The 71,183-nt window shown below is 45.7% G+C and overlaps 5 protein-coding genes and 2 pseudogenes across 5 annotated transcripts; 3 read left to right on the plus strand and 4 right to left on the minus strand.

The window, feature by feature from the left end:
* Nucleotides 1-1,330: 1,330 nt before the first annotated feature.
* LOC127781485 (uncharacterized) lies at nt 1,331-2,289 on the minus strand. Its single transcript, XM_052308447.1, has 2 exons — nt 2,083-2,289; nt 1,331-1,893 (listed from the first exon to the last, which is right to left on the minus strand). The coding sequence occupies exons 1-2, from the start codon at nt 2,133-2,135 to the stop codon at nt 1,440-1,442; spliced, it is 507 nt and encodes a 168-aa protein (XP_052164407.1). The 5' UTR covers nt 2,136-2,289; the 3' UTR covers nt 1,331-1,439.
* An 11,895-nt stretch (nt 2,290-14,184) lies between these two features.
* On the plus strand, nt 14,185-16,183 carry LOC127781473 (cytochrome P450 76M5-like; annotated as a pseudogene).
* A 7,772-nt stretch (nt 16,184-23,955) lies between these two features.
* Nucleotides 23,956-24,927, minus strand: LOC127783125 (uncharacterized). Its single transcript, XM_052310378.1, has 2 exons — nt 24,559-24,927; nt 23,956-24,468 (listed from the first exon to the last, which is right to left on the minus strand). The coding sequence occupies exons 1-2, from the start codon at nt 24,925-24,927 to the stop codon at nt 23,956-23,958; spliced, it is 882 nt and encodes a 293-aa protein (XP_052166338.1).
* Nucleotides 24,928-33,169: 8,242 nt separating this feature from the next.
* LOC127783159 (cytochrome P450 76M5-like) lies at nt 33,170-35,198 on the plus strand. Its single transcript, XM_052310397.1, has 3 exons — nt 33,170-33,439; nt 34,009-34,279; nt 34,413-35,198. The coding sequence occupies exons 1-3, from the start codon at nt 33,170-33,172 to the stop codon at nt 35,156-35,158; spliced, it is 1,287 nt and encodes a 428-aa protein (XP_052166357.1). The 3' UTR covers nt 35,159-35,198.
* A 1,205-nt stretch (nt 35,199-36,403) lies between these two features.
* On the minus strand, nt 36,404-38,135 carry LOC127783126 (uncharacterized; annotated as a pseudogene).
* Nucleotides 38,136-42,018: 3,883 nt separating this feature from the next.
* On the plus strand, nt 42,019-44,526 carry LOC127782599 (cytochrome P450 76M5-like). Its single transcript, XM_052309868.1, has one exon. The coding sequence runs from the start codon at nt 42,972-42,974 to the stop codon at nt 44,499-44,501; it is 1,530 nt and encodes a 509-aa protein (XP_052165828.1). The 5' UTR covers nt 42,019-42,971; the 3' UTR covers nt 44,502-44,526.
* Nucleotides 44,527-44,697: 171 nt separating this feature from the next.
* LOC127782598 (IRK-interacting protein-like) lies at nt 44,698-47,703 on the minus strand. Its single transcript, XM_052309867.1, has 2 exons — nt 47,233-47,703; nt 44,698-46,444 (listed from the first exon to the last, which is right to left on the minus strand). The coding sequence occupies exons 1-2, from the start codon at nt 47,530-47,532 to the stop codon at nt 44,933-44,935; spliced, it is 1,812 nt and encodes a 603-aa protein (XP_052165827.1). The 5' UTR covers nt 47,533-47,703; the 3' UTR covers nt 44,698-44,932.
* Nucleotides 47,704-71,183: the final 23,480 nt, after the last annotated feature.

Here is a 71,183-nt window from a genome sequence, read left to right on the forward strand (position 1 = left end):
CGTTTTCGTGTTCCAAGAAAAATTTGTTTCCGTATTCATGTCCGATCATATTCGATTCTTATTCGTATTCGAGATAGTCCGTATTTGTTTCCGTATTCGAGCTATCTGTATTCGTTTCCGTATCCGGCAAAAAATATGAAAACGAATATGGTATGAGCATTATCCGTCCGTATCCGCTCCGTTTTCATCCCTAGTTCAAGTGGACGACTTTATCACTACAAGTCAGCCAGAGTTTTTGCTCACACTATTTTCTGGACTCACTCGTGATACGCCAGTGTCGCACACAAGTCGGTCAGCTTTGGCCAAAATCCACGGCAACCACAAGCAAAATCAAACACATGTACAAGCGAACAATTTGTTCATTGTTGTCACCTGCACTACGTACGTACAGCATCACGGTTCCGGCCCATGGGCGCCGTAGTAAACAGTTCATGTTCTTACTTCGTTTCTAACTTTCTACCGGTAATTGCTGGTGGTATGGATAGTTACAAGTCGAAATAAGACCACACCTATCGCCTTCCGGTGACCAGTGTTTTGTCAGCGTTTCAATCTATCTGCTTGATTCGTGGTAGTGAGACCAAGGGCTGCACATGAGCGCACATTTTAGGTAATCTAGATGATGACAGATCTTCATTATCTGCGTCTACTGCGATGAAGTTTAAGTGTAAGGTCTTGTTTGGCTAATGAGTTAGGGAAATGATTTCACACCCACTAAAACACATCTTTAAATCTTAACCATTCATTCTTTCTTCTCCATTTAATCCTAACTCCTTCCTCATTTCCCTACTATCGCAAATCCCACTTTTTTATCCTATTATCCAAACAAACCCTAATTGTGTAACTGATATAGATTTTAGGCTTTTAGTGATAAAAAAAGACCAAGACCAAAAAGCTGGAACGGCGATTCAGTCCATGGACCCCTCTCGTGTTAGTATGACCGCATCGTGCACGTCTCATGGGCATTTTGGGCTGCACCTGTCCAACTCAATGTTTTAGCTATCTATGTGTTTTATGGGTCTTGTTTGTGGGGCTTAAGAATCTAAGAAGCATCTTCTAACTTCAGATTTATTTTCTGGATTCTACAATTGTAATTCTCAGAATCTGTGTGAGAATCCATACTATTTAAAAAGTTAGAGATTCTAAGAGAAACTGTAGTTGCTAGAAACTCTACAAACATGCCCATAATCACCACGTCTTATGTGACTTAAGAAAACCCCTAGCTTCCACAGCTGCGTGCGTGCCGATGCATGTGCTGACAGCTGTATTGATTAAAATCTCGTTGCATGGTGTTAGCATTTGCCAGTTTGGAGTATGTTGTATTGTGGGAGAATGTGTGCCGGTGTGATGTGATTTAAATTGTTCTTAGTCTTAGTACATAAACTTATATGATGATGAATTTAGGAAGGAGGGAGTACAGTCCAAACCCAACCTGCTTGCTCTCACAGCCATGGCGACCACCGGCGATTCCGCCGCCGCCCCTGGCGTGGTCCGGCGCCTCCTCGCTCACCTCGACTCCCACCAGCAACTCCTCGCCGCTTGCCACGACGCCTGGTCGCGCTCGCTCGCCCACTTCGCCTCGCTCGACGAGGACCTCGCAGCCCGCTCCGCGTCGCTCGACGATGCCCTAGCGCCGCCGTGGACGCCTCCACCAGCTTCGAGTCCCTCGCGTCACTCGAGGCCTGCAAGGCCGCCGTCCCCGTGCGCCTCGCCGAGGTCGAGACGGCGCTGTCCGCGGCCGTCGCGGAGGCCGAGTCCGCGGAGCCCCCGCCCGCCGACGTCCGTGGGGCCTCCGGTGGATGTGCGGCCGCATGGACGCTCCCGTGCTGTGGCGCTTCACTGCGGCCCGCCGGCGGGAGCTCGCTGCCGTCCGGAAGGAGGTCGGCCCCGTCGTTGCTGCGAAGGATGGTGCAGGTGAGGACCAGTTCTGGGTGCTCGGCATACTGTTGCGCTTGTTATTTGATTCCGATGGCTGGAAGCCGCCGAAGATAGGAGATACGTTGGTTGAGAGGGCGGTTGCTACCGCTGCTCAAAACAACAAACGACTCAAAATGAAAAAAAAAATCACTTGAAGCTCATCCGCACCTAGTCACGGCTAAAGGAGCCGCCATTTGTGCCTCGTCGATACCTAGCCCCATAGCTGCCTCGCCAACCACCGCGCGGCGCGGCGCCGCAACACCCCCGCGCGCCCCTGTTGCATCGTGCGCAAGAGAAGAGGTAGCGGCAGCGGCGGCGAGGGATGTGGCAGTGGCGGGAGCGGCAGCGGAGTCGGTGGTGGTGGCACTAGAGAGAGAAGAGAGAGGAAAGGGGATAGAGATGAAGAGAGATGTGAAGAGAGGAGGAAGAGGGGGGGTTGAGAATGACATGTGGGGCCCATATGGGTCCCACCATTTTTTAATTATTTTGTGTGTGAGACTGATAAGTGGGTCCCACGGGTTTTATTTTTTCTAGATCAAATTGACACGTAAGCGCTACGTCAGATGAAGACCGAGTCAAATTAGTCACGTAGACGCCACGTCAACTAAAACCGCCATCTAAACCGCCGAGGGACCTTATGTGCACCGGTTTTAATAGTTGAGGGACCCATTGTATCTGGTTATCCAACTGAAGGACGAAAATTGGATTCGTTGACAAGTTAATGGACCTCAGATAAACTTATTTCTAATTAGAAACATTGGAGCTCCCTCTAAAATTATTTATCATATGACGATAGAAAATGTAGGTTTAAATGTTGTCTATTTTATTCAGCCACACCTTCTATTTCTTTCTGGTTCCATAGCACGAGGCGGCGATCACAGCGATAGCCGAATAGCCAGCCAGGAGCCAGCGCGGCATGGCATCCGGCATGGCGGTATTTGCGGCGGGACGTGCAGACGCCGGCGCCTGTAGGCTGAGGGCACTCACAATGCGTCACCGGTTTCTGAGGAGCCAAAACTACCACCTAGACTAAGAACTTTATAAGCAACATTCTTCACGGTGCATGTGATCTACTTTTCCTTCACAGTGGATCCCACCCGTGGTCCTCACTTTTTATCTCTCTCTCCCTTTCCCACGACCTTTGGATCGCTCCCCATCCTCTACTGCGCCGCCGGCGCCCATTCTCTCTCTCCCGCCCACCGCAACCGTCCCTCTCCCCCTCCACCGCTCTCCCCCACCGAATCTGGTAGCTGGCCAGCGGTGAACGATCCCAAGGCAGTCTCGGCGGAGGGTGCCTACGGTGGACGACCCGGAGACAGAGGGCTCTAGTGGCGACGCGGCGGAGACGGCGGCGGGGCAGCGATGGCGGTGGGGCGGCGAGATTCATCCCCCTCTCCTCCCCCAAAGCGGCGGCGGGGTGGTGATGGTGGCGAGATCCACCCCCTCTCCTCCCCCGAAGCGGCGGCAAGGACGGCGACGACGCCGAGGCGGCCACCCTCTCCTCCCCTGATGCGTCGGCGACGACGGTGAGCGCGGGGATGGCGCCAAGGCGGCCACCCTCTCCTCTCCCGAAGCAGCGGCGATGGCGGCGACTAGAGGGAGGGTCGACGAGCTCCCCAGCAACGGCACAGAACGAGGGCTGCCGTCGTGTTGAGCTCCTCGGCGGTTGTCGATGCTGCCTCCTCCGGCAAGATCCCTTCCCGTTCACCTCCTCCTCATCGCATCTCCTCTACTCCTCTCTCTCTCCCTTCCCTGTGTCGTGTGCATGACACAAAAGTGTGGGCCCAAACCTGTAATTTCTGATAAGAAACTCTTGACAACATTTAGCTCCCCGTTCTTCAGGAAGCACCGCAAAAATCCGACGTGGAGGAGAATCTCCGACCTGGTCTCCCCAGGCTGAATGCCCCGTCACTGCACTGTGAAAGCCCTTAGAGCTGGATGGGTCTAGCCCACGAACGTTCGTGTCTCACAAACAGGTCGACAGGTTTGATCGATTTTCGTCTCAATAACGTGCTTCAGCTCCTAGTATAGTATTTTGTTTTTTCAGTTACAAAGATCATATCAGATCGCTGCATGCATATTTGTCCTATTATCAAGTTGTTTGATTGGATTATATTTTCTAAAGAAAAATCCGGAATTCGATGATAATTAGATTTTCTTTATTTGTACTAAAATTATATATAGTACTCTCTAACTGTAAATATAACTCATACTATAAAGTTTATAAAGAAAAAAAAGTCTATATATTTAAAGTTTATATACATAAAGTCTATATATAGAAAATTCACACACACGTAAAGTCTATATATAGAAAGTTTATATACATAAATTCTACTTTATTCGTTTCACAATATATGTCATTGTAGCATTTTCCACATTCATATTGATATTAATGAATCTAGACATATATATCTATCTAGATTCATTAACATCAATATGAATGTGGGAAATGCTACAATGACTTACATTATGAAGCGGATGGAGTATATAGAAAATTCTATATATAAAAAGTATATGTAGAAAGTTTCCATGAAAATAATTCATACAAAAAAGTTTCCATAAAAAAAGCTATAGAAAAAAATATAACGAAAAAAATGATATTTGAAAAAGAAAAGAAGTGATACGTACTAGAAATCACGTATAATGGGGAATAGATAAGGTTTTGGGAGGATAAATGGCTAGGAAACCTGGCTTTTAAAGACAAATATCCATCTTTATACTCTTTTGTCCGAAGGAAAAGTTTTACTATTGCTAATGTTATGAGATCTGTTCTACTTAATGTTTCCTTTAGAAGAGCTTTAGTTGGTCAGAATCTTGAATATTGGCATGAATTGTGTGTTTCTACTGTACATATTCAGTTGAATCAATCCTCTGATTGTTTTAGATGGAATTATCACCAGAATGGTAGATTTTCAGTTAGATCAATGTATCTAGCTCTTATTAATAATGGTTATATTGAGAGAAATAAGATTATTTGAAAGCTTAAGATGCCGCTTAAGATTAAGATATTTATGTGATACTTGCTAAAAGGGGTTGTGCTAACTAAGGACAATTTGGTAAGACGAAATTGGAATGGTAGTTTAAGATGTTGTTTCTGTATAAAAAACAAGACCATTCAATATCTTTTTATAGATTGTCACTATGCGAAATTTGTTTGGAGAGCAATTCAGTTCTCATTTGGTTTATACCTTCCTAGAACCATATCTAATATGTTTGATGGTTGGCTTTTGAGGGTTGACAAGAAGAAGAGTAAACTCATACTTGTAGAAGCATCTGCCATATGTTGGGCTTTGTGGTTGAGTAGTAATGATATGGTATTTGACAAATCACCATCTATCTCATATTTGCAGATAATTTTCAGGGCAACATATTGGCTCCGGTGTTGGGCACAGCTGCAAAAGTGTGAAGATGATGGAGAGCTTATGAAGGTTGCATATCGCAGGCTTAAGACGACAGTTATGCAACTTTTTGCAAACTATAGATAGAGATTCACAAATAAACTTGAATAAATGTGTACTTCTTATCTCGGTTTGGTCATTTATTTCGGTTTGGTCTTTTATTTTGTTGGGTGTGTTTAATTTCATTATGAACTACACTCTTCGTTTGAGTGATACATTATAATAATTGGCTGTAGCTTTGATGAGCAAAGGCCGGAATGTTCATTCCATTATTAAAAAAAGAAATCACGTATAAAAAGAAAAGAAAGGGAAATTGAAAAGGAACACGTAAAAAAGAGAAAACGGAGCATCGCTGCCTCCTTAACTCCTTTATCCTGATCCATTCGCGCGATAGGCTAGCGGCGAACGTTCGCCGATTAACCTTTCCGCTGAGGGCCGCTGATGCTGAGGTGAATTCCGGGCTGGCTTTCGCGTGAAGCCTGGACTGAAAATGTGAGTGTAGCTGGGCCGGATTTGTGACGGAGGGATGGAGTTGGACCAGCGCACAAGGCCGAAATGCTTGGCCTGATGCCGGTGGATGGAATAAGTTCACTTTGGGTCTCTCTGTTCGTCGCCCAATCCGATTTTCATCCCTTGACCGCAAAACCGGTTACGACCCGTCCCTTAACTTACGAAAACCAGGCGAACGAGATCCCTCGGCAGTTTTTAAGATAGTTTTGGCTGACGTGGCGCCTACGTGGCTTGTTTGATTAGGTCTCAGCCCTCCCGCCGGCCGCCGCGCACCGCCGCTCCTCTCCCTCCTTTCCCGCCGGGTGGTAGTGCTCCTCTCCCGTCGGCCTGCCCGATGAACTCACCTCCTCCCTTGCGGTGCTCCCGTCGGCCGCCCTCTCCGCCGGCGGCGCTTGCGTCGGCCGCCCTCTCCGCCGCACGCACGCCGGATGCAGTACAAGCAAACAAGAAAATGACTGCAAAAGAAAAGAAAAGGATAGATAGAGGAGTGGGCGTCCAGCATGTCGACCAGCATCAAGGCGCGCAAGCTCGAGCTCGCAGCCGGTAGCGGCAAGGGCGACGCGTCGTCGCCGCCGGCGGTGTAACATCCTGAAAAGTCCTGACAATAAAAATTGCTAAAATTTTAAACTTTTTAAAACTTTTGCATCATGCTGGATGTTATGGTTGCAATTGCTTGCCAAGCTATAAATTGTCACAATTGAAAAGTAAGCTAAAGCTATACAACTAATTAATAATTATAAAAATAAGATATTTATTATGAACTCTATAAATAATTACACACCACAACAAAGCCATACAAAGAGAAGGTTAATTACTAATTTAATTTATAGGACAAATATAAAACTATAATGATCCATATAGAGGTAAAACCAATTTAAAAGGACAACCTATCCACATGAAATGATGACCACCACTATAGTGATCCTATTTGTAGATGAGTATTTCATTGGAATATTTACATTAATATTTAACGTATCTTTCTGGCCATAAAATTCACTCAGATAAAATAATTGGTCATGTAAATGAATTAAGCTTTATATATAAAATGCGTTTATGAGAGTGTATAATTAAACATTTAGATCAATATTGTACCAAGTCTCAATTTACTTTTATGGAATAATAGATTAAGCATGTCCATGTAAAATACATTGTTATACAAATAAACTCGACCAATGTGCTATTGTATTATTGAAGGTCACATTAGTATATTTAATTAGTTTTTAAGAAATATCAAAGCCTAGAAGTTATATTGGATAATTTTTGGATAATCTAATGGAAAGCAAATTCATTTGGGAACTAATGAATAAATAAATAAATATTCAAATGAAAATTTGAATTACCAAAATCCAAAATGTGTAGAGCTACATTTCAATTCCAAATCCAATCTTAGCCATTTTGTAGTTTGGCCCCTCCATCTTTTCCTTTTTCCTTTTCTTCCTTTTCTCTCTTTTCCCAGCCACCACTGTTCCTGGGCCGCCAGGTGCTCGACCAGAGCCCTAGCCCAAGCCGCACACACAGCGCCACACCTCCGAGCTGCGACCGTGTCGCGCATGACCGGTGCACCCTTCCGGTCACCTTGCACCGTGCGCCGCGCTGTGTGCCGCGCCACGCCCGCGTGGGCCCGTCGCCCGACCAAGCCGCCGAAATCCTGCACAAAGGCCGCGTCGCCACGAGCGCCTGCGTCATCCCGTCTCATCGCGAGTCGCCATCGAGCTGAGGGATAACGGCCGCCACGTTGTTCCGTGTCACCCTAGAAAATAGCCCGCACCTCCCAATCGGCGGCCATTACCACTGCCTGTCGCTGCCATTCTTGTCGCCATCGCATCGCCATCGCGTCGCCATCTCGTCGCCCTGAGCCGAGACCGCTGGATAATGCAGCGCTTCTTACCACAGCTAGCAATCCCTCCCCTGCAACTCTACTGTATGGAAAATCATGCCCGATCGATGCATCGTCGAACCCGAATCCTGGGAGGATCGAAACTTATCCGCGTCATCCATCTCCTTGCCCTTATCCGATCGCTATTAGAGCTCTAGCTCGTCCAGGCGTGTGCTGGCGATCTTATCCACACCGTTTGCTTACACCCTAAGCTAAGCCCCAATGAAATCCCCACCCCTCTTTGCCTTTCCTCTCGAATGCATTTCATCGAGCACCTTGTGTGCGTGCCTCCATAGCCATTGCTTGAAGCCGGAGCCGGTGCTGACGACCGCGGGAGCTGTGGCTTCGGGATGCCTCTGCTGCTGCTGCTACCTTGGATCAACTCCAGGTGCCGTTGTGACCTGAGGACCTGCAGTCGAACACCTGCGCGCTCGCCGCCGTCGTCCACCTCTGCTTCACTGCCGTCTCCCCACCACGGCATCGAACATCGCCGTTTCGCCGCCTCTCGGTAATAACTCGCGCCTAAAGCCTCTCCTAGTTCCATAGAAGCTTAGTATCTCACCAATTTTGGCGATTAGCACCTAAAGCCGTGCCGGACTGGCCACTTTTTCGCCACCGGCGAGCTCGCCGTGGACAAGCCATCCCGGGGGCTCCCCTTCCTATCTAGCTAACAAAATGGAACCCCCGTATGCCGTAGATGCTCACGCACTCATAAATTTGGTCGGAAACCCTTCCTGTCGTCCTAGCCACTTGCAGCCGAGCTCGGCTATGGCGCAGCTATGGCGGCCATGCGCCTCGTCCCTCCAAGCGCCGCCGCAGCCGGTGGGTAGTCTCCGGAGCTTCTCCGCGCCTCCCCTAGCCGCTGCCGGTTCGCCCTTGGCCGGCCTTCCGTGCGTGCCGTGTTCCCCTGCTGCTTCCGCTCGGTCGGGAGGAAGAAGACGAAGGTTGAAGACGACCTTCAGCCGAGCCACTGACAAGCCGTCCCCACTCCTCCTATTTCCTTTAGAAACTTAATCCTGTGAAAAAGAAAATCAAAGCTTTGACCCCACATGTCAGCAGCTGTTAGGGACAATGATATATTTTGGATTAAAAATAAATGAATTATGCACAGTCGCTTTTCACAATTTCTCAGATTAATTTGAAATTGAATCTTTAAACTAGTATAACTTGCTCATTTTAACTCAGATTTGAGTGAAACTTGAACCTGATTTCATCTAAATTCATAATCTTTCCAATGGTATATAACTCACTGTTTAATAAAATATATTTATAATTATTACATAATTAATATCAAATGATTAGATTATGGTCAACTTAAAAATATGCTAATAAATAAAATTGGTATTGTACAGTAGAGTGGATGTAATAATATTTGTTTCTAGCATGTTTTTTTTTTCACAGTAGCAATCATGAAAATTAAGTATATGTGATGTCTCAAATGAACGGATGTATAGGAAAATACTAGTACTTATTTAATATTCGATGGCCATATAATTAAACCTATGACTTATAAATTATTTATATAAAGTTTAGCCTCATATTTTGTAACTAAAATATTAATACTCATAGATGAATCTTTAACTTGTTTATGAGAAATAATAACAGAGCTAGTGTGATTAAATCACCTATACAAAATTAATTACTTAATATCATGTTCCATGGAATAGTATCTTTTAAGTTGGTAATCAATCTTAAGTTGATAAACAGTACCAACTCGCCAAATCCACCTGCATCACATATACTGTATAGCTTACAGTAAATAGCTCATGCTTAGTAAATGATCTAATATTAGTATGTTGTTGCACTCACAACTACTGTACAGTCCATTTAAATCATACACAAGAACAATAACCTACCTTTTTCATATATTAAACTGAGGAGTCTATGATAAGCGTGTATAGTAGATAAAACACTAATTATAAATCTTGACCTCACACAATTATAGTTTGACCGTGACTTAGGATTATTTATGGTAAAATTATGCATTGAGATAAACTTTAACTATAATATTATGGACCACACTAATCTAACCTACATAGCATGTAATTTGTTGGAACCCTAATACAGTAATATTTGTAGAGCCATGCTTAGATAATCCATCCTGTTAGAACTCTTGTTATGATTAAATTATCCACTGAGCCTTGGTAAATCTCCTGTAGGGTGTCACCATTTAAATTACGATCAAAGCTAGTTTAGCCATGAACTCCACATAGCAATAGTTGATAGATAATTCCATAGTCCTGAGTATTGAATTCTGTATGTGAGCAGCCATAGTTTAGACTTCGTAGCACCTTACAATCCATTAGCAAGCACGAGTGATATGAATAGCCCTAGGTATATTCCGAACAATTATATTTTGTTTGTGCATATTTGATTGTTGCTTGAATATTGGTTTTCTCGCATATTATAGAAATTGTATATCGGTTAGTCGTGAGACAACATATGCAGCTTCCAGGAGGTGAAGGTTGATCAAGATCATATCAAGAATAAGAACTATCCTGAGCAGGCAAGTCATCACTAATCTTTGAGCATGTTGAACCTATTGCGAAAATTATGTTGATTTAAATAAAATTGCATACTATATATATGAATATGAATGTCCTACTTGTTATATATGCCATGCCTTGATATTGATTATGTGTATGACCATTGTAAACCCTGCTATCGTGTGTACTTAGTCAATATTGAACAAATGCTTAGTCATGCTAATTAGAATCATGCATTCTCATATTTATCAAGTGCTATATGCTTGGGCAACTACCTTAGGGAAGGTAGTTGAGATGCGGCATGTGGAGACATGAGCGCCACATTGCCATGACAAGGATGACATGAATTGTGAAAGGAGAAATAAAATTAAACACTGTTTTCGACTGGGGTGGCTGGGGTACTTGGGTGTTGTCCGGAAAAGGCTAGTGCCGTCCCTGGTCAGTTAAGGACCGAGCCATGAAGCTAAGCATGAAACGACCCCCGTACAACCGTACTTCTCGTATGGGTATAGACCTAGCGGAGTAAATAGCCGAGCGGAGGCAGTATCCCTGCATAGTGGTTTTCTTGATGGGTGTGAGGCAGGGCCTACGGTGGGGCAGCCATTGGTAGGACCGTGAGGGGCGGGTGCCAACAATGGTGTCGCCATCGGTAGGACTGCCATGTGTAAACCTAAACTTAACTATAACTTAATGCATGTGTGAGTCTTTCCTTCCCGGGAGCGCCAGAACTCCTCTCACTGCTAGAAACCGTGTACGCCTAGAGTGCATGAGGACTCAAGTTCATGGAGCGGGTACTGCCAAAGTGAGGTTATTGAAAGGCTTTGCCGTGGCAAGTCTCATTCGTTGGGACGTAGGCTCATGTGTTGGGCAAGTCGCGGAGTACGGGTAAAGTGTACATCCACTGCAGTGTGAGTAAACCAAATCTATTCGAATAGCCGTGATCGCGGATATTGAGCACCGGGACATGTATTACACTTGGCTAGACTCTAAATTCTTAAACTGGTTGGGTGGGATGTTGCATGATGATTTTGTACTGGTGGATCAACTTCTCGAGAGGCGAGAAGGGGTAAACCCCAGAAAACCATGACGACCAGTGGCGGGAAGCTATCCTTGGGAACACAATGGATGGTGGACAGAACCGTCGCTGTTTAATGAACAATGGAATTAAAACTTGATCAGTTTATACTAGGTCTTAGGTTTGTGAAATGATATTTAAAAACTCAGCTTTACGCAAAGTAACCATAGCCACCCCTTGTATTATCCTGTACATTATTGCATTTTCTGTGGTGGCTTGCTAAGTTCTTTTGTACTCATTGTTGCTCTATATATATCTTTTAGCAGAGTATTGAAGAGAAGCCCTTGTTAGTACGCTTGCGTACCTAACAAGATGATCGGAGTGTGGTTCCGTTCTAGGTCTCGTTCCCCAGTCGACTGCTTGTGGCATGTCAACCGAGCCCTTGTATTATTTTGTCTTCTGCTATTGTTTCTCTGATAGTTGTTGGCCTGCCTGGCCCTAATGTAAGCACTTAACTCTCTTAGCCTGAATTCATTCGTGATATGTTGTGATTCGGTTATGTATGTGTGTACCAACTACTGATCCAGGGATTGGTACTGATAAACACAGAAGATTTCCCGATTTACAAAATCGGGGGTCGACAGGCGACGTCCATGCCGTTGTGTTGCTCCGCTGCTAGCAGCTAGCCGCACGTCCCCATGGCCTCCCTCCCGTGTAGTTTCGCGTGTGGGGAGAGGGAGATGACATGTGGGGCCTACGTGGGCCCCGCCTTATTTTTTTTGTGTAGCAGATATGTGGGCCCCACCATTTTTAGATTAATTATTTTTTGTGTGGCTAACATGTGGGCCCATGATTATTATTATTATTATTATTATTATTATTATTATTATTATTGAGATATAGTTGCCACGTAAGCGCCACGTCAATGCTACGTGGAATGGAGAACTAGTCAAACAAGCCACATAGGCGCCACGTCAGCCAAAACTGCCTTCAAAACCGCTGAGGGACCTCGGTTGTCCGGTTTTCGTAAGTTGGGGGACGGGTAGTACCCGATTTTATGGTGAAGGGACGAAAATCGGACTGGACGACAAATAGAGGGACCCAAAGTGAACTTATTCTCCCGTGGACCAGGTGCTCTAACACGGGAGGGGTCCATGGCCCGAAAAGTTGGCTGCGCATCCCTTTCCTCTATGGACCTCAAGTATGGTGACCTCAAGTATCGAACGCCTACGTCAATAATTACTGGTTTCCAGCACGTCCATTACGGCCTACTTTGGAACAAAGAATTTGTAAGAAGAGGTTGCATGCATTCTGTCCCATTACTTAAATATAACAAATTTTAGGCACGGCACGGTTATTAAAAAAAATAGGTAAAAAATTAATTAATAGTATGGTGTGAAATTATCCCCCCTCAATCCCCTCCAATCCTCTTCAATACCTTTTAAACAGAACATAGCCTATATTATCTCTTATACTTATCTACTAGTTTAGCAATAAAAATCACAATTCTTATATAAAAAAGATCTATTTGTAAAAAAAGGAAATATAATTATTTGAAAAAATTAAATATAAATATAAAATTTTTAAATAAAAATTAAATTATCATTTATGAAATTCGTAAATTGTTTTCATCAAAATTTGAACCCAACAAATAAATAATTTTGGTTCATAGTTTCTAGCTAAAACTCTAAAATGGATTCTGTCAAAAAAAATAAATTTGTTCAACAATTTAAATTTTGTTTTTCAAATTTTACAATAAATCATTATGCCCATTTGATTTTATCATGTATTACGGTATTTCACATTGTGAATTATGAAGTAGATAGTATGTAAGTATGGGAAAATATAGCAGTCAACTAACGGAATAGGGATAGAGAAAATCAAAATGAAAACTCAAGGGCATATAAAAGATGAGACAAAATTCAAGGGTATACAAGAGATTGCGAAACTTTTTAGGGGTATATAGAAAATTTTCTCAAAGAGATAGGACGGGATGGATGGAAGGGGTGGAGAGAGAGGGGGGGGGGGTGATCACCAACGAAATGACTCCAACGCAACTAGGGGAGGAAACGAATCGGCTTGCAGTGGCTCACAACAAACTAGGCTTGGCTTGGCTCGATTCAGTTAGGAAAACAAGGTAAAACTTGAGCTCGGCTCGGCTCATTTCCTGGCTGGCGCTGGCTTGCAAAGCCTTTCTATTGAAACACCTCTTCATATATATTTTGTAATTATTAAAAAAAGCAAGAACAATTCATTAACATGTAAAATTTAAATAAGTATATATATTCAATTCTTTAAAATCTTAATGATAAATTTCAAGTTTACAAATAATAACGCCATAAAAAGTAAAATAATTGATATAAATACATGATGGCCTAGGCTTGCGAGCCAAAACAAATGGCTCACGAGCCAACTCGGCTTGGCTCATTTCAGCAACGAGCTGAAAAGGAGGTTTGGGCTTGGCTCATTTGGCTTACGAGCCGAGCCGAGCCAACCAAGCTCGAGCCAAACCTGAGCTGAGCTCACGAGCCCGAGCTTTTTTTTTCCACCCCTAAACGCAACCTTGTAGCAGTGATTCAATGTTGTTTCTTGTGGTTGCTGTAGATTTCGACCAAAGGCTACAACATATTGTCACATATATAATTTTCGGCCACATCATTTCACTTATGTTAATGCTTATCTCATTAAAATTTAAATTTTTAATCTTAAATTTGAAGCTGATTTTGAGATCTTTTCATCGAAGTTTATATTTCGACCTTTGTTTTTAGGTCGCTAAGAACACACATATAAAAGTTTTATTCACAAATTACTTCTCTTTTGCAAATATGCGGGGCCGTTAATAATTCAGTACGACAATGACATATCATTATTAATCGGTCTGTACTGTCGGATGGCTACATGAACAAAGGACGATAAGATTTTTTTTTTGGCCATGGCCAAATCGTTCCAAGTCGCAGGACGAACTGCATATGTTGCTGTACAAATCAAGCCTCTCCAGATGCCGTGGAACGTTTGATATTTGTACTCCAAATCGAATTCGAAGCCGCCAATATAATGCCACACCAACACGGCAACGCCTCCACTTCTATACGGAGATCGTCGTCGATCGGCAAACCGAGGTGAAGCCGACGAAATGGAGAGCGAGGTGTGTTGGCTGCTATGCGCAGCGCTCGCCGCCGCGATGGCTTGCTACTACCTCACCGGCACGATGCGCCGCCGATGGCGGCGGCTGCCTCCTGGCCCGACGCCGCTCCCGGTGATCGGCAACGTGCTCAGCCTGCGCGGCAACATGCACCACGCGCTGGCGCGCCTCGCCGGCGAGCACGGCCCCGTGATGGCGCTGAAGCTGGGCCTCGTCACCGCCGTGGTCGTGTCGTCGGCCGGCGCGGCGAGGGAGGCGTTCACCAAGCACGACCGGCGCCTCGCGGCGCGCGCGGTGCCGGACACTACCCGCGCGCGCGGGTTCGCCAGCCGGTCCTTGATATGGCTGCCGAGCTCCGACCCGCGCTGGAAGACGCTGCGCGGCGTGGCGGCCACCCACGTCTTCTCCCCGCGGAGCCTCGCCGCGGCGCGCAGCGTCCGGGAGCGCAAGGTGCGGGACATCGTCGGCCACCTCGCCGGGCACGCCGGGGAGGTGGTCGACGTCGGCAAGGTCGTGTACGGCGGCGTGCTCAACCTCGTGTCGAGCGCGCTCTTCTCCGCCGACGTGGTCGACGTGGGCGAGGAGTCGGCGCACGGTTTGCAGGAGGCCGTGGAGGAGATCATCCTGGCGATCGCGGAGCCGAACGTCTCCGACCTCGTCCCCTTCCTCCGCCGGCTCGACCTGCAGGGATGGCGTCGCTCGGCGGAGAAGCGCTACGACAAGGTGTTCGGCATCTTCGACAGCGTAATCAACAGCCGCTTGGCCGACGCTCGACCGGAAAGCACGCCGACGCCGGCGCCGGCGACTTCCTGGACTCCCTCCTCGACCTCATGTCCGCCGGCACGATCGCTCGCGACGACGTGACAAGCATAATGTACGACTTGTTCGGCGCCGGGACCGACACGATTGCCATCACGGTGGAGTGGGCGATGGCGGAACTGCTCCGCAACCCGAGCGTAATAGCCAAGGCGCACGCCGAGATGAACCACGTCCTCGCCGGCAAGGTGAAAGCCACGAAGATGGAGGAGAACGACGTAGAGAAGCTGCCGTACCTCCAGGCCGTGGTGAAGGAGGTGATGCGCCTGCACCCGGCGGCGCCGATCCTCGTGCCGCACCGGGCGGAGGAGGACGGCGCGGAGATCGGGGGCTACGCCGTGCCCAAGGGCTCGACGGTAATCTTCAACGTGTGGGCGATCATGCGTGATCCGGTGGCGTGGGAGAGGCCCGAGGAGTTCATGCCAGAGAGGTTCTTGGACATGGCGGAGGAGGTGGATTTCAGGGGAAAAGACCACAAGTTCATGCCGTTCGGGACCGGAAGGAGGCTGTGCCCGGGGTTGTCGATGGCAAAGCGCGTCGTGCCATTCATTTTGGCGTCGCTGCTTCACGCGTTCGAGTGGAGGCTCCCTGCTGGTGTGACAGCGGAGGCTTTGGATCTTAGCGAGAAGTTTACTACTGTCAATGTTCTTGTTACTCCAATTAAGGCCATCCCCATACTTGCCTCTGATCAAATTTAAGTGAAATTGTTGCAACTTAATTTGAAGGCAGCGCTAGCTATGCATATTGGTGTTAATATGTTAAATTTGGGATATCACCATGTACATACACATACACCGGCGAGAATACCGCATATCAGTTCTTGTATTATGGAGATAAATTCTCAAATAGGGATAAGGTCTTGAGCAGATAAGGGAGTTACCTATTCAAGGCGGTATCCATAATGGTTCCTGTATTCTTGTTGGATTTGAGGGCATCGATTGTTTAATAATTTGTTTGGAATTTCATATGCACAAATCTTCTATATCAGAAGTTCTTGTGTACAAAGTTTATACATCCAAAGTCCATGTGCACAAAGTATCTACATTCAAAAATTTATAATGATAAAGTTTCTGCACTAGATGCTTTCTCCAAATCACAATAATTGAAATTTGCATGAGGTGGCCAGCAAGCAGTGTTGCTGATGCTGATGCCGGGGAGAGGTGGACAGGCAAGGTGAGAAGGGAGAGTGAAGGGGAAAGGGACGAGAAGAGGAAAGGGAAACATTATGATGCCGGGAGGTGTGTTACATTTGCGTTCGCCCATTAGTGTTTTCAGTATAAACTAGGTGGGTCGCCCGCGCAATTACGTGGCTAGCATCCATAAAATTATCTATTTTTACACATGATTCTACTTAAAATTTATTAAATATCCATCTCATTGTCTTACGACTTTCAAAGATCGAACATTATCATCCCCGGGTTTCTAGTTTTATAGTTTTTACAAGTCACATTTGTTGCTATCGTTACTCCTTTGTCACCTCTTTATTTGTTGTGCGGTTAGCACATATCCAAAATTATGTATTTTTAAACATGCTTTTATTTAAATTTGTTATAGCCATCTAGCCGATCTTAAAAGATCGAATCTTATTATCATCGGGTTAGTTTTTAAAAGTCAATAAGTCATCAACCCTTACTTTCTTGCCACTCATTTATTTGATTGCCCGACCTGTCACAACTTTTATTCTTCCTCTTTGGAACTAGATCTTATAGTTTTTTTTTAAGTTCAATTGTCTTGTCAGTTGCCATATTTATATTTTAGAAGTATAATCTGCCGCCAGTAATGCCGTAGTGCGTGTCACTGTCCGCCGCCGTGCGCAGTCGATGGTGTGGGAGACAGGGACAGGGAGAGGCGGAAAGCCGAGAGCGTGAGAGAAGAGAAAGAACGCGAACAGAAACAGATACGGCTCTCGGTGATGCTGCGTGACAGGGGTGAAAATGGTGCGGGTATTTCCCGCCCGCCCACCCGACCACATTATTTCAGGACAAATTCGAGTACCTGGGACTTTTTACAGATATCGGGTCTGAATACGGGTCTTTTTTGGCAGATATGAGATCGGGTTCAGGAACGTAGTATCCGATGGATACGGATTATCCGGTAAAAAATCCGGGTATTACCCGGATAAATATTCGGATATTACCCGTATTATGTTTTTTGAGGCACTTTTTGGTATTATGTATTGGTTCTACTATGATATATTGTACCATATTTATTTCCTAAGGTCCTAATGGCCTAATATAATCTATTATGGATATATGGAATTGTTAAATGGTTATTGTCTAAGTGATATATAAGATTGTTGCTTCGATTTGATATTCGAATAAATATTCGTAACCGATTGTGTACGTATCCATTTTGGTATGTATTCGTTCCGTATTTTTGCCCGACATTATCCGAGTTTGTATCCGTATTCGGCACTATCCGTGTCCGACCCGATTCCGATTATAAAATATGGGTTAGAATATGGGAAGGGTGAGATCCGACCGAACCCGACCCATTTTCATCCCTACTGCGTGATGCACGAGAGATAGGAGGTGGGATTAGGGTTGGCTTCTATTTCATCCCTACTGCGTGATGCACGAGAGATAGGAGGTGGGATTAGGGTTGGCTTCTATTGGGGTGTGATGGGCTAGTTATTGGGATGGGAGTGAGAGATGTGAGGCTGAAACAGGCCATGTGTGGGGCTGGGCTATAGGAATTTGAGAAAATCTAGAAAATATGTAGGTACTAGTCCACTAAATTTTTTTTCACGAGTGAGGCTTGGGTCCAAGCTGTCCTAGGCCCAGTTCTGCCCTGGTCTTGACGATCAATGTGTAATTGTTTCTAACACCAACAATTAATCCCGGATAGTCTACGGGTCGGGCGCCCGATCGGTTTGGAGAAAAATCGGGCGCCCGATTTATGCGCAAAACTACTTTAAACTGATTTTTCTCTTAAATTACTTATCCAAATCATGATCGATTGCACCATTAAATTCGTTGCAATAAAATCTTCAAAACAAGACCACACATGGATATATTCCGACGAAAAAAAATAGCTTATTATTAAATTATTTTTAAATGATGCACGATGTTCCACCAGGTATATCGGAATTGTTTCATTAAGTAGATCGAAAATGTTTCTGTTAACAACCAAATTTGGTAAGATATGAACTAGGTCCGGCATTGGAATCAAAGTGGATTTGGCAAAGGATTGTGTTTGAAGAATATAGTGTGCATCGGCCGTAGAGGCATCGGCTGAAGTCTGCATCGGCTGAGATGGATCGGACAGAAGACAGCCGATACAGCCGATTTCATTGAGATGATTATAAAACCGTTTCTAGAATCGATCAACGTGCTACACAAGAATTGCCACGATGGAGATAAGCTCTCAGATAGGCAATTGTATCTATTAGGATATTTTGAATAGTTTTCTTAGAGATATGTTTTGGGAAAAAGTCTGCCATAAAGACTTATGTATTTTAGAGTTTGTTAGAGATAAGAGTCGTGTTCGGAAAGGACCTATCATGTATCTTGGGTATAAATATAACCCGACTCCATGTAATTTACAACAACATTTCAATAACACTTTCGGCGCATCGCCACCCTTTCACTTTCGTTTATTTCGACGAGTTCTTGCTTTCGGGTTGAGCTACATCGGTTTCGATCTTCAACTAGAGGTAAAATTGTCATGGCGGCTTGCGTTCTCAGGATTAGTGCTTACATCTTTATGACACTCTAATCTTGTTTATGTAATTCGTTAAGTTATCATACATGCTTCATAATCTTTATTAGTTATTCCATCTAACCCGCAATCGGCTGGTTTTTGCTGCTAGAGAGTAGCCGATAGAGTTAGATCTTGTCATTAATCTAGATTATATAGCATATCTACCATCTCTTAAAGGTTTTCATCACCTTGTCTAGATTTTACATTTATCTTTACGCTTAATGCTGTATCGGTTGAGTTCGATCTATTAAGTATTATCTATAATTGTAATATCTAGCTTGTTTTATGATCATCAATAGAGATAGTGTCGGAGTTTCAGCCGATCTTACTTGATTTAGCTATCTTTTGTCTTGTATGTTTGATTGTTATGCTAAATCTACTCTTTATATTAAGATCTTATTGCATTAGAATATATTAGGCTTTCTGTTTAATATATCTTGTCTGTTTTAATATCTTAACATAGAGTGGTATCGGAGTATTAGCCGATGCATGCTGGATCTATCTGATTGGCTATGCTGTAAATGTGTATATAATCATGATCTTAATGTATATTTAGACTTAAGTGATTTATACTGTCTCGACATGCTGTTCGATCTATCCCAATCACTTAGTTTAAATATATATCGAGAGAAGGATTATATATCATTGATATCTACAGCCGATTGAGTAGATTTAGTTTCATATTGTTTTATTATTCATTGCCGATCTAATGCCAATAACATCGGCTTAATGATTGACGATACGTCATCGGCTCCTAGCTGATCGGTTATCGTTTATGAATTTAACCTCGATTTCTTTGTGTTTTTTTCTTGTTGATTACAGGATCAAATCAACTGGCATGCTCTCGAACCTAAAAACAAGATTTTGGAGCTGCATAGGAGTTAAGCAAATCTTCCAGGCCAGTGTGTGTTTTTCGCATCAACAGTTTTACTCGTTTAAATCAGATATTGTTTCACCTTATATAAGAACAATGTTTCAGCAAATAGCGAAAGAATGTTTCAGTTCACTACAACATTAGATCCACACATAGTGAAACATTCTGAGTACACTAGGTGAAACATTTTTCGGTGGAATAAAGAATGAAACGAATTCCCTTAATATGGGGTTTCCAAAATATGTGGGTTTTTTTTGTTGCAATGGAATATTTCAGTTCACTGCAACATTAGATCTATACATAGTGAAACATTATGAGTACACTAGGTGAAACATTTTTGGTGGAAAAAAAAACCAAATTCCCTTAATAGAGGGTTTCCAAAATATGTGAGTGATTTGTTGCAATGGAGTATGTGGTGGAGACACATGACAGGTGTGTCTTAATGGGGGACACGTGGTGTGGCTTAATGGGGGAGACATTGACATGTGCGCGTGGGGAGCGACTGATCCTGGCGCGGGGCGTCGGTCGGCCGAGCCTGGGCATTCTCCAATTAATCCCTGTTTCTTGATCATACTTGTAGAGAATTATGAGACGCCTCACAACCCAACGTGGGAGGGCGACTGTATTTATATATCCAATACAATAGAGATTACAACAAACTCTTAAATAAGAGTTATATACGGATACAATCTATACAAATCTAATCTAACTCTAATACCCGCCCGTAGTCAAAGCGGGAGGAACATCACGAACGCAAAGACTGGACCTAAACTCAGTGAATAACTGAACTGGCAAGCCTTTGGTCATGATATCTGCGAACTGATGTGAGGACGGAACGTGTAAAACACGAACTTGTCCTAAAGCAACTTTCTCTCGAACAAAATGAATATCAATCTCAATATGCTTCGTCCGATGATGATGAACAGGATTAGCTGTCATGTAGACGGCGCTAACATTATCACAATAAACGATAGTGGTCGAAGCAAGTGGAATATGTAGTTCAAGAAGAAGTTGTCGAATCCAGCAACATTCGGCAACAGCATGTGCTACTGCATGGTACTCAGCTTCAGCACTAGATCGAGAGACAGTGGTCTGTCGCTTGGAGGACCATGAGACCAAGTTTTCACCAAGGAAAACACAATACCCTGATGTGGAACGACGAGAATCAGGACAACCCGCCCAGTCAGCATCAGAATAAGCTATCAAAGAGTCAACTGGTGCAGTTCCGATGTGAAGACCAATGTGTAGAGTACCCTTGATGTAACGCAAAATCCGTTTAACTAGAGCAAGATGAGGCTCACGGGGATCATGCATAAACAAGCATACCTGCTGAACTGCATAAGCTATCTCAGGCCGCGTGAGAGTAAGGTACTGAAGAGCCCCAGCTAGACTCCTGTACTCCGTAGGATCTGAAACGGGAGCTCCATCTGTAGCAGAAAGTTTACATCGAGCATCAACCGGTGTTGCAGTAGGATGACACTCCGACATACCAGCTCGCCGCAATAAGTCAACAGCATATTGCCGCTGAGAAAGAAATAAACCGTCTGCAGATCGAGTGACAGAAATTCCCAAAAAGAAGTGTAATATGCTGAAGAAGTGAAGTGGACGAGGCAGTCAGCAGGATGTCATCAACATACAACAGTAAATATGCAACATTATCTCCATCTTTATAAATGAAGAGAGAAGTGTCAGATGCCGAAGATGTGAAACCCAACTGACGAATATATGTTGCAAACCGTTGGTACCAAGCACGAGGAGCCTGCTTCAAACCATAGAGCAATTTTTGGAGCAAACATACAGCAGTAGGCGCAGAAGGATCAACAAAACCAGATGGTTGCTGACAATACACTGTCTCCTCTAGATTGCCATGGAGAAATGCGTTCTTGACATCAAGCTGATGGATAGGCCAAGACCGAGAGGCAGCAATACTGAGAACAACACGAATAGTAGCAGGTTTAACAACTGGACTAAAAGTCTCATCGTAGTCAATCCCATGCTGTTGAGAATAGCCACGAACAACCCATCGTGCCTTGTGTCGAGCAAGAGTCCCATCGGAATGAAACTTATGTCGAAAGATCCATTTTCCGGTTACAACATTAGCACCAGGAGGTCGAGGAACCAAACGCCAAGTGTTGTTATCAACAAGAGCCTTGTACTCATCAGCCATAGCTACATGCCAGTTAGGGTCAGCCAAAGCACTACGATAATTGGAAGGAACTGGCGAAACAGAAGTCTGCATAGCGGTATAATTGAAGTGCTGGACAGGACGAAGATTGCCGGTCTGAGAGCGAGTTACCATAGCATGACGCTGTTGATCCTGTGTATGTTGTGCAGCTCGAAAAGCTCTGGTGGTGCGTATAGGACCATGAACCGCCACAGGCTGAGTACGACGCACATACGTATGGCGATATGGAGAGATCAGCGGCCGAGCAGAAGCAACACCATGCAAGGCAGGCGGCTGAGCAATAGAAGAACTCGATATAGTTTACACTGGTGATGAAGAAGACATGCTCCCGCCCGTAGTACTAGCATCGGCACTAGAGGATGCACTGGAAGGCGCCAATATAGCTGGTTCTGGAGCTTGCGATGATTGTAGCCTTCTATTATGGAGAAGAAGCCGATAAATATCAGGGCCGGCCAAGTCATCCGGCGGCTCGACCTCAGGAGAGGGAGCGACCGGTAGAGAACGCGGACGCTCGACGTCCAAGGAGGACGGAGCTACCGCTTTAGAAACACCCTGTAGAAGAAAATCAAAAGAAGAAGCAGTTTGGGGAATAGCTGCAAATGGGAATGTCTGTTCATCAAAAACCACATGACGAGAGATGAAAACACAACGAGTAGAAATGTCCAAACAACGATAGCCCTTGTGAGAAGCCGGGTAACCAAGAAAAACACAGGCAGCGGATCGAGGAGAGAGTTTATGAGGAGTCGTGGCACTAAGATTAGGATAACAGAGGCAACCAAAAACCCGAAAATTAGAATAATCAGGAACTTTGTGATGCAGGATTTGAAACGGAATGAAGTTGTGGACGGAAGTTGAGGGTCTTCGATTGAGTAAGTATGTGGCTGTGGCTAGAGCTTCGGCCCAGTAAGAAGGAGGCATGGATGCTTGTATGAGTAGGGTGCGAATGGAATTGTTGATTGTGCGAAACATGCGTTCGGCTTTGCCGTTTTGAGGAGAAGTGTAAGGACAGGATAAGCGAAGCAAGGTTCCACGGCTAGCGAGAAACGAGGTAGTGGCTTGGTTAACAAGTTCGGTACCATTATCCGCCTGGAAACACTTAATGGAAGAGCCGAACTGGGTCGTAACATAAGCAACAAACTCAACAATATGCTGGTGAACATCAGACTTATGGCGAAGAGGAAAAGTCCAACAGAAGTGACTAAAATCATCCAGCACCACTAAATAATACTTAAAGCCAGAAGTACTCAAGACAGGAGAGGTCCACACATCACAGTGAACAAGCTCAAAAGGAGAAGATGTACTAGACTGAGACCGAGAAAAAGGTAGACGCGTGTGTTTCCCTAACTGACACGCATGACACAAACTATGATCTATCTTAGTACAAGGAAGAATAGCTAATTTGTGGAGAGTCTGAATAGCAGCTGAACTGGGATGACCAAGACGACGATGCCACAGGGTAGAGGATTGGGCCAAGAAGCTGTGGGCAGCAATAGCAGGTGCAGCAGTAGGTAGAGTGTAGAGGTCACCATGACTATTGCAGCGAAGAATCACGCGCCGGGTACGGAGGTCCTTAACAGAAAAACCAAACTCATCAAACTCAATGGAACAGTTATTGTCACGAGTGAATTGACGAACGGAAAGTAGATTGCGAACCAAAGAGGGGGCGACAAGGATGTTTTTAAGATCAAAATTAGTGGTTCCTATAGGTAGAAAAGAAGTGCCACGACAAATAACAGGAATAGTATGACCATTGCCAACGGTAATGAAGGTATAGGAATTGGGAAGACGAGTAACGAGAATACCGTCGGTAGAGGACATGTGTGAAGTGGCTCCTGTGTCAAGCACCCAAGGACTTGGAGTTTGCACGGACAACTGATTGAGGGCAGCAATCAGACCTGCCTGATCCCAATTGGGCTGAGATTGCTGCATTGGTGGCAAACCCGGCATTGGTGGAGAGACATATGGGCCTGCAAATGTCGTGTGTGCTTGAGGATATGGGCCAAGCAGGTCGGCACTGTTGCTGGGACGCTAGGGAGACTACTGCTGCTGCACAGCCCATGGATTGAAACAGACCCATGGGCCGGTAGGTCGTGGCCCAGCCTGGTGCTGCTGCTGCTGGAAATTGTTCCCGAAGTTGCCATAGCCGCCGCCGTTGCTATTGTTCTGTCGTCCGCCATTGCCGCCACCACTGCTGTTGTTCCGGCCACCGTTGTAGCGTCGCTGGTTGCGGCGACCACTGTTGTTGGAGCCACCGCCACGAGACTGTGATGAAGAAGAGGACGCACATGTGTTGGAAGTGCAGGCATTGGCAGAGGAGGCAACCACCACCATGGCTGTCTCAGCCTGGACCTTGTGTGCATTGGCAATTCGCAGCTCTTTGAGTAACAAGGTGTTGCGCGCCGAGGCGAAGGAGGGCAGAACAGGGGCGCTGGCGATGTTGTCGGCGGTGCTCGAAAAACGAGAGTTGAGGCCGCTCAGCAAGTTGAGGACAAGCTGAGATTCGGTGACGGGGTGGCCGACGTCGCGGAGGGCATCGGCAGTAGTCTTCACCTACTGACAATAATCAGCAATGGGCATGTCACCTTGCATCATTGAGTGGAACTCGTGACTGAGATAGATGGCGCGGGGTTCCTTGTTTGCTTGAAAGAGATCGTCGATGGCGAGCCATAGGTCGCGGGCGGTCTGATCGGGTTCCATGACGACGTCGAGGATAGCATCGGAAACGGAGCCGAACAGCCAGCCCCGAACACAACAATCGGCTTGTGCCCAAGTCGAGTCGTCGGGACGAGGAGGTGCAGTGCCATCAATGTGAGGAAGGAGCCCAAACTTGCCACACATAGAAGTGAAGTAGGTCTTCCACTTGTTGAAATTGGGGTGCTTGAGCTCCAGGGTAATTGGTATGTGAGTCTTGACGTTGACGGGGGCATACGGGTTGACGAAGATCGAGCCAGTAGAATCCCCGGTGCTGGCAGCAGAAGATGGAGTAGAGCCGGATGATGTAGATGCCATTGTTCCCGTGGTTGTGGAAGAGGAGGTGGACTCGGTAGACATGGCAGAGAGGCAGAATAATCACGACGCGGCGAAGACAGAAGGCGGCGCAGCGTGAGCAGAGCAGGGCAGGGCGCGGCGCGGGCAGGGCACGGTGTGGCGCGATGGGGGCAAAGTGCGGCGCGGCGCGATACAGGCAGGGCGCGGCGCGGAACGAGCGAGGGCGCGGCGCGGTACGTCGTGGCGCGGTGGGGACGCGGAAGGCGCGGTGGGGCTAGGGCGCGGCGAGATCGCGAGGGGAAATCGCTGGGGTGCGGCGCGGTGGTGGGGACGTGGAAGTCGCGTGGGCAGCGGAAGAGAAGCGAACGCGGAAAAAGCGAAGGCCAGAGGAAGCGGCGAATTAGGGTAGAAGGAAACCGGTATCTGATACCATGTAGAGAATTATGAGACGCCTCACAACCCAACGTGGGAGGGCAATTGTATTTATATATCCAATACAATAGAGATTACAACAAACTCTTAAATAAGAGTTATATACGGATACAATCTATACAAATCTAATCTAACTCTAATAATACTAACACTGCGTATATTTCAGGAAACGAAATCATCCTCCCTTAATTTGGGGCAGCTAGCAACACCAACTAATTACAGGCAGTAGAAACGAAGTGAGAACGAGAAATGTTTCCTACGGCGCGCATGTGAATAGTGATGCTGCCTAGCGCAGGAGATATAGCAACGAACATATTGCACTCTGCTACTGAATTGAAGTGAGAACAAGACATGCATATGCTTGCACCTGTGAGGCTGTGATTGATTTTGTTTGTGGTTGCTGTGTATTTCAGCCAAGGCTGACCACATATGATCGCATATAATTAAAATTCAGATATTTTCAGATCTTCTGTGGTCTGCGTGTGACACTGGTGCATCATCATGCATTCAGCCGGGCAGAAGCTAGGCCTGGCCAAATATTCATCAATGACTCAATGTGTACATGTAGGGGTGGACAGAATAAAAACTAAATAAAAAAAACAAGACCAAGATCGAAAAATTCGATCACCAATTCTATTCCAGATGTTGAAAAACCATATTTTATTCAACCAATTCGATTCGTACCACCTTCTACTCCTCGGCATCAACAGCATCTCTCTCTCTTTAACGGGACGCCTCCTTTTCTAGCTCGAGGTGCACATATGGAGGCTAAAGTGGTTGCCAGCACCTCCGCCTCACTTGGTGTTTTATGTGATTTTTTTTTACGATTTCTATGTTCTTTTTAATCTCTAAATTTGCGTATGATTTATGTGGTTTTTTTCTTCTCTGCAGTTGTCAATGATTGACTGAGATTGGGACTAAATTGTTCGGCCTTCAATTTTTCTTGTTGGTCTTGACTTTCTGATGGCCGAAATTTAGCTGAAGATCGAAGGACGACACCAAATTGATCAGTCAGACAGACCTACATGGAGAACAGAAATAGTGCGGGCAAGAATTTTTACCCTCATTTCTAGTGATAAAGTTGTCCACTTGAACGGGTGGAATACCATTCCAACTTCCAAGTCCCTATAAACACAATAACGGCTGCTAACTGCTACCAATGCATGGCTACTTCGGAACATCTATACTCACCGCGATGTTGATGTCGCCCGTATAAATTTCAAGAGGAAGGTCAAGTTCGCTTACTCCGCAAATGTTACTACATTGGCTATTGGTAGAGATACAAGTAGAGAGGATAAGCATGATTTTCTTACCCGCTTATTCTACTTCTGTCTCATTTTTTCTTCCAAAATGTATACTAGCAAGCGGGTAGGGGTGAAAACGGATCGGATTCGAACGGATAGTAGTCATACCATATCCTATATCATATTTTTTAATCGGATTAGGAGGCGGTGCGGATAATGTGCGGAAGCAGATGCGGAGCGCATTATTTCGGATGTCGGAAATGGTGCGGAGCCGGTGTGGACTCGGGTCGGAAACGGATGAAAATAATCGGATATGACATGTATATACAATCGGTACAACATCTGATCATCTGTACAATGAGCAACAATGAGATACCAATATCACAATTCACATGATCACATCATAATATAATGTCAAGTTGTTAACGATTGACTTATCTTCTGTCCAAAAGCATGTAATCGACACATATAGTATTGACATTATGATGGCAAGAGGCGTCGCCGGCGCCGAGACGGAGACAACCAGGTGACCAGCGCAACGCCTCTGGGGTGGAGACGGTAGGCCGCGGCGCCGGGGTGGAGAAGGCAGGTGGCGGCGGCGGCGGTGGCGCCGGGCTGGAGACGGTAGGGCGCAGCGCTGGGTGGAGAAGTCTGGCGGCAGCGTGGGAGGACTAGAAGAAGAGAAGTCTCGATGAAAAAATTGGTTGACGTGACATCGACGGAGTCACGGACTAAACTCCTGGATAGATTGATGGATAAGGTGGACCTGGATGGGCTGAATCTTTGCACGATGAAAATGCACATGTCAAATGGGCCAAATTGAGTGGTTATATGGGTTGTGAAATTCGGATTATCCGCCAAAATATTTATCGGATAATCCGCTTAAAATAGCGGATAATCCGTATCCGTCGGATATTACCGATACCATATCCGCATCCGCATCCGCATGTAACTATCCGCATCCGCATCCGCATCCGGCCGGATATCTAAAAGCCCTTACCATAACCTTACTTCGGACGGATTCAGAGCAGATCGGATCGGATAATATCTGCTCCATTTTCACCCCTACAAGCGGGTTTCTATACGGATGTGATTGCATACTTACATCCCTACCTATTGGTGGCGCTAGGCACAGTGGCACGCACGTGAACCAACATCATGACATTCTTATGTACATACTTTGCAACAATCCAACATACCCCTAACAGGCAAATGCTAACACTGTGCAACGAGAGTATAATCAATACAACACATGCATCGGCATGCACACAGCTGCAGAAGCTAGGGTTCTTTAAATCACATAAAACATAGTGATTATGGGCATGTTTGGAGAGTTTCTAGCAGCTGCAGCTTCTCTCAAAATCTAGCTCTAAATAGTACAGATTCTCACACAAATTCTAAGAGTATGCAGTTATAGAATCCAGAAAATAAATCTGAAGTTAGAAGTTGCTTCTTGAATTCTTAAGCCCTAGGGCTGTCAACGAGCCAATCTCGAGCGAGCTTGCGTGTCTAGGCTCGAGCTTGTGAGCCTAATCCTCCTGTATAGGATAATATATATTTTGATGATAAAATTTTGTAAAAAACAATAATTTCAATTAACAGTATTGGAGAAAAAGATTATGAGAACTTAAGATTAATATATGATGCGGAAATACAATATTTTTTCACATAAATATATACTAATTTATCATTGAGCTACTAACTTATAACATATAAAAGATAAAAATTATACACACAGTTAGACTCGTGAGAAGCTTAAGTTCGGCTCGTTAAGAGCTCGAATCGAGTCTGAGGTGAGCCGAGCTTGAGCAGCTCGTTTTTTGACAGCCCTAAGCCTCACAAACAAGACCCATGAGACGGTATAGACAGTTACGATATCGATGGACCGGTGCAGCCCAAATGCCCATGAGGCTCAATACGGTCATACTAACACGGGAGGGGTCCATGTGTCGATCGAAACGTCGTCCCAACACTTTGGTCTTGGTCTTTTTTACACTGTAAGCCTGAAAACCTATATCGGTTCCTCACTTAGGGTCTGTTTAGACAATGGGATAAGAAAAAGTAGAATTGGGATAGAGAAATGAGTAAAGAGTTAGGATTAACGGAAGAGAGAGAATGAATGGTTAGGATTTAAACATGTATTTTGGTGAGTGGGAAATTACTTCCCTAACCCATTAATCAAATAGGACCTTACACTTAAACTTCATCGCAGTAGATGCAGAAAACGAAAATATGTTCCCATCTAGATTACCTAAAATGTGCGCACATGTGTAGCCCTCGGGTCTCTGGAAGGCGATAGGCGTGGTCTTGTTTCGACTTGTAAGTTGTAACGAACGTGCATGGGCCGGAACCGTGATGCTGTACCTAGCGCAGGTGACAACAATGAAAAGTTTCGCTTGTGCACGTGTTTGATTTCGATTTTGCTAAACCTCTATCGGGTGACTTTTTTTCTCTGATATTTGATGTTTTCTTGGGCGTAGGATCGTGTGTCAATATTAGTACAGAAAATTACAGTACTATATAACTAAAACTAGCTGGGTGGCCCGCACAATTGCACGGTTAGCATCCATATAAAATTATATATTTTTAATATGATTTTACTTAAAATTTATTAAATAGTTTTCTCATTGTCTTCAGATTTTGAAAGTCCAAACCTTATCATCCTCTTGTTTCTAGTTTTATAATTTTTAAAAGTCACACCAGTTGCTACCCTTTACTTTTGTCATATTATTCTTTATTTGATTGCTCGATCTACCACTGTTTCTATTCATTCTCCTTAGAATCTTTAAAATTTGGATCCAAAAACTTATAGTTTTTAGAGTTTATTGTCATGTTGGGCTTATTTTTTATAATTTCTAGAAGTCCCGTCCAACGCTGCCATTATACTCCTCTACGACCGTCCACTTCATCTTCTCTTTATTGTCATTGATTTTTTAAAGTCGAACATAATTATTGTTTAGGTTCAATTTTTTTTTACTTTCTAGAAGTTCTGCCAAAACGTCAGCAGCTTTGTCACTGTACTCCTCTACACTCCTCTACGGCTCGGCCCCTGTCGCCCTTCTTTATTGTCATTGAGATTTTAAAATCAAACATGATTATCATTGGGGTTTATTTTTTTACTTTTCAGAAGCCCGAACTTTTAAAAATTGGACCTTATAGTTTTTAGAGTTTATCGTCTCGTTGGGTTTCATTTTCTTTATAATTTAGAAATCCCGTCAAATGCTGCTACTATACTCCTCTACGACCTGTCTGCCGCATACACTTTATTGTCATTGGGATTGTAAAAGTCGAATATAACTATCATTAGAATTCATTATTTTTACTTTCTAGAAGACATACCAACCATCGGCGGCTCTGCCATTGTATTCCTATACGACCCGCCGTTGCCTTTCATTTTTATTTTAATTGAAATTATAAAACTTAAAAATAATTATCATTGAGGTTTATTTTTTTACTTTCTAGAAGTCCCGCCAACCGCCTTGACAGATTGCTTCACGACCTGCCCGTCGTCCTTTCTTTTAATCATCATTAGGATTTTCTTTTTGGTGTTTTATTACTAGTTTTTAGATATCCCATCAACCGCCACCACTCTGCTCCTGTATAGGCCTATTACTTAATTAATCTCGGCATGTGTTTTAAATGGTCTTTTCTTTCAATAGTCATTATTTTTTATCACCAATTTTAATTATTTATAAATTGTATTTATAGTTGAAATCTTTTTTCTTTTTCTAATTTCAGAATTTATTTTATTTTTCGTATTGTGTTGTTTTGATTTTTTTTATTTTCTTTTAATTTTAGTTGCTTCAAAATTGTATTCCTACTTTAACTCTCTTTTTAATTTGCCTAATTTCGTATTTTATTTTATTTTTTATTCTGAATTTTAATTAATGTACTATTGGGTTATTATATGTACTCTTATTTCAATATTGCTTATATTTAATTACGAATTTCAATATTACTTATATTTAATTACGAATTTCAGTTAATTTTAAATTGTATTCCTACTTGAACTCTTCTATTATTTTCTTTTTTCTAATATTTATTTTTTATTTCAAATTTTGATTAATCTCGTATTGGATTCTTGTATGGACTCATCTTTCAATATTCCTTATTTTTAATTCCGAATTTCAGTTATTTTTAAATTGTTTTCCTAAATGGACTTTTCTTTTTTTTCTAAATTTGGATTTTATTTTATTTTTATTCCGAATTTTGATTAATCTCATATTACAGTCTAATATGGACTACTCTTTTAATATTGCTTACTTTTAATTCTAAATTTCAGCTATTTTTAGATTGTATTTTTACTTAGACTCTTTTTTTTTTCTCCGATTAATGTTGAAATTTCTAGCCTCCACAACGAACATGGTGCCTGTTTTGAAGGTTGTTTTAATAATATAATAGATAGATTGTTCAGGTGATATATGTGTTGCCACGGCTCATATTTCTAGATTCACATGAGTATGAGTTAAGAATATTTGAGATATTGTAGATCTTTAGCCATTTTGTCAAGTCTGCTGAATGTGTAACACATTTGGTCGCCGCCTTCGAGTGGTTTGACGGGCACATCTCAGGCTGATGTTGACTGGCAGGCTAAAGACCCAGCATTGTCTCCAATATTCTTCTCTCGAGTCGTCGGATACTTCATTATGTCTGCCTGTGACAGTAATTATTTTTCTTTGCCTATATTTAATATTCCATGCATATGTCCAAACATTCGATGTGATAGGGTGAAAAGTTTTTACGTGGGAATTAATCAGGGCCAAAGTTGCATTCAGTATTGTGTCTACAGCTGATCCGGATTCCGTCTAATCATAAGTTGCTCAACTGAGCCAGCGATGGTTGTTTGCCACGTTTAATTCTAAACATCGTCGTACAATCTTAAGTACATAAAGATGATCACCAATCAGTCTCAACTCCTAGTTACTTCTTATAATTGTCGTATGATAATCTAGTGCGCAACTAAACAAAATATATTTTTTCTTTTTTTAATATGTGCCAAAGCTATAAGCTATTTTTAAGTACATACAGATCTCTATACATCCCATCAGCGTTGGGCTAAATAAAAATACTACTAATATGTTTAGCATTCTCTCTTGCATTTGAATCCGGTTAGGAATGCATATTGCTTTCTACTGGCTAGTTTTGATTCCAATGTCATGGTGTCAGGATGGCATGCAGCAGATACAATTAATGTGTCCGATTCAAAAATCACAATGTGTCCGATTCAAAAATCTCTCTGAACTTTCCAAATTGTATGAGGATGCCGAGTCATTGTAAATCCTATTTGAATTCTATTTTTCTTTTTATTCAATTAATGTGAGAATTTTTAGCCTCCACAGCGAACGTGGTGCCTTCTTTCAAGGCTGTCTTAATAATATAATAGATAGATAGATTGCATTCGTAAATTCGATTGATATGACATATAAGTGCACTGTAATTTTGATAAAAATATTATGTAAGTAAATATGTATTTGTTATTCTTTTATAGTTTTTTGGATGTAAATTTAAGAGTAGAAAAAATCTAGATAATATTTTTATTAGAAATCACCCGATAAATAGATATACAGTTCCGATTGATTTTGCTTGTGGTTTGCCGTGGATTTTGGCCAAAGCTGACCAACTCACTTGTGGTCCGCGTGCGACACTAGCGTATCATAACGATTCAACAATGTGGACATGGAGTCCAGAAAACTAGGTGAAACCCGCGCGTTGCTACGGGAGTGTTTAGTATAATAACAAATAAAAATAATATGTAAGATATGTAGACAACATAAGATTATATAAGTTAACGTGGTTTATGATAATTTAAATTTAAATTATATACAGAATGATGATTCAAATATAAAAGTAAGCTAATATGATTTTATGGAAGAAGAAAAGTATTGAAATAATTTGGACAATAGATTAATTATCTAAAGACTAAAAATAATTGAGGTGATATGGATTAATGAGAGAAAAAATGAGAGAGATAATTTGGACCATAGATTAATCATTTAAACACTAAAAACAATTGATATAATATGAATAAGAGAAGAGAGAAATAACATTAACTAAATAAGGATGAACTATATAGGTACATAGCATATTATAAAAAATAATATATATATATATAATGTAAATTTTGTGAGATGATGATTTAATATGCTTGCATTTTAAAAGCTATAAAATGTAATAAATTATAAAATTATCAATAATATAATATGTTTGCATGAAGTTTAAATTTAATGATTGTTAGTGGATGATGATGTGGTATTTTTGTATGTTAAACTTTAGTAGCTAGTGGGTTATAAGATATGATACTACGAGCAAGAACTCAACCGGACTTGTAGTGATAATTTTAAATTCGTCCACCTGAACGGGAGAAATGCCATTATTCCAATTTCCAAGTCGCTAGAAACACAGTAACGGCTGCCTACCAAACGCATGGTTTCTTCGGAAGTCGTAACACATTTGTAGTACTCCTCACCACGTCGTCGACTCGATCGTACCTGTAAATTCCAAGCCGCAGTTCCAAGCCGCCACCACAGCTAGCTCCACATATACCGGAGACACGACACCTCCCGCGTTTGCGTACACGCACATTCATAATGGAGCGCGACGCGTGGCTGCTATGTGCAGCGCTCGCCGCGGCGACGGTCGTCTACTACCTCGCCTGCACGACGTCGCGCCGCGCGCAGCGGCGTCGTCTGCCTCCTGGCCCGACGCCGCTGCCGGTGATCGGCAATGTGCTCAGCCTGCGCGGCAACATGCACCACGCGCTGGCGCGCCTCGCGCGCGAGCGGTATGGCCCCGTGATGGCGCTGAAGCTGGGCCTCGTCACCGCCGTGGTCGTCTCCTCGCCCGACGCGGCGAGGGATGTTGAGTTGTGATCCAAATTCATTTACACTTAATAAAGACCAGCTTCTGCCATAGCGGAGCGAAAGTGTTTTTTTTTTGTCTTTGTTGTGTTCAGGGTGAATGATTGATTCATGCTACAAGAAGGAATTTGTCTCGAGGTGTAGTTTGTTGAGTTGTGATCTAAATTCATTTGCACTTAATAAAAGCCAGCTTCTGCAGTAGCGGAGCGAAAGTGGTTTTTTTTGTCTTTGTTGTGTTCAGGGTGAATGATTGATTCATGCTACAAGAAGTAATTTGTCTCAAGGTAGAGTTTGTTGAGTTGTGATCCAAATTCATTTGCACTTAATAAAGGCCACCCGCGGTACGGATCATCATCCCTTTTAGAGTTCCACTATATATATACCTCTTGTAAGCCGCCGTATGGCGATGAAAACCTCACCTCAGATATAGTGAAGATATTTTGCTGGCTGGCGCCCGTGGTTTTTTTCTCTCCTGTTTTGAGAGGGTTTTCCACGTTAAATCTCGTGTCTTTTGTGATTGATCTATTGTTTTTTATCGTTTGTTCGCATATCGTTTCCTAACAAGGGAGGCGTTCACCAAGCACGACCGGCGCCTCGCGGCACGCGCCGTCCGGGACACCAGCCGCGTGCGCGGGTTAGCCGACCGGTCCATGATATGGCTGCCGAGCTCCGACACGCGCTGGAAGATGCTGCGCAGGGTGGTGGCCACGCACGTCTTCTCGCCACGGAGCATCGCCGCGGCGCGCGGCGTCCCCGAGCGCAAGGTGCGCGACATCGTCGGCTACTTCGCCGCGCACGTCGGGGAGGTGGTCGACGTCGGCGAGGCCGTGTACAGCGGGGGTGGTCAACCTCGTGTCGAACGCCTTCTTCTCCGGTGACGTGGTCGACGTCGGCGAGGAGTCGGCGCACGGGCTACGGGAAGCCGTGGAGGACATCATCTTGGCGATCGCGAAGCCCAACGTCTCCGACCTTTTTCCCTTCCTCCGCCCGCTCGACCTGCAGGGATGGCGTCGCTGGGCGGAGAAGCGCTACGACAAGGTGTTCGACATCTTGGACAACATAACCAACAGCCGTTTGGCCGACGCCTCGGCAGGAAACCACGCCGGCGACTTCCTGGACTCCCTCCTCGGCCTCATGTCCGCTGGCAAGATCGCTCGCGACGACGTGACAACCATAATGTTCGACGTGTTCGGCGCCGGGACAGACACGATCGCCATCACGGTGCAGTGTGCGATGGCGGAGCTGCTCCGCAACCCGAGCATAATGGCCAAGGCGCGCACAGAGATGGAGGACGTCCTCGCCGGCAAGAAAACCATCGAGGAGAACGACACGGAGAAGTTGCCGTACCTCCGGGCCGTGATAAAGGAGGCAATGCGGCTTCACCCGGTGGCACCGATACTACTGCCGCACCAGGCGGCGGAGGACGGCGTGGAGATCGGCGGCTACGCCGTGCCGAAGGGGTCGACGGTGATCTTCAACGTGTGGGTGATCATGCGTGACCCGACGGCGTGGGAGAGGCCGGACGAGTTCATGCCAGAGAGATTCCTGCAAAGAGCAGAGGTGGATTTCCGAGGAAAAGACTTCGAGTTCATGCTGTTCGGGGCCGGAAGGAGGCTGTGCCCGGGGTTGCCGATGGCAGAGCGCGTCGTGCCATTCATATTGGCGTCGCTGCTGCACGCGTTCGAGTGGAGGCTCCCCGACGGCATGTCGGCTGAGTAGTTGGATGTCAGTGAGAAGTTCACCACCGCCAATGTCCTTACTGTCCCACTCAAGGCCGTCCCCATACTTGCCTCTAGTGAACTAGTACAAGCAAATCTAGTAGGATAGCATAAAGCGTGCGTATTTGCGAGGCTAGATTTATTTAAAAATTCAAATATCTAATGATACTATCAAATAAACCACAGCTTCCAGTGGAGCTCCATGCATATGTATATCTTTTGTCTTTGTGATTTTACTCATCATTTTTATATTTAATGAAATCAGTGTTTCATGTTGATCATAACTAAACTACAAACAAAGAAGGAAGGGATCTGTTAAACAAAGGGAGTCAGACGAGACACGGGCACACGGTCCGACAACATGGCACTTTGCGGGTGAAGACTCGAACACCACGCTTGTGGGCTAAGCCACTAAGGCGTGCCAGCCATGCCGGGTTGGATGCGCGTGAAGTTGTAGACTGATCAAGCCCAATTTGAAAGAAATTGTTGGACGGATTGGTGATGCTAGGAAAAAGTACACCGAAGGTCCCTCAACTTGTAATCGGGATAAAAAACGTCGTCGAACCATAAAACCAGATATGCACTGTTCCTTAACCATACAAAACCGGTCACCCGATGTCTTTCGGTGGTTTTGACCCCGGTTTTAGCCTACGTAGCGGCTTACTCAGTATGGGGCCCACGTGGACTTCACATGTCAACTTGCCACGTCAACTCTCTCTTTCTCCTTTCTATTCTCTTTTCTTTTTTACTTCTCTTTGCAGCGGGTAAGTAGCAAGGAACGGGAGGCGGCGAGCGGGGCTGAGCGGCGGCCGGCGGAGGCGGCGTGCGAGCGTGCGGCGGCCGGCGAAGCGGAGTGGAGCGGAGGCGCGGAGCGGCGGTGGCGACAGGCGGGCGAGCGCGCGGCGGCCAGTAGGTGGCGGGGACGGAGGCAGTGGCGGTGGAGGTGGTAGTCCCCTAGCGGCAAGCATGGTGGTCGTCGGCGTCGGCGTGCCCCGCTTCTCCCTGTGGTCGTCGGCGTCCTCCTCAGCTCCTCCTCCGCCGCCGGATCCCGCCGCGGCGTAGTGGCCAGCGTCGTCCTCCTTCGCCGCTGCCGCATCGACGGTGTGCCCCGTTTCTCCCTCCCTCACTAGCCACCGGGACGCCGTGACGACCCACAGCGCCTGCCGCAACCTCCATGGCCATCTCCTACGCGGTGTCGGTCTCGCCGACCGCCCCAGCAGCAGGCCCCTGGAGGTAGATGGCGACCTCAACGGCGAGCAGCAGCAGGGATAGGACGAGGAACACCCGGATGCAGCCGTAGGAGCACGCCCACAGCGCTGTGCTCTCCCCCTGCGCGGCGTCGGCATCGGTCTGCCTCGCCGCGGATGCGACGGCGATCACGGCGGACGCAGCGGCCATCAGCTGCCCCGTGGCGCCTGCTGCTGGGGCCTAGGGTGGTCGGCGAGACCGACATGGAGCTCGTGGCCGTGCAGGAGGAGCTCCCCGCCGGCCTCCTCCCCACCCGCCGGCGGCCTGCACAGACAAGATTGAGAGAGAGGGCGGCGGGAGAAGGGGAGGGCGGCTGCGGCGGTAGCACGGGGGGAGCAGAGAACGGGAATGGCACGGTGCCACTGCTATGCGCCATCTCGGCCGCGTCGCCGCCGGTCCCCACGCCACCGCGCCCCATGTCGGCCCCTATCCGCCGCCTCTTGCAGGGATCAGACCCGTTGTTGCTGGCCGTGGCCAGCTCCTCCTTCTTGGCGAGCATGGCGCGCAGCACGACGCCAGGGTCGTCGGCGAGCTTGGCGAGAATCGGAACGCCATCATTTGGCCCGGGCAGCTCTCGGCAGCGCGTAGCCTCTGGTCCATAGCCTGGAGCTCCTCCTCCATGCCCCTCTACTCGTCCTGCAGCCGCTGCACCGCCTGGATGGAGTAAAAAAAAGAAGAGAAAAAAGAAAGGGGAAAGAGTGTTGACGTGGCACGCTTTCATGTGGGTTCCACGCTGAGTCTGCCGCCACGTAGACGAAACCGGGGTCAAAACCACCGAAGGATCTCAGGTGACCGATTTTGTATAGTTAAGAGACCCCGCATATCTGATTTTGTGGTTCGAGGACGTTTTTTTTATCCCGATGACAAGTTGAGAGACCTTCGGTGCACTTTTTCCTGGATGCTATTATATATATACTTGATTATAGGGACAAATTTATTTTGATAAATAAACTTAACAAATAACTTAAAATAAGTGGTCTAAATAAAAAAGTTTTTTAAAAGTATATTTTTCGAAACATAGAGCAAATAATATGTTTCAACAATCTGGTAATAATTTGAAAAAAAAACGAGGTTGCGTTCGATTGTATTGCTAATGGGAGCTACTACCTCATTTATCATGAGCAAATTTCCCAAACCGTTACATGATCTTTTTGAAAAATAACTTAGCCTCTTCAAGGCCGGCGGCCTAGGCGAGCAACCGGACATGCCATATAAACGGTGTGCACTGAAAATTTTTACTTAATTTGACTGTCAATATACGTTAACTAGCTATATTTAATTTGTTTTTCTTTTTACGAGATGTAGAAGTTAAATTTGAACTTATATGTTTGTGGAATGATATATCATATTCTAATACATTTTCTCAATATTTTTTTAAAAACAATTCATAACTATTTGATTGGTATACCAATAACAAGGGGATATCGCCTTGAGGGATCAAAATCCACTCCCGATATGTTTAAAAGCCGGAACAAATATACTCCTTTAGTAGTAAATAGGGTGGTTTGTATAGATGGGTCTACATGTCAGTGAGACATGATAGACCATATACGATAGGCTCCACATGTCAATTCCTTTTCTCCTTCCCCGTCTCTTCCTCTCTCCTCGGTGGTAGAAGTGGAGGCGAGCCATGCATGCCGGACTGCCAGGGTGCGCGAAAGGCAGTGTCCCCAGCGTGACGCAGGCGCCGCTACGGAGAACAATTACTCCACGACATGCACCTCGGCCATGCGTGGCATGCGCACCCTCGCCCTTCCACGTGCACGCCAGCAGTACAGCTCCCGTGGTCTCCGACGGTGTACGTCAGCACGGCAGCGGGGGTGACTCCTCCTCGTGGTCGTGCGGGCAGGGCCAGGTGCCTCGTCGATCGGGACAGTGGCGGACACAAGTTTAAAATACAGAGGGACAATAGAGATAGTCCTAATTAGACGATGGCACAATACACACAAGGCAGAGTCGCCGGCTCACGACACTGCCGCAGCAACGCACAGCACAAATCGAGAAAGTTAGCAACGAATATTGGTAGTCGAACAAACATATATGGCTTATATGTAGATAGATAAAAAAAAAAGAGAAATGATATTAGACAATAATAATGGAAACCACTTTCAATAGTTCGGAGATATAAAACACGATGAAAAATTATTTAGGTGTTTAAGTGCTTCGCCAAAATAGTTCAAGTATAAAATATATTTTTTAAATATATTTACCAATTTAACTATTTACTGTAGATTGTATTATATGCTAAAGAAATAGAAAAGAAGTCAAATTTTATATATGGCCAAAATCAGAAAGGTCAAAATGGAACAGAAATAATACTCTTTCAGTCACGAATTTTCGCAAATGTTTTTTTCCTACTTAGAATACTTGAATTTATCTAATTATACTGATGAACAAGGTGTTAATAGAACTATAAATGAGGCCGGGGTGTAGGACGACACAGACCATAGCTCGGCCGGCTGACCCACCCTGTCCAATAGGTGTGTCCGCCACTGGATCGGGAGGATGCGTAGCGCGTGAGCGGGGGATGGAGAGCAGCGCCAGGTCGACGAAGCTAGCTAGGTGAGAGATTGGAACCAGCCGGCCGGAGTGGCGGAGCATGCGCAGGAGGGAGACCGTACGTGCGCGCGTCAAGCCGCGCGTGTTGATGCTGTTCAGCACGGAGCCGCTCATCGATCGGCACGGCGAAGTGCATATCTCGTACATGTACAAAAGGCACGTTGCGCATGCAGTAACTAATTAACAAACCAATACTAAGTCAGCTAGGAGTGAAGACAAGGGAATCGGTCAAGTAATTAAGCATGCAGATGTGCACTAGCTAACGCAAAAGGGATTAATTGATGATCGATGGATGCTTACGATGTTGCTTCGGGGAGCCGGGGGGATGCCGATCGAGGGAGGAGAGACGAGCCGCGGAGGCGGAGAACAGTGGCGGACGGCGATGGGTTTACTTTGTGACCACATGAAGACGGTATCGTGGTAGACGACGTCGGACCGGCAGCCGCCGAACACGGTGGCGGCGCGCTTTAGGAATCACAGGTACACACACATCCCAGCCCTTCGTAATCTACCTACTACCTAGTCCTGATACTAGTCCGAGCGTTTGTCCAGCGGTAGATGGCAGGACGTGCGCGGCGCCGCGGCTACGTCCGTTCGGCCGTCCGCCGTCCCCATCCCCGGTACTCGACTGCGTCCGTTTGGCCAGGCGCCTCGATTCATTGCGCCAAAGCGGAAGGGGAATCGCCGGACACCGTTGCATCCTTGCAGGAGATGCTCTGAGCGTCTTGTTGCCGGGGCCTGGATCGAGATGCGAAGCGGGAGAAGGTGTCGAGCGTGCGCGACAGCGGAGGCGCGGGTCACGGACGCGAGTACGTGACGAAGACGAAGGAGTGCCGCTCAGATTTGCTGCTGATAGCATGCGCATGCGCCCTATAGATGGCCATCTAGGCGGCACGGCCCGACTAATACACCGGGCCGTGCCGTGCTGGCCCACGTGCTGAAGCATCAGCTCAGGCATGGCCCAATGTGACTCGGGTCGCGCAGGGTCGGCCCGAAGGCACATCAGCGTATCGTGCTTCTTCATAAAAAAAGTCTAATATCTGTCCCTCTATTTTTTGGCCCTGTATGAATAATTGTAATAGGTCTATTTTGCATCCCTTTTCTCTTGGCCGTGAATTATATGGCTGCATTAAATCTTATTTTAGTCCCTAAACTATTTTTCTTCCCTCCTCATTGCAGCATGCCTTGCCAAGGCATCAGCCCAGGCACGGCCCAGCTGTCGGGTCGGGCCAGTCTAGGCACGACACTAATTGTACCGTGTTGTGCCTGGGCCGGGCCATCAGGCCTTGGGCCATATGGCCATATATAATCCGCCCTAGCAGGCAGGCTTGATGGGCCATTATCGAGCCATGGGCCGTCGGGCCACCGTCGTGCCTACAGGTCATTCTCATGCCGTGCCGGCCCAAGCACAACCATTGTCGTGTTGTGACATGCCGCCCATCGTGCCCGTTGTCCAGGCCCAGCCATGGCCCACGTATGGGCCATGCGGCCCAGCCCATTTAAGGGTTGTGTCGGACCGTGCTTTCTAGCGTGCCGAGCCATCGTGCCTTGGGCCAGCCTGATAAAGCATGGCCCAAAGTCCCAGCTCTAGGCGTGAGCGCACACGCACGAGTTGGTTGGATTGGAGCCGAGCTTGTCCATGGTTGTCACATCGTGGGAGCCGAGCCTATGCGTACACGATGGAGTTGTTCAAGGAGGACCGCACCGTGGAGTTCATCGCAGTCGCGCAGTTTGCCGACCTTGTCCACAGAGTGACGGGGAAGAGGAGAGAGGGGGAGTCATAGGGGAGGAAGAAGATAAGCAGACACTTATATGTGGGCCCCACATACATTTATTCTAATTTATCGATGACTAGCCTACCACATCAGCAAACCACCCTCAAATCCGTTGAGGGAGTCATTTTGCATTTGTTTTAATACTTAGGAGAGTCCATATACCTGGTTTTGTGATGCAATTCGAAGGCAAGAGAGGAGGTAGGGAAATAGACATATTGCTGATTCGGTATATTAACACAGGTGGGGTCCATGGGCCGAAATGCCGTTCCAGCTCTTGGTCTTGGTCTTTGATCACTGAAAGTCTGAAACCTATATTGGTTACACATTACATTTTAACTTCCTCCATCGATGTCTGTTTGCCGAGGCAAAGATAAAGGAAAATCTGTCATCATCTTGATTACTGAAAATGTGCGTCCATGTGTAGCCCTCGGTTTCCCCTATCACGAATCAAGCAGATAGCTAGAAACGCTGACGGAGCACTGGTTCACTAGAAGGTGATAAGCGTGGTCCTGTTTCGACGTATAAGGCGTTCTTTTCCCTCCTTTCCTCATTCAACCCTTTAGTTTTTCACGTGCGCACTTTCCAAACCGGTAAAAGGAGCGTTCTTTTGCAAAAATTTTCCATACAAAAATTGCCTTAAAAAATCATATTAATTCTTTTTAAAAACTAATACTTAATTAATAATGTGCTAATGAGTCGTTCTAACGTGCCTAAGGGTTTTATCCCATCCCCAACAAACGAAAGCAGCCTAATGTCTCTGCCACCGACAATTCATCCCGGGTTCCTGAGGAATGTGCTAGTAGCAAAGTCCTCCCTTATAGGAGGTTGGTGGCTCTGTTGGAGAGAAGCAACAGAAACTAATTACAGGTAGAAGCGAAATGTTTACTACGACGCGCATGACCAGAACCGTGATGCTGTGTATAGCGCATGTGAAAACAAATGAACAAATTGTACGCTTCACTACCGATTACAAAGACGTGAATGTGCTTGTACATGTGTTTGATTTTGCTTGTGGTTTGCCGTGGATTTTTGCCAAAGCTGACCACGTGATTAACAACATACTTTCAGTCCTCAAATCATCTGTGGTCTGCGTGCATGCAGACCCATGAGATATATAGACAGTTAAAATATCGAGTTAGATGGTGTAGCCTAAAATGCCCGTGAGGCGTGCACGATACGGTCATACTAACACCGGGGGGGGGTGGGGGGGGGGGGGTCCATGGGCCGAAACGCCATTCCAGCTCTTTGGTCTTGGTCTTTTTTATCACTGAAAGCTTGAGACCTATATAGATTACACACTTAGGGTTTATTTAGATAATGGGATAAGAAAAGGTTGGATTGAGATAGAGAAATGAGTGAAGAGTTCGGATTAAGAAAGAATGAATGGTTAAGATTTAAAATGCCTTTCATTAGGTAAGAAATCATTTCCATAACCCATTAGCCAAACAAGAACTTATACTTAAACTTCCTCGCAGTGGATGCAGATAACGAAAATCTGTCCTCATCTATATTACCTAAAATGTGCGCGCATGGTGTACCCCTCGGTCTCACTATCACGAAATCAGGCAGATAGATTGAAACGCTGACGGAAAAATGGTCACTGGAAGGCGATAGGCGTGGTCTTGTTCCGAATTGTAACTGTCTATGCCACCAGCAATTACCGGTAGAAAGTTAGAAACGAAGTGAGAACATGAAATGTTTAGTACGTAGCGCAGGTGACAACAATGAACAAATTGTTCGCCTCACTAACGATTACAAAAGGCGTGAATGTCAGAATGTGCTTGTATACATGTGTTGCTCGTGGCTACCGTGGATTTTTGCCAAAGCTGACCACGTGATTAATTACATACTTTCAGTCCTCAAATCATCTGCGGTCTGTGTGCATGCGACACTGGCGTATCATAACGAGTATTCATTCATCAATGTGTACATGGAGACCAGAAACAGTGTGAGCAAGAATTCTGCACTGACTGATAAAGTCGTCCACTTGAACGGGATGAATGCCATTCCAACTTCCAAGTCGCTATAAAACACACGTAAAACGGCTGCTGCCAAATGCATGTTTTCTTCGGAAATCGGAACAAGTTTAATTTGTACTCCTCACCACAGCGTCGACTCGTAAAGTACGTCGACGCTGTCGCCCGTATAAATTTCAAGCCCCAAGTCCAAGCCGGCCACCACAGCTAGCTCCACTTATACCGGAGAGTTTTTGCGTACGCGCGCACATCCGCAATGGAGCGCGAGGCGTGGCTGCTATGTGCAGTGCTCGCCGCGGCGACGGTCGTCTACTACCTCGCCTGCACGACGTCGCGCCGCGCACGGCGGCGGCGTCTGCCTCCTGGCCCGACGCCGCTGCCGGTGATCGGCAACGTGCTCGGACTGCGCGGCAACATGCATCACGCGCTGGCGCGCCTCGCGCGCGAGCGGTACGGCCCCGTGATGACGCTGAAGCTGGGACTCGTCACCGCCGTGGTCGTCTCGTCGCCCGGCGCGGCGAGGGAAGCGTTCACCAGGCACGACCGGCGCCTCGCGGCGCGCACGGTGCCGGACATCAGCCGCGCGCGCGGGCTCGCCGGCCGGTCCATGATATGGCTGCCGAGCTCCGACCCGCGCTGGAAGACGCTGCGCGGCGTGGTGGCCGCGCACGTCTTCTCGCCACGGAGCCTCGCCGCGGCGCGCGGCGTCCGCGAGCGCAAGGTGCGCGACATCGTCGGCTACTTCGCCGTGCACGCGGGGGAGGCGGTCGACGTCGGCGAGGCCGTGTACGGCGGCGTGATCAACCTCGTGTCGAACGCCTTCTTCTCCGCCGATGTGGTTGACGTCGGCAAGGAGTCAGCGCACGGGTTAAGGAAAACCGTGGAGGACATGATCTCGGCGATCGCGAAGCCGAACGTCTCCGACCTTTTCCCCTTCCTCCGCCCTCTCGACCTGCAGGGATGGCGCCGCTGGGCGGAGAAGCGCATCGACGAAATCTACGGCATCTTGGATGACAAAATCAACAGCCGCTTGGCCGACACCGACGCCGACGCCTCGACGAAGAAGCACGGCGACTTCCTGGACTCCCTCCTCGAGCTCATGTCCGCCGGCAAGATTGCCCGCGACGACGTGACCAACATAATGTTTGAGGTCTTCGGCGCCGGGACCGACACGATCTCCATCACGGTGGAGTGGGCAATGGCGGAGCTGCTCCGCAACCCGAGCATAATGGCGAAGGTGCGCGCGGAGATGGATGACGTCCTCGCCGGCAAGAAAACCATCGAGGAGAACGACACTGAAAAGCTGCCGTACCTCCGGGCCGTGATAAAGGAGGCAATGCGGCTTCACCCGGTGGCGCCGATCCTCCTACCGCACCATGCGGCAGAGGACGGCGTGGAGATCAGCGGCTACGCCGTGCCGAAGGGGTCGACGGTGATCTTCAACGTGTGGGCGATCATGCGTGACCCGATGGCGTGGGAGAGGCCGGACGAGTTCATGCCAGAGAGATTCCTGCAAAGAGCAGAGGTGGATTTCCGAGGAAAAGACTTCGAGTTCATGCCGTTCGGGGCCGGAAGGAGGCTGTGCCCGGGGTTGCCGATGGCAGAGCGCGTCGTGCCATTCATACTGGCGTCGCTGCTGCACGCGTTCGAGTGGAGGCTCCCCGACGGCATGTCGGCTGAGGAGTTGGATGTCAGTGAGAAGTTCACCACAGCCAATGTTCTTACTGTCCCACTCAAGGCCGTCCCTATACTTGCCTCTAGTGCTAGTGAACTACAAGCAAGCTAGCAGGATAGCCTACCTCATGGCGCATTTGCGGGGCTACATTTAAAGTTTAAATATCGAATAATACTATCAAATAAAGCACAGCTTCGGTGCATATTTATCTTTTGTTTCTTTGTAATCCTACTTGTTTTTATATTAATGAAATCAGTGTTTAATATATATCATAAGTAAGATAAAAAAAGAAAAAGAAGGAATTTGTTGAGGGGTTTTTTCTTCTTCTTTTTTTTTGCATAAATCTGTCGTGCAGAACTGCAGATGGCTTGCTTACTCAGCAGATGGTACTACAGATCTATTGGCACTAGCCACTAGGCACACACGTGAACCAATATCCTGACATTCTTGTATACTTTGCAACTTAACAGACAAATGCTACTACTAAGCTAACATCAATTGGTCAAGGAAACTAAAAGATAAATCAGCATTTTGTCAAAGATCTAGCTGTACCTGCCGAGTACCCTGCATTTGAGCACCCGATCTTGGACATAAAACCCGGGAGTCACCATGATCTTTACTTGGCAAGGGTTCTGTGACCTTTGCTTGTCAAGATGGATGTCTTCCATGTACATCTGATCGAATGCCCGGTTCTCCTCGACGCGCAATATCACCAGAGGTGGGCTGAATGAGAATGCCAGCAGGTGGAGCAACCAGATGCACTTGGAAGCCACAAAGAAGCACTGCAGCAGCTGCTCTGCCCATGGCCATGACCAGTTCAGCATGGAGACAATGCTGCTCATTTTCTGATCGCAGAAGCGGCTGAAGTCCTCACAGTGGTACTTGGTGCCCTTCTTCAAGACTTCATTCCAGCTCAAGTTGCGAAGCGCAACAAATGAAGCAAAGTTCTCCTGACGATCTTCTTTTGGGTCGAGATACTTGGGTGGCCCGTTCTTCTGGAATGTGCAGTTCTCAAAATCTTGATACATTGCTTGGTTCATCAGAGCTTCGAGATGATACAGTACTACCTTCGGGTGCTTGTCGGTGAGCGTGACTTGATAAGGTTGTAGGAGTAAGTTTAGCTTATCAGATAGTCCGTTGTCAGCATCTTCAACTTGTTGGATTAATACCTTGCAGAACTGTTTGATGGAAAGGCGAGCTTCTGATACTATCTGCAAGAAACCCTCCACCATTACTTCATGACTGACGGGCATAGAATTGTCTCTACTAACAGCAAGTGATCTAGCTGATCTTTTCGAGTGAGATATCATGTTCTTGGTGCTGGTCGCTTGCTTCAAAGCCTTCTTCAGTTCCGAGCAGTACCCTTCCAAGCTCACTAGCTTGGTGGTCAGTTCTCCTAATGACGATTTCATCTCTGCAGCTTCTTGAAGAGCAGCATCCCTATTTTCATTGGCCTCAGCAAGCTCCTTTTTCAGAGATTCTAGAGAAAACACCCCCCATTCCTTAAGAAGCTGTGACATGTTCTCGCATTCGACGGTGTTTGGCGACATGTCCGACTTCACTTTCCTCTTTGACTTGGGTAAGAGCCACGAGAGAATATGTGGCCCCTTCTGCCTTGGCCTTGAGCAGATGGATGGGTGGTAATTTGACTGCGGCGGCACTCTACTGCTGAGGTTCTTGAGAGCATCGACATCGGCTTCAGGGTGCCTACTGATTGTTGCAGGCTTGCAGGTGTTGCAAGTAGTCACAGCTTTGAATTCTGCCAAATCTGTCCTCTTGCTAGCCGATTTGATGAAACTGTCGGTGGAGAGAGCAGGCTGAAGGAAGGATGGATGGTTTCTGCATCCCATTCTGTTCCGCCGATGCTCGTTCGATGAAGAAAAGTGGAGCTCACTGTTTGATGAAGAGAATGTGTTGTGATTGTCGAAATCTGAGAAAGCCACCTCATCTTCCTGACCTTCATGATCCAAGCCGATTCCGCTCCAGTTCTCAGATAGGCTCCTGTTGTCTTGGCGAATATAATTCATTCCACTAAGTGCCTCTTCATCATAAGTCTGAAGGAATCCACCAAATAAGAAACAATTTTTAGTTGTCAGATGATGAATCAGGAAGCAAACAAAACATTCAGAATATTAACATGACCCATGAAAAAGGTCAGATTCCAAGAAGAGGCAGCAGAGTCCATGATTCATGCCAAGTTAGTGCAAACATAAAGTAACAGCTTAATAAATACAGTACTACGTACTACTGAGGAATCAGCTCGTTTCACAAAAATCAGCTTGGTAGAAAGTACGCGCACGGTGCACCAACACGGCAACAAAGTTTAAGCATTGATTTACACACCAAGGTTCATCATTCATCAATAAAACCTAAAGATAAGCTCTAGTATAGGGAGCAAGTTTTAATCTCAAAGGGTGCTTGAGAAGAGCAGTACCAGTAATTAGCAACCAAACCTACAATTATCTTTTCTTCTTTAAAAAAAAGGAAAAAGAAAGCAACCAAACCTACACAATATAGCAACCAAACCTACAATTATTTCTTCTTTTTTTTAAAAAAAAGAGAAAGAAAGCAACCAAGCCTACACAATATAATCCTCACATAAAGATGAACGAGAAAGCAACAGTCTACACAATATAATCCTCACAGAAAGATGAACAAGCAGATCCCGATTCCCGCAACTTAGCATAGCATAGTTGCAAAAAAGTTAAGAAAAATGGGATGGCAAGCAGACTAGCAGAACAGGCAAAATCAACCACCAAAGTGACCACTTCTCACGCTCCTCGATTGGAGAAGAAGAAACGAAAGCTGAAGATATATATATATAGAGAGAGAGATTGCTCACCGGAGTGAAGACGGGGTAGTCCTCGGCGACGGCGGCGGCGGCGGCCTTGGAGAGCGCGGGCGACGCGCCAGGCGGGAGGCGGATGAGCGACGCGGCGGGGCTGCGGCTGTACGCGCTCACGGCATTGGCCGCCGCGGCGCCCTGGCCCTGGAGGAGCGCGGCGTGGAGCGCGCGCAGCTCGGTGGCCTTGGCGATGGCCGCCTGGATTTCGTGCCGCGTGGCGGGGGCCGGGACCGCCGCGGTGGCGTGGGGCGGGTGGTGGGTGGACGAGGACGACGAGTTGGTCGCCTCGGCCGCCATGGACACCGGCGAGGGCGGCGGCGGCGACGGCGGCGCGGGGAGCGGGGTCAAGTGGTGGTGTGGGTTGAAGTGCTACAGGTCATAGCAGAGCGGAGGAAGAGGGAGGGAGGGGAGAGGAGGGGGGCCGCTGCAGTTTGTTGCTTGTCGGTCCCGTGGGATGTCTGGAAATGAAGCGAGGGAAGAAAGGAACAAGGCTACATTGTTTTTGGTAGGCCTTCAACCCTACTACATGCCTCCCAAAATATAAATATTTTTATTATAGTGTGATGTTAAATATTTTTAATTTTAACTACTAATAGCAAAAAAAAAGAAAAAATTAATAATGTAAAATTGATGTTCATTAAAACAAACTGTCATAATATGAAAAAAAAATTATTTAAAATATATTACATTTATAAATATTTCTGGTCAAAGTAGCATCTTGAAGACTGTGTCGAAGTCTAAAAATACTTATATTTTGAGATGGAGGGAGTAATATTTCTCCTTCTCTTTTTTTTTATTTCTTGTAAGGTGGTCCTGATCTTTTTTGAGCTTATGGATTATTAATATCATGGACCTTAGTATGGCTTATAAACATTATTAGTTTGTGAAAATTTCCTCCCTAGCATTTTTGATATTTTTTTCTAACATGTGAAGTGAATCTAGCTCAATTGGTTAGGTTCGTTGTGGTGGAACCAATCCACCTAGATAATTGACACGGGTGTTCACAAGCTGACCTAATCTTCCGGAGATTCTTATAGAGATAGAGTGTGCTTGTGTACACACGTTGTGAGCGCTTGTGTTTATACTATTTTTTTAAAAAAAAACTTTTTAAAAACAAATTTTCTAACCTTCTAATATTTGTGCTCTCGGGGAACTTTTGTAAATTCAGTTTCATCCATTATCTTTAAAGAAATGGGCAAAGGTTAGTTTTGGAGTCATTTTGTTCATATTTTCTACTAAAAAATAAAAGTATTTTTTAACTTGCAAACTCAGCAATAATTTATGAGTTAAAAGCATGATAAATAATTCCTAATATAGTTTGGCATCTTCCTAAAATATTTTAAAATGAAATTTGATGATATCATCAAGTCGTCCACAACAACGACAGAGGATATTGGCTAACACTTTCTTACTTAAAAAATGTCTTGCACGATAAGGTTTTGGTCATGGATGTGGATCCTTCCTATATTGCGTATACGATAGCATAGCAGTTGCTAATATGTGGATCTATGTACATATATCAGTGGCTGCTGTACACCTGCATTATAGAATCCCTGTAACTTGCACACCATTTTGGCGGGATAAGCTGATGTTGCCTCAGGCGCCATGCCAATTCAAGCGTTGCTCAAGTCATCGTAAGAAGAAATAAAACCTGAAGGGTTTTTGTCATGTATTTTCTCCGTTGTGAGCATATGAGGAGGTACCGAAGTAGTAATCATAATGGCACTCGTAGGAGTGGTAATGCAGGACCAGCATGGATTTGAAGATGTATTGAAACGGAGTGGTGGAGGACATCATCAGAATTCAGAACGAGGAAGAGAGAACTTTGGCTTTACAGATGAGAGATGCTGGTATCTACCTAAAAGTAGGAAAAAGAATGTTGAAGAGAGAGCTTGTACTACAACATAAAAAACGCAAATATTAGAGAATGACCTAATATCAAATAATTAGAGGAGATGTGGATTCGAATTCAAGTCGTTTAGCCCACCATCTTGTGTAACTAGCCGGAAGACCCTGATCGTTTCTCTACTACAACACTACAACTGTGCAGTAATAACCCTACTCTTTTCTTCTGCTTACTGGTAGTATAGTTTAGCATGTGGGACATTTGATAAATTTGACAGTTTCCCCTTCAAATCTATCAGTGGTACTGGGTGCAGAATGCATTATACTGTGCCGTGTACTGTACCCTATAGTCCCTGTACTAGTGTACTGTGGACTGTGGCCGGTTGCTTCTGCTGCAATGAACCATAGGTAATTTAATCAAGCTGTTCATTCAAAAGAATTAATCATTCTGCTGAGGTTTTTCTTTTGCCTGCCTATATATTTGCAGTTGCAACTGTCATTAGGTTACAACTCAATTACTTGGGCAACTAGCTGGGCCAATCCAGTGAAGCAGGACAGGGAGGAAGCAGGCAGGAGCACGGACAGATGGCTCCCACTCCCACATAAGCAGTGGACGGATTGATGGCACTGTCCAGTGTTGCCTCTCTTGAGACTTTCTTTCTTGTGCGCGTGTTCATCCTCAATAATCATTCACTGTCACCTTCTGTTTGTTTGGTGGTCTCGTACACATGCTTGTGCTGTATTAACCTACAGTATCTGATGTGCATCACTGCTAAAATTCAGTATTTTCAGAGGACTGTATTAATGTACAGTATGTGATGATCTAGGCAGCACTGGGCACAGTATTTTCAGAGGAGACGGGTTCAGTTCCGGCACCACTTTGCTTATCATGGTTGGGACTTATAAGCAGGGTTTCAAATCTGGATGATAGCCACTTGGTATTGGTAATGGGACAGATCGACGCGGTTTGATAGGTAAAACTGCTCAATAAACAGATTAGATTAAGAAAACGTTTAAGATAAAATCTATATAAAAGTTTAGTTGGCCGAATTTTATTTTTATTCAAAAGAAACTGTTTTATTATCATGATTATCAACGAAATATTGGGTGCCTCTTTTCAAGTGGTAGACTCTGTTTTTTTAGATTACACGACAGATACACATACGCGCACACCACTACACACGCTACATCACACTTACAACCCACAAATACATTCCCTAACACATGCTTTAAGAGATAAATGAATAATCAGACCACTACACCCTAATTTGGATGTATGCAGTTCAAGTTGCTTAGAAAAATGATGTACTATCAAATTATGGATCATGAGCCAAATAATACACACCTACTGAAAAATTACATCAGATTAGAACACGCCCTAACAAACAATTATTATCCAACAAGGAAACACAAAGTTTTTTGTGGCATGTCTAAGCAATCATCGATGTTTAGCTATTGTACACACTCTGGTCCAGTGACGCACAACGGCACAAGCCGGTTGCTGTCTCTCAGCCTCCTGTACTGTACACTCGTGGTTGCACTGGCAACTGTATGGTCACAAGGTTTTTGTACGAAACTGATCACGCTTACTTGTTTAATGGGGCAGTGTTTGTCTTAGAGCTGCGTGAGGCACTGAGGCTGGCTGGTTTGGATTAAGGAACATCAACGCTGGCCAAGATGATCATCAAGTGGCAAGCAGGAGCAATCGCCAGAGTCCAAATCAAGTACTGTATATTTTTTTCTTGTGTTTTTTTGGTCATGGCAGAAGCTAAGCATCAAAAGAACAGCTAGTACAAGGCAGCATGATGAAGAGATCAGGCTGTGGTGCATATTACGCTTGATGATGATCCTGTTTGCTTAAGAGCAGGTACAATAAGAGGCTATAAGCCAGCTATAAATATATTTTAAAGAAATAAATAAAGAGAGAGAAAAACAGTGGGCTACAGATTCGTAACCAGCTGCAGCACGGACTTCAAGACATACCGTGTGTATGACAGATAGGACCAGATATTAATAGTATAGTAAACAACTATTGTATGAATTAGTTATTACATTGGCTATAGATGATTTGAAGTTAGTAGTTGGCTATACTATCGAACTGGCTCTAATACAAAATGTACCCCCAATGATAGCACCCACTAGATTAGCCTAGGGGGATGTGCCACAACAGTGCTCAGGGCATAACTTTTTTTGGTTTTGTGATTTTAACCTCTAAGAAAAACACATAGAAAAGAGAGTAAAAACTGATGGTGTTTCGTTTCTTCTGATACGGAACGAAAGCAAATGTAGTATTATAAAATGATCAGTGGTAGTATATAAATTCGGTGGCGCCATTACGCGAAGCAGCTCCAATGGGAGCCCATCACATAGACGATCACATTTCACGGGCGCATGTGACCCTGTTTTTTGTTTGTTGCTTTCTTCTCTCGATAAAGAGCTGCATATCAATTCTGACCAGAAATCACCGTCGCGTGGCTGCGTGCTCAGAAATCAGGAAAGCGACTATCGCCTTTCTGACCAGTCCCCCACAGGCCACACAGCCTCTGCGTATGTAATTCTGCATGTGTGTGTGCATCATTCATTCACGGCTTCCATCCATCCCCAACACCACCCGAACCCCTTCGAAAAGAAGAAAGCTACTCGCACGCCAGCACGCGGTCGGCTTCCCCTCCCGGTCTCCCGCCCCGCCCGCGGCGAGGCCGGCAGCGTGACAACCGCGTGGAACGACGAGAGGGAGGCGAGGCGGCGGGCAGTCTCAACTCTCACGGCATAAACGAGACGGGCCCGTGTGGTACTGTGGTGTGGTGTGGTAGGGGCTCCGCGGCGTAAAGGCGCGTGCGTGGGTGCGGCCTCTTTTTCGTAGGCCCCGTTCCGCCCCGCCCCGCCCCGCACGCACCCACCGGTTCACCCAAGCGAGCGAAGCAGAGAGGCAGAGGCAGTCAGGCAGAGGGAAAGGCAAGGGCGCAAGGCAGGTGATGGATGAGGCGAGCACGAGCAGATCTGCAGATGGATGCAGCATCGCCAAGGGAAGGTAGAGAGGATGGGTCCGAGGGGGAGATGCCAAAGGGGCGCCGGTGCCGATGCCCCGCCTTCCGTTCCGCATCGCAGCCTTTGTCGTCTCGTCTCCCCATCCCACAGGCGTTTCCCTGGCGGGAGTGGGCAGGCAGGAGCAGCCTCTGCTATACTGGTGTCCTCTGCTCGTGCCATGAAAAATTTCTGGGTGGCCAGTTCACACCTGACCTGATACGTGTTTTGGTCAACATTTCGCTCAACGCTTTAGACCTCGGCCTCCCCCCCCCCCCCCCCCCCCCCCCCCCCTCTTTTTTGCTACTAGTACGGTTTGCTTTGTAATCTAATTATGACATATATTAACTTATTATAAAGGAATAGAAAAGGGAGTCTCCACGTTCACTCTCACGGGATAGAAATTCTCATATTAATCGGAGAAAAAAAATAGAGTCCATATAGAAATATAATTTAGAAATAATTGAAATTCGGAATTAAAAAAAAAGAATATTGGAAGAGGAGACTAGAGTCCATATAGAAATACAATTTATAAATAACTAAAATTCGGAATTAAAAAATAAAGAATATTAGAAAAAGAGTATATAATCCATATAGAAATACAATTAAGAAATAATAGAAATTTGAAATTAATAAGGAATATTAAAAGTAGAATATAGAGTCCATATAGAAATATAATTAAGAAATAATAGAAATTCGGAATTAAAATAAGGAATATAAGAAGTAGAGTATAGAGTTCATATAGGAATTTAAAACTAACTAAAATTCGGAATAAACATTACAAAATTAAAAGTAGAGTTTAGAGTCCGTATAAAAATACAATTTACAAATAACTAAAATTCGAAATAAAAAAATAGGAAGAAGAGTAGTCAATATAGGAATACAATTTAGAAGTATCTAAAATTCAAAGTTAAAGTTAAAGAATATTGAAAGAAGAGTTTAGAGTCCACATGGAATTACAATTAGAAATAATAAAAATTCAGAATTAAAAAAATAATATTGGAAGAAGAGCTTAGAGTCTATATAGAAATACAATTTACATATAACAAAAATTCGGAATTAAAAAAAGAAACATTGAAAGACGAGTCTAGAGTCCATATAGGAATATAATTTACAATAACTAAAATTTGATATTAAAAACAATTAATAACTAATACATATATAAAATACAATATGAATATCACACATTAGTAGTTTCGTAAAGTTAAGTACAAAATCTAAAATTATATAATGAGAGAACATATCTTTATATATTATAAAAGTTTAAGATGTTTTTGCCAGGGATTTTCGTACGTCGTCCGAGTAATGCGATGCACAGAGTCCGATTCCCTGTTCGATTCCCTCCCCGTGCGGTTTTTTGCGATTTTTCTAAAAAAAATCTAAAAGAATCGGACTCTAATCCAACCAAATAAAGTCAGAAGAGAGATCCACGAGAACTCAAATACACCATGAAAAATCCATGAGCAGATCAACCGATTGCTCCCAACCCCTTTGCCCAAAATCAAAGAATCACTCAATTGCAATCCCAAATATAAAATCAAGAATCCCCACAAAATCAACATCCCAAATTAAAAAAAAAAACCCTAACCCTAACCCTAGTCGCTTCCCGCAGCCGCCCTCCTCTTGGTCGCTGCCACCGACGTCGTCGTCGCCGTTGTCCGCATCACCGCCTTCCACCGCGACCAGCTCCCGAGCCCACCGCCGCTCCCGGCGCGTCGCCACACCGGGGAAGGGGCCAACGCCACCAACGCAGTCAGATCCGCCGCGGGAGGGAGGTGAGAGGGGTCGGACGGAGCCGCTGCCACCGGATCCGTCCTCGGCCGCCACCACCGCGGCCGGATCCACCCGCGGTCGCCATCGCCGTCGCCGGACCCATCGCGCGAGAGGCGAGAGAGAGAGGCGAGGGGAAGGACGGTCGAGAGGAAGAGAGGGATGGAAGTGGCGCCGCCGGTGGGTGGAGGGGGAGCGACGCCACCGGGGAGGGGGAGGAGGAGCGGCGGAGGGGGAGAGGCGGCACGTAGAGAAAGGGGGGAGGCGGCTCGCGGTGGGGAAGGAAAGGGTATTGAGGGTTAGGGTTAGCGGTTTTGATGTTTTCAGAATCAATCCGAGCCGTCGATGAAAATGAGCGGCTAAGGTTGATCCCGCGTCGGGCCGGCCTCCCTTCCCGGGCCACAACACTGCTGGGCCGCGCGCGCGAATGCCCTAGTAGGCCGGTAGGTCTAAACTCTAAAGAGGCCTTTTCTTTCTTTTTTTTTAACTTTCATTATTTCTCTAGAAATATATTTTCTTAAAGGCCCATATCATGGAAAACTCAACCTAATAATATAATATTTTATATTTGGTATAATTTTAGTTTACCCGTTGCAACGCACGGGCATTTTTTCTAGTATGCTATTATATGAGAGAAAATATAAGGGGTATTTGCAAATGCTTGTAGACATGTATATATAGCTCTAATGAGTAGTATTGATTAGGTCAAAATCAATCCATCATCACCCTAATCTGAAGGAACTTCGAAGCGCATCTCACTCGAGTCCACGAAAGGTTTGTCTACAATTCTGCAACCTTCGTTAAAAAAGGAAAAACTATTCTGCAACTTGGATACGAGGCGACACTAAATACGAGAAATAGGCCCATTTTTTTGGGCCAAGTGGCCTTTTAGGGGTAACGTACCGGCTGTAAAGAACGCAAAAGAGGCCCAAAAGCTGCTATTCTAATTCTGTACGTAGTCCGTAAGCATGGAGGTGTATTATCATTTATCAAGATGTATATAGATGTTAAAAAAATGTATATAGATGACCTGCTCCATGTTCCATCCGACAGATAGTTTGTAAAGAAAACCATTTTGACTCGATAACATTGCTTTATGATTTCTCAACGTGCCATTCTTTGAGAATCTCTTAAGGAGCATTTGCTCTTACTCCTCTATTTCATATTACAAGACATTTTCTCCAAGTTAAACTTCTTTAAATTTATAGAAAAAATAGCAACATTTACAACAGCACACCAAGTTAGTTTTATTACATTCAATATTGAATAAATCTTGGCAGTACATTTATTTTGTTTTGAAACTACTACTGCATTTCTATTAATATGATTAAACTTACAAATGTTTAACTTAGAAAAAAATTAAAACTCTTATATTATAAAATAGAGGGAGTATTCTCAAAATGCTTAGTAAAACGACCGGAAGAGAACCTATGAGCTCTAGGAGCTGCCTCTCTATCCTGAGAAAAAGTTACTACTCCCTCCGTATCCTAATACAAGGGATTTTTGTCGACGGGTGATACCCGTAGACCGGATATAGAGGGTATTGGGGTACGTTGGTACAAGGATCTACGTAAGACGACATCAAGCAGATAAAAGACGAAGATTATACTGGTTCAGGCCCCTTGATAGGTAATAGCCCTAATCCAGTTAATGTGGGATTATATGATGGAAAACACAGGTTACAAAGGGAACAATGGAACTCGATGGATCCGGCGAGATCGTGGTCGAGTTGGTTCAACTAGATCCTCGGCGATTTGGCTCCTGCAGGCTCCGACTTCGTAGGCTGTGAGGGTTTTGTTGGCTCTGAGATTCGATGCCTTAGGTCCTCCTCGGGGGGTCCCTTTTATATCGCAGGTCAAGCGGTTTCCAAGTAGAACTCGGAGACATCAGACCTTACACGATACATTGACGACCCAATCTTGTCCGAGTAGAACTCTTTCCATCCGTAAATTCCGTGAAGGATTTCCTTAATGTGTGCAGAGAATATCCGTATGCGCGTGGGTATGCCATACCGATATGCGACGTATATCGAAGGGTAAAGGGTATACCTAACCCGTAACCCTGATAGTAGCCCCCGACTTCTACTTAAATGAACTCGTGTAACCATTCGCGACTTCTTGTGTCAAGACTGTTGTCGTTCTTGGTGTGAGGACCGTAGAGATGGGACGTAGTCGAGAACATCATGTGAAGCCCAACGGTCACGAGTGAATTTAAACTGAAGTCCAAAAAACCACCATGCGTAACAGACCCAGAAATCTCCGACGGGCATCTCTCCCCTTTCCTTGGAATTCGCACCATCGGTAGTGCGTCTATTTAAAGGAATTTTGAGGATCCATTTTTGAAGTCCGCCCATTGTGAAGAAAATATCCCGCCTGCAAGTGTTCTTCGTCTTCTCCGCTCTCACAAGAAACCCTAGCTCGTCGACCTGAGCCCTTTATCCGGCGATCTCTGATCAATGATGGATCTTGGCAAATCCTCCTCCACCAGCGCGTCGCTGAAGAAGCTCCAGGAAGACGGCGCCCTTCCCGGCCGTGGAACCATGGAAAGGAAGCAGGAGGTACTGATCCCCAGCCCGTCTTAGGTCGCATGGTTGCGATGGAAGACTACATTCTCTACGGTTTTCTTCCTCCGCCTTCTGAATTTCTTCTCTTGGTTTTGAACTTCTACGGTCTTTCTCTGCTCCACCTGAACCCCAATTCTATCGCCTTCCTTAGTATCTTTTCTCATCTTTGTGAGGCCTACATTGGGGTAGAGCCCTTTTTCGATCTCTTTCGCTTCTACTACGAGCTGCGTTGGATGGAATCCAACAGGGTTCCGACTTCGGGATGGCCTGAAGTCGCGTTATATCCCCTTCCAGTGCCTTTCCTCTCGCAGCAAATGGCGGACGAGGTGGTTCTACCTTCAGATCGAAGATTCGGAACCTGTCTTCGTTGTTCCTGAGGAACAACCGGACAAGATTTCGTCTTGGACCGCAAAGCCCCCCTTTGACCCCTTCTCTTCAGTCGTTTATCGACATTGTCGATGATCTCCGAGTACGAGGCTTGTCGGGGTATGAAGTCGCTACAGACTTCATTGGTACACAGATCCAACCGCTCCAGGCTCAAGTCCATCCAGCCTTTGACTATTCCGGACCGGAGGACGCGACCCGGGTTTCTCCTTGGGGTATCTTTCTTGCATTTATCCTGACAGGCTCGTGTTCACGTTCCTCCTGATTTATCGAAATTTGGTTCTCGATTCACAGGTCTGAACAGCGAAACCGTGGGACGTCGTGTCGGCCAGGTGATGATCAGTGGCCCGACAACGGCGAGTAACATCCCCGTTCCCCTTTGTGAGAAGGGGGCGGCCGAACGTGATGCTGCCATCAATGTAAGTATACTCAATATGTATTCTGAGTTTCCCTTCCGAGATCATGTTGTGACCTGATTAAGCGTAGGCTCTTCCTCTGACTGACATCATCGGGCCGCTCGCGGACCATCAGGTGGCGGCGTCACTGAAGGAGAAGGTTGCCAAGGAGGCGTCCGATGCTGCTGCTGCTGCTGCCGCCACCACAAGTGGTGGCAATGTTCTGACAAAGGGGAGGAAATTCTCCTCTGTAAGTGGACATCATCGCAAGGCATCTACCCCCTCGGTAAGCTATCCTGTTGTCTGATCGTGCAGCCAGAAGAATTTCACCTTACTTCGCATCAACCGTTTTTCAGGCCTCGGACGCGTCTCCCCCGCCTCCACGACGAGAACGACTTGTGACGGTTGGTGAGAAGTAAGTGGATAAACTTGAGTTCCCGTGACTTTGTTCGAGCGTTGTCTGAACCATGGCTGTTCTCACAGGGCGGCGCGGTCGAAGGCGGTGCAAGATGAGTCCAGAGGGACTTCCGGCGCGTCTCCCGCTGTGGCCTCGACGGATGTCGTGCTTGCGCCCGGGAGCCGCGAGGCGACACCAAGCGGCCCAGCCAACGATCCCGCGGCTGGTCGCGGTCCACCGGCTACCGTCCTCACCTGGGAGGAGCTCCAGGTCGAAATGGGGCGCCTCCTCGAGGCTGGTGCTCACGGCATTGGTCGCGAGATTGCGGAGGCGAGGTCGGCGGCAGCGTCGGCGAACGAGCGTGCTGACCGGCTGGTACACGAGTTGGCGGAGGCTCGTGAAGACCTCAAGAAGATGAGGGAGTTGGTAGCCGGCAATGAGCGACAACGGCAGGGGCTCGAGCACCGCATGTCGGAGCTCGGGAACAATTTGTCGGAAATCCGTGGCTCATTGTAGGTCACCTATACTGGTCTGCACCAGCTCACCGGGGAGTGCGGCATCAAGTCTACAATCCCGGCAAATCCCGATGAGTTCTCGCTGACGTCTTCTCTTGCGGAGCTGGCGGCGGCGATGGAGGAGATCCCCTCCAAGCATGCGGCCAGGATCGGGGAGGAGACGTCTAACGGGATCTACACCGGGGCGTGCCACGTCCTTGCGTGTGTGAAGTTGGCGCATCCTGAACTCGATCTGCGCGAGATCTTGGATCAGGGGTGAAAGTGTTAATTAGGCCTAGAGGGGGGGGGGGGGGTGAATAGGCTAATTCAAAAATCAATTAAAAGCGGAAGCAGTAATTTTCGCATATTTCCGAAATTTTCAGATATATCTGAAAATTTTCGGAGTCAGCACAAATAGCAAAGTAAATCCTAGATCTAGTTGCCTGCAACAAGAATATGCTAGCACAAACAGCAACTAGACCTATAGCGGCTCGAACAAGCAAAGCTAGTGGAGAGGGAGGAAGTAAAGTCACCAAAGATGAAGCTCACGAGGTTGTTCCCGAAGTTCGAATCCTTGAGGGGATTCTACTCTCCGTTGACGAGCTCACTAAGAGCCGGGTCTTAGCTAACCCTTTCCTCAAGAGGTTGCACTAAGCACTCCTCCTTCCACTAAGGGTATCTCTTCCCTTTCGGAGGTGAGATCCGACCTTCACAAACTTCTCTCGGCCAACCACAAGTAGATCGGTAGCTCGGGAGCGACACCCTAGCCGCCTAGGAGTCCTCAACCTCCAAGAGTAACAAATGAAGCAAAGAACTCCCGGAGATGATGCAAGTGCTCACAAATCTTCACGAAGTCAACAACAAGCACTCACACAAACTCGAATCCACAACTCTCACACACACACCAAATCCAAATCGAACACCGGTGAGAGGGGAAACAAGAAAGCAAGGCTCAAAAGTGCTAGAAAGAGAGAGCAAGCCAAGGGCACAAATGATTGGAATGGAACCAGCAGCCCTCACAAGTGAGGGGAGGGGGCTATTTATAGCCACAGCCCAGATTCTGCCCGTTATGCACAATAATTGAGATTTTCGGATATTCCGAAAGATTTTCGGACATGTCATAAGGGATAGTCATAAGGGATCTTAGCTCCCTTATCACCATCGTTCCCATCCCCCGCTTGGCCCGACATGATCTCTCCAAGCGGTTAAGCCTAATTAGGAGATTAGGCTCTGATACCAATTGAAAGTGTCAATTAGGCCTAGAGGGGGGTGAATAGGCTAATTCAAAAATCAATTAAAAGCGGAAGCAGTAATTTTCGAATATTTCCGAAATTTTCAGATATATCCGAAAATTTTCGGAGTCAGCACAAATAGCAAAGTAAATCCTAGATCTAGTTGCCTACAACAAGAATATGCTAGCACAAACAGCAACTAGACCTATAGCGGCTCGAACAAGCAAAGCTAGTGGAGAGGGAGGAAGTAACGTCACTAAAGATGAAGCTCACGAGGTTGTTCCCGAAGTTCGAATCCTTGAGGGGATTCTACTCTCCGTTGACGTGCTCACTAAGAGCCGGGTCTTAGCTAACCCTTTCCTCAAGAGGTTGCACTAAGCACTCCTCCTTCCACTAAGGGTATCTCTTCCCTTTCGAAGGTGAGATCCGACCTTCACAAAATTCTCCCGGCCAACCACAAGTAGATCGGTAGCTCGGGAGCGACACCTAGCCGAATAGGAGTCCTTAACCTCCAAGAGTAACAAATGAAGCAAAGAACTCCCGGACATGATGCAAGTGCTCACAAATCTTCACGAAGTCAACAACAAGCACTCACACAAACTCGAATCCACAACTCTCACACACACACCAAATCCAAATCGAACACCGGTGAGAGGTGAAACAAGAAAGCAAGGCTCAACAGTGCTAGAGAGAGAGAGAGAGCAAGCCAAGGGCACAAATGATTGGAATGGAACCAGCAGCCCTCACAAGTGAGGGGAGAGGGCTATTTATAGCCACAGCCCAGATTCTGCCCGTTATGCACAATAATTGAGATTTTCGGATATTCCGAAAGATTTTTGGACATGTCCGAAAATTCCAGCTCAGCACCAACAGTTTGGATAACGAAGGATTTTTCGGACATTCCGAAAACTTTTTGGACAAGTCCGAAAATTTCCAGTACCAACAATATCGTTCTGGATATTCTCGGAAAAGTCCGAAAATAACTTTCGGACAAATCCGAAAATATACAGAAGCGAAATTGACTCTACTGATGATTTTCGGAAAATCCGAAAATCAGTTTCGGACAAGTCCGAAAATATACAGAACCACTTTTGCCTTCGCGGTCATTTTCGGAAAGTCCGAAAATCACTTTCGGACATATCCGAAAATTTCCAGAAGCGAAAATCTGGTTCTGTGTGTTTTCGAAAAGTCCGAAAATGAGTTTCGGAAAACTCCGAAAAAATTCAGAACACAACAAACTGAGGAGAAACACTTTTGTTTAAAAATAGATTTTGAGCACTTTGATCACTCCTCGTATGTCAATGCATCATCCCTCTTAATAGTGCGGCTTTCTTATTAACTCAAGGAAACGAAAACGTACAAAATACCATTTGCTCATTTGCCACATCACATCACATCAACGTATTCGGCAGGATATGCATTACGCTAACTCATTGAGGACATAATAACCTTCACATTTGCTTAAATAAAAATGTTAGTCCTCTCTAATCGCATTGTAATTAATCAGCAAAATCATTAGGGGCCTAGATGCTATTTCAATCTCCCCCTTTTTGGTGATTGATGACAATACGATTAGAACACAAAAGAGAATGAATATAATTTAAGGTTTTTGGTGCAAAGTTTTAGTGGAAGCTCCCCCTAAGAGTGTGCATAAAAGCAAGTGGAGAGCTCCCCCCTAAATTATTGCATCCACATTGAAGCTCACAAGAGAACAAATATATCACATATGCTCATTACATCCAACACATCACATGCAAAGGAATAATTACATCTCATCACAAGCACCATATAAAGAGGATAAGGCTTTGCACCGCACTAAAAGATAAAAAGATCCATTACATCACAAGCATTAATAATTAAACAATAGTCTTACAAAGCTTTAAACTTAACATAAAAAACCACAATAGTCTCATACATATAAAAACCAACTGTGCTCGACTCTAAGGACAAGATAGATAATCTAAAGCCATGATAGATAGTCTCCCCCTTTGGCATCAAGACACCAAAAAGAGAGGACGATGAGATGACAACTCAAGCGAAGGGCGCCTGAGGAGGATCCTCTGGAGGGGGTGGAGGAGGATAGCCATAGCCATGGCCATATCCAAAGAAGTCGAAGTCGGAAGGCAACCCAGCAAAAGGATCCTCAATCGCTTCATCCTCTGGCTCATCGGGCTCGGCCTCGAAACCCGGAGGAGAAGGAGGGATATCAATGTGGTGGTCCTCATAATACCTTGCTTTGAGGAACTTGACATCACGAGCCGTTTTCTTCGCCGAATTCCGCAATCGGCGGTTCTTTTTGGCCTCCGCGGAGCAAAGACCAAAAAGACTCCGCAAAATGCGGAATAAGGGAGACGGCTCACGACGAGCCACAGAGGCAAGGCGCTTAGGAGCAGGAGGCGGCTGAGTGGAAGAGGAGGGTATGTCCCGAGCAGCTGAGGAGCGGGGGGCCTTAAGAAGGCGCAAGTGAAGCTGAGAATGAGTCACATCATGGCGAAACTGGAGCTGAGTCACAGTCTCGATCATCCGCATAATGTGAGGGGCATAGACCAACCCCTTCTTGTACTGAATTGAAGCCATGCGAATCTCCTCCCACACAAAGTGATAGACATGGAAGTGATGAGGCGGGGGATTAAACTGGAGAAGCACGGTCCTAGAGAGGTGGTTAATGCTGCTAGCATCACCATCCTTAGGCACAAAAGACCGGCGAAACATCCGGTTCAAGTAGGCAAAGTACGGCTTGAGGCCGTCGACCTTGCCCAACACCACATTTGGATCATTTGGAGTGTAAAGGGGAAGCAATTCTGTGTTGGCAGGAATTTGAAGATTATGAAGGTCATCAAGGTTGAGCAAAGAACGAAGACGGAAGCCCCAGATCTCAGCCAACTGCTGATAAGAGACAGAATACCAGGAGCCCTGAGTCATCCAGTGCATGGCACGATAACGATCAAAGTAGACGGTGGCATAAAACTAAGCAATTTCCTCGTTGCACCAATTTTGCTGCAACGTCATGAAGGAGCGGATACCCATGAGATCACAATTGGCAATCACAGAGTCAATCACCGGATCATTGTGTGCCTGCAACTCCTCCCAATTGAGCCATTGCATGGGAACAGTGGGATGAGCTTTGGACTTAATCACAGACTCATAAAAGTCTTGCTGAAAGAGGGTCCAAAAACGCGGATCCGTGGCGGTGCGGCGAAGGGAGCGCGGATCCTCATCCCGACGAGGAGCAACAACCTCAGACTTGCGCCGCCAATCATACACTTGGCGAATCACCGCCGGATCCCTCTCGGGGGTATGAATGCGGAGAGGCCCATTGGGGACATTGGGTTGGTGCGGCGGCGTTTACGGTTGACGAGAGGAGCCCTCACCATCACCACCACCACCATGAGCTTGAGTAGACCGCTGAGCCACCCGCGCAACCTGAGGAACCGCATCCTCTCCACCGGACCAATCACTGTCCGAATCATCATGAGAGGATGGAGTGGGAGAGCGATCCCTCGGGCGCTTGGACTTGTGGGAGGTTTGCTTGCGGGGAGGCATCCTTCAAACAATAGAGATACAAGGAATCAGGTATGGAAGCCAAAGAGGCAAGAAACAAGTGAGTGAGGGCAAGAATCATGCAAATCCGAAGTGATAGGGGTCGGCAAGGAATTTTCGGATATATCCGAAAATTTTCGGACGAGTCTGAAAAAAAATTCCGGCCGAACCCTATAACTCAGATGCCGCACAAATCCGCCAACAACAACTTGGGAAATTGAATCTGTAGGGCCTATGGCACTAGGGGAACATCTCCACCAAAGGAAATCGCAAGATAAAACTTGAGGAATCTAGGGATTTGATTTTAGGGCAAATACCTCAAGAACGCGAAGAACGCGTGAAGAACGCGGTGAAGATCGACAATGTAGGGCCCAAGAAGTGCCCCAAATGTGCTCCCTCGAGGTTGGAGAGGAGGGGGGTCGCGGGAGGTCGCCGGGGGGTTGCCAGTGGGGAGGGAGGAGGGAGTCAACCCGTGGGGAAAAGAAGTGGAAAGGAGAGAGAAGGGAGTCCACGGTGTGATATATAAGGACCCCGAGATTTTCGGATATTTCCGAAAATTTTCGGATATGTCCGAAAGGATACAGAAGAGTTGCGCATGGTTCTGATGTTTTTCGGATATGTCCGAAATTTTTTTCGGATAGTCCGAAAAATCCTGGGATTGCAGCAATTGAAAGAGCAACAGGACAGAGATTTTCGGAATGTCCGAAAATTTTTTGGAAAGTCCGAAAATTCCTGGAAAACACAGTTTTGCAATGAGATTTCGCCGGGAATTTTGATGAAACTATTTTTCAAACATTTTAAAGGAATTTTGTAAGGGACAAGCACCGGGAATTTTGACAAAAACAATTTTTACAAGGATTTTTGATAGGATTTAGGAAGGAAGGGATGGTCGAGCACTAGAGGCTCCATTTGAACCTGTGACTAGCACACAATCAATCACACAAAACAATAGCCACAAGTCAAATGGACGATCCAAGGGATCAAAAGAGAGGGAATTACCATGAGACAAGATAATTCACCCTCGAGAGAGGGAATGTGTGAATCTATTTCAAGTTGTGCTAGGACCAAAATTCATTGAAAAATGAGATCCCCATACACATAGATTCAAAATCTCCACAAAAAAAATGACTAGTGTCCATCCATGAATTGAATGACCATTTTGTCACAAAGTGGTATGCAAACCTATTATACCAAGCAAACATGCATGCAATAGATCAAGCCACATTCCGAGAATCCAAAATATTTAGTTCACTCCTCAACTCACAAAACCTAGCTTCATCAAGAGGCTTGGTAAAGATATCCGCCAATTGTTTGTCGGTTCTCACATGTTGGATGTCTATGTCGCCTCTTGTGGAATGATCTCTCAAGAAATGGTGGCGAATATCGATATGTTTGGTTCGGGAGTGTTGAACGGGGTTATTGGCTATCTTAATGGCGCTCTTTTTGTCACATAGGAGTGGGATTTTGGATACATTGAGGCCATAGTCTCTCAAGGTTTGTTTCATCCAAAGAAGTTGAGCACAACAACTCCCCGCCGAAACATATTCCGCTTCGGCGGTGGATAGGGCGACGGAGTTTTGCTTCTTGGAAGACCAAGAAACAAGGGACCTACCCAAGAATTGGCAAGTACCCGATGTGCTTTTCCTATCCACTTTGCACCCGGCATAATCCGCATCGGCATAGCCAATGAGATCAAACCTCGCTCCTTAGGATACCAAAGACCAAGGTTAGGTGTGTGCACTAAATATCTAAGAATTTTCTTCACGGCCACAAGGTGACACTCCTTCGGAGCGGCTTGAAATCTTGCACACATGCACACACTAAGCATAATATCAGGCCTAGATGCACAAAGGTAAAGAAGTGAGCCAATGATGGAACGGTATACCTTTTGATCGACGTCTTTACCTTGCTCGTTGAGGTCGAGGTGGCCATTTGATGGCATGGGAGTGTGGATTGGCTTGGCGTTCTCCATCCCAAACTTCTTAAGCATGTCCTTCAAATACTTTGTTTGGCAAATGAAAGTTCCTTCCTTGAGTTGCTTGATTTGAAGGCCGAGGAAGAACTTCAATTCACCCATCATGGACATCTCAAAACGTTTGGTCATCATCCTACTAAATTCTTCACTAAAAGACTTGTTAGTAGAACCAAATATAATGTCATCGACATATATTTGGCACACAAAAATATCATTATCATGTCTTTTAGTGAAAAGGGTTGAATCGGCTTTCCCGATTTCAAAGCCGTTTTTCACAAGAAAATTGCGAAGACACTCATACCAAGCTCTAGGGGCTTGCTTAAGCCCGTAGAGTGCCTTGTGGAGCTTGTACACGTGGTTGGGATACTTCGGATCCTCGAAGCCCGGTGGTTGCTCCACGTATACCAACTCGTTGATAGGCCCGTTGAGGAAGGCGCTTTTGACATCCATTTGATATAGCTTAAAATTGAGGTTAGTAGCAAAAGCAAGCAATATGCGAATCGACTCAAGTCTAGCTACCGGCGCAAAAGTTTCACCGAAATCTAATCCTTCGATTTGGGTGAACCCTTGCGCCACTAACCTCGCCTTGTTCCTTATTACGACCCCGGCCTCATCTTGCTTGTTGCGGAAGATCCACTTTGTGCCAATCACATTTTGCCGAGGTCGCTCCACCAAAGTCCACACTTCATTCCGGGTGAAATTGTTCAACTCCTCTTGCATCGCCATCACCCAATCCGGATCATTAAGAGCTTCTTCCACCCTTAGAGGTTCAAGAGAAGACACAAACGAGTAATACCCACAAAAATTTGCAATACGAGAACGAGTGGATACTCCCTTGTTGATGTCTCCTAAGATGTTGTCGGTGGGATGATCTCTTTGGATACTTTGGTGGATTCTTGGGCGAGCTAAGTTGATCAGTGAGGGTGGTCTTTGCTCGCCTTCTTCACCTTGATACAAGCTTGAGATAGAGGGATCGTCGGCTTGGGTTGATGTAGGTGGCTCCACTTGTATTGAGGAAGAGGCTCCTTGTTGTGGCTCCCTAGGACGTACGTCCCCAAGAGCCAATCTTTTGATTGCTTCGCTCGGATCCTCTTCTTCACCTAACACATGTGAGTCAACTTGCTCTACTTGAGAGCCATTAGTTTCGTCAAATGTCACATCACGCGCGATCTCAACAATACCGGAGGTTTTGTTGAAAACGCGGTATGCGCATTCATTTGACCCATACCCAAGCAAGAATCCCTCATCCACTTTAGGAGCGAACTTAGAGGATCTAGCCTTCTTATTAAGAATGTAACACTTACTACCGAAAACACGAAAGTAAGAGACATTCTGTTTGTTACCGGTAAGAAGCTCATAGGGAGTCTTCTTAAGAAGGCGGTGAAGATAAAGGCGGTTGATGGCATGGCATGCGGTGTTGATGGCTTCGGCCCAAAAACGGTCCGATGTCTTGTACTCATCCAGCATGGTCCTCGCCATCTCAATGAGAGTCCTATTCTTCCTCTCGGCTACTCCATTTTGTTGAGGTGAATATGGAGCTGAGAACTCGTGCTTGATGCCTTCTTCGTCAAGGAAACTCTCGATGCACGTGTTCTTAAACTCCTTGCCGTTGTCGCTTCAAATGTTCTTGATCTTGAGGTCGAACTCGTTTTGTGCTCTTCTTGCAAACTTCTTGAAGACTTGTGTCTCACTCTTGTCATGCAAAAAGAACACCCACGTGAAGCGTGAAAAATCATCAACAATAACAAGACCATATTTGTTACCTCCAATGCTTAGATAAGCAATTGGTCCGAAAAGGTCCATGTGGAGAAGCTCCAATGGTCTTGTAGTGGCTATCACATTCTTGACGGGGTGATGTGCTCCAATTTGTTTGCCGGCTTGACATGCGCTACACACCCTATCTTTCTTAAATTGAACATTTGTTAGTCTAAGAATGTGATCGTGCTTTAGAAGCTTGTGAAGATTCCTCATACCAACATGGGCTAGCCTCCGATACCAAAGCCACCCCGTGTTGGACTTAGCCACTAAGCATGTCTCATGTTTGGCTTTACTTGAGGAAAAATCCACAAGGTAAAGCTTTCCCTTGAGGACACCCTTAAAGACTACCGAGGAATCATTCCTTCTATAGACGGTCACATCAACATCGGTAAAAAGACAATTGTAACCCATAGAACATAATTGAGAAACGGACAAAAGATTGTAGTTTAGAGATTTTACCAAGAGAACGTTGGCAATGGAAAGATCATTAGAGATTGCAATCTTACCCAATCCCACAACCTTTCCCTTTCTATCGTCCCCGAAAACTATGTTATCTTGTGAAGTGCCATTTGGATCAAGAGTTGAAACCATTGATTCTTCTCCGGTCATGTGATTTGTGCATCCACTATCAATCACCCAACTTCTTCCACCGGAGACATATTCCTACAAGAGATCAATTTCTAATTTTAGGTACCCATACTTGCTTGGGTCCTCTCATGTTAGTAACAAGTGTCTTAGGCACCCAAAGTACTTTCTTGATAGAAATATTCTTGCCCCTTGGGCCTACATACTTAGCAACAACACGACCACTAGCATTCTTCCTAAGAACATAAGATGCATCAAAAGAACAATGTGAAGCATAATCATTAGGAAGGATACTTTTGGCCTTAACAAAATTGCTAAGACCTTGGGGCCTCTTGATCATCACACTCTTGTCCACCTTTCCTTTTGGTGGAGGAACATACCCAAGACCCTCATGGTTGAAGTTGTCCCTTTGATAGCCTAGGTACTCCTTTAGGGCCTTACTACCCATATGGCACTTAAGTAGGCCATTGTGAAGGAGTCCCATAAGCTTCTCATTTTGCTTTTGGAAAGCACTCAAGGAAATAGAGTTAGTAGCACAAGCTTCAATATCAATATCTTTGCATCTCACACATGGTTCATTGCTTGGGACAATTTTAGAACAAGATGGCTCGCTAGAGAGAGACACAATTTTTTAAGGTTTCGAACTTCTCTTCAAGAGTGAGGTATGTTTTGTCCAAGCCATCCACTCTCTCTTGAAGTTGAGCGTTCGCCACCTCAAGATTAGCATGAGACTCTTTGGTTTGCTTGTAAAGTCGTACCAATGCCTCATTTTTCTCTCTCTCTTTAGCAAGCTCACTCTTGAGTTCATGAGACCACTCTTTCTTACGAATAAGCAAAGTCTCTTGCCTCTCAAGAGTTGCATATTGGTCCTTAATTCTCCCAAGCAACTCACTCAAGTGTGGTAGGGATTCCTTAGTTATGGACTTGAACAATTCGTCATCCATAACCTCATCCTCAACCTCATCTCCTCATCACTAACAAGAGCAACATTAAATGACTTGTGAGGAGAAGGTACCTTAGGCTCCTTTGCCATGAGGCAAACGGGAGCATCCTCATCACTTGAGTAGTGGAAGAGTCTCGGTGGTGATGAAGGCTTGACGGCAAACGTGGTGATTCCTTCTTCATCACTTGAGCTTGACTCGGAGTCGGAGCCGAAGATCATCCCAAGGTGAGCTTGGCCATAATGTTCCCTCTTGCTATGCTTGTGCTTCTCCTTCTTCTCATCCTTCTTCTCACTCTTCTTCTTATCTTCCTTGATGTGGGAACCATCCTTGAGGTGGGGGAAATCCGCAATGAAGTGCCCGGGTTCTTTGCACACGTAGCACACTCTTGCGGAGTGTCTTCCACTTGACTTGTTGGAGTAGTGCTTGGAAGATCCTCCCTTGAAGAAGCCGCTTCGCCTCATGAACTTACCAAACTTCTTGACGAAGAGAGTCATCTCTTCATCATCGATCTCCGCCTTGCTCTTGCTCTTGCGGTTCTCTTCTTCTTCTTCCTTTGCCTTCAAAGCCAAGTCTTCTTTCTTGATGCTTGCGGTTGAGCTTTGGTTAATGTATTGGATGACATCCTTGGACTCTTACACGAGCATGTCATGGGCAAGGATGCGTCCGAGCAAATCATGATGTGTGAGAGTCTTGTAGTCCGGACGCTCACGAATGATGGTCACCAAGGTAAAGTTCCTTGGAGTGATTGCTCGAACCATCTTCTTGACCACAACCTCATCGGTCATGTCCTTGGAGTCAAGTCCCTTGATCTCATTGATGATCTTGCTCGATCGGTCGTACATGTTGCTTGGGCTCTCACCATCTAACATCACAAATCTCTCAAATTGCCCCTTGAGGATCTCCACCTTGGACTCACGAACACTATCCGTGCCTTCATGCAAGTTCCGAAGCGTGTCCCAAATCACTTTGGCACTCTCAATGCCATCCACACGGTTGAACTCACTTCCACTCAAGGTGCTAAGTATTCAATTAGCGGCTTGAGCGTTCTTGTGCTCGTTCTCGTCGTCCTCCTTGGTGGGATCTTCGGGATTCTGCAAAACATAGCCTTTTTCGACTATTCTCCAAATAGATGGGTTAATAGACTTCAAATGCATCTTCATCTTATGCTTCCAAGCGGCATAGTCCGTACCATTGAAGTACAGAGCTTTGCCGCTATAGGTACTCACATAAGATGTAGATGTGGAGGGATAGTCATAAGGGATCTTAGCTCCCTTATCACCATCGTTCCCATCCCCCGCTTGGCCCGACATGATCTCTCCAAGCGGTTAAGCCTAATTAGGAGATTAGGCTCTGATACCAATTGAAAGTGTCAATTAGGCCTAGAGGGGGGTGAATAGGCTAATTCAAAAATCAATTAAAAGCGGAAGCAGTAATTTTCGAATATTTCCGAAATTTTCGGATATATCCGAAAATTTTCGGAGTCAGCACAAATAGCAAAGTAAATCCTAGATCTAGTTGCCTACAACAAGAATATGCTAGCACAAACAGCAACTAGACCTATAGCGGCTCGAACAAGCAAAGCTAGTGGAGAGGGAGGAAGTAACGTCACTAAAGATGAAGCTCACGAGGTTGTTCCCGAAGTTCGAATCCTTGAGGGGATTCTACTCTCCGTTGACGTGCTCACTAAGAGCCGGGTCTTAGCTAACCCTTTCCTTAAGAGGTTGCACTAAGCACTCCTCCTTCCACTAAGGGTATCTCTTCCCTTTCGAAGGTGAGATCCGACCTTCACAAAATTCTCCCGGCCAACCACAAGTAGATCGGTAGCTCGGGAGCGACACCTAGCCGAATAGGAGTCCTTAACCTCCAAGAGTAACAAATGAAGCAAAGAACTCCCGGACATGATGCAAGTGCTCACAAATCTTCACGAAGTCAACAACAAGCACTCACACAAACTCGAATCCACAACTCTCACACACACACCAAATCCAAATCGAACACCGGTGAGAGGTGAAACAAGAAAGCAAGGCTCAACAGTGCTAGAGAGAGAGAGAGAGCAAGCCAAGGGCACAAATGATTGGAATGGAACCAGCAGCCCTCACAAGTGAGGGGAGAGGGCTATTTATAGCCACAGCCCAGATTCTGCCCGTTATGCACAATAATTGAGATTTTCGGATATTCCGAAAGATTTTCGGACATGTCCGAAAATTCCAGCTCAGCACCAACAGTTTGGACAACGAACATTCCGAAAACTTTTTGGACATTCCGAAAACTTTTCGGACAAGTCTGAAAATTTCCACTACCAACAACATCGTTCTGGATGTTCTCGGAAAAGTCCGAAAATAACTTTCGGACAAGTCCGAAAATATACAGAAGCGAAATTGACTCTACTGATGATTTTCGGAAAATCCGAAAATCAGTTTCGGACAAGTCCGAAAATATACATAACCACTTTTGCCTTCGCAGTCATTTTCGAAATGTCCGAAAATCACTTTCGGACATATCCGAAAATTTCCAGAAGCGAAAATCTGGTTCTGTGTGTTTTCGGGAAGTCCAAAAATGAGTTTCGGAAAACTCCGAAAAAATCCAGAACACACCAAACTGAGGAGAAACACTTTTTTTAAAAAATAGATTTTGAGCACTTTGATCACTCCTCGTATGTCAATGCATCATCCCTCTTAATAGTGCGGCTTTCTTATTAACTCAAGGAAACGAAAACGTACAAAATACCATTTGCTCATTTGCCACATCACATCACATCAACGTATTTGGCGGGATATGCATTACGCTAACTCATTGAGGACATAATAACCTTCACATTTGCTTAAATAAAAATGTTAGTCCTCTCTAATCGCATTGTAATTAATCAGCAAAATCATTAGGGGCCTAGATGCACTTTCAAGGGGGCAGCTAGCAACATGCGTAAGGAGGTGATGGAAGAAGTCGGTGATTTGGGGGAATCTGTTCTCCCTCTTTTTGAAGAGTAGGATCTCTTGTATTCCTTAGACATGCTGTGTAAAACTGGATATCAACCGCCTTTGTCCG

The sequence above is a fragment of the Oryza glaberrima genome, chromosome 8 (assembly GCF_000147395.1).
Source record: "Oryza glaberrima chromosome 8, OglaRS2, whole genome shotgun sequence".
NCBI lineage: Eukaryota > Viridiplantae > Streptophyta > Magnoliopsida > Poales > Poaceae > Oryza > Oryza glaberrima.

Excerpts from the sequence above, each read along its gene's own strand:
- LOC127781485 (XM_052308447.1), bottom strand. The coding sequence starts at position 2,135 with ATGGGGCTAGGTATCGACGAGGCACAAATGGCGGCTCCTTTAGCCGTG. Across the intron at positions 1,894-2,082 it reads GCTCCTTTAGCCGTGACTAG|CAACGACGGGGCCGACCTCC; the intron begins GTGCGGATGAGC and ends CATCCTTCGCAG.
- LOC127783125 (XM_052310378.1), bottom strand. The coding sequence starts at position 24,927 with ATGGCATCTACATCATCCGGCTCTACTCCATCTTCTGCTGCCAGCACC. Across the intron at positions 24,469-24,558 it reads CCATCGACGATCTCTTTCAA|GTGAAGACTACTGCCGATGC; the intron begins GCAAACAAGGAA and ends TATTGTCAGTAG.
- LOC127783159 (XM_052310397.1), top strand. The coding sequence starts at position 33,170 with ATGGAGCGCGACGCGTGGCTGCTATGTGCAGCGCTCGCCGCGGCGACG. Across the intron at positions 33,440-34,008 it reads CGCCCGACGCGGCGAGGGAT|GCGTTCACCAAGCACGACCG; the intron begins GTTGAGTTGTGA and ends CTAACAAGGGAG. Across the intron at positions 34,280-34,412 it reads CGAGGCCGTGTACAGCGGGG|TTCCCTTCCTCCGCCCGCTC; the intron begins GTGGTCAACCTC and ends TCTCCGACCTTT.
- LOC127782599 (XM_052309868.1), top strand. The coding sequence starts at position 42,972 with ATGGAGCGCGAGGCGTGGCTGCTATGTGCAGTGCTCGCCGCGGCGACG.
- LOC127782598 (XM_052309867.1), bottom strand. The coding sequence starts at position 47,532 with ATGGCGGCCGAGGCGACCAACTCGTCGTCCTCGTCCACCCACCACCCG. Across the intron at positions 46,445-47,232 it reads ACTACCCCGTCTTCACTCCG|ACTTATGATGAAGAGGCACT; the intron begins GTGAGCAATCTC and ends GGATTCCTTCAG.